Below are 72,089 nucleotides of genomic sequence, written 5' to 3'. Positions count from 1 at the left end.
GGGGAGGAAGAGAGAGAGAGGGAGAGGACGAGCTAGCGATCCTTCTTGCCCAGCAGGAGATAGAGATAGAGGAGGAAGAAGGGAGTAAGGAGGGAGGAGGAGGGCAACATGGGGTCTGACAGCGGGTTTTATACTCTGAGGTCTTCACAGAGACAGAGTCTGAGTTCCTACAGTACTGTAGACATTAATAGCAGCTTTTTACTCTGTCACAACCCTCTGCTTCACTGAAGTACTGAACTGACTACAACTGGCAAGAACTACAGACATGTGTATGTGTTTAGTGTGTGTACATACCATGCATGAAATATGGTTTACAGACCTTACTAGGCTAAATATGTGTCACATGTTACTTCGGTCATCATGCTATGGTTTGAATTAGGGTGTGTCCATATGATTTTGTTTGTGTTTGTCCATGTGTAAAGGGCGTCACACTGCCTGCTTAGCTCATACCGCTTCCCCCTGATTCAGCTCATACCGAGACTCCAACTATACCCATTTGTAGGAATCTGAAGGTGATATTATCCAAGCACTGCCGTGGAGGTGTGAGCTGTGTGAAGTGTGTGAGAACAGTAGACATGACAATGGGAAGGTGTCCCGGTGCTGTGGCTGAGTGAGAGATTGAGGTCGTTCTGCCTCCTGATCTTCATTATGTGTTGGGAGACCGAAGGAAGGAGGCTGTCAAAGCCTGCCACATGCACACACACACACACATACACAAACACACACACACACACATACACAAACACACACACACACACACGCACGCACACACACACACACGCACGCACGCACGCACGCACGCACACACACACAAACACACACACACAAACGCACACGCACACGTACACACACACACACACACACACACACACACAAACGTTATTATCTATGCATATTCACTTTGATAACTCTACCTACATGTACATATTACCTCAGTTACCTCGACTAACCGGTGCCTCCGCACATTGACTCTGTACCGGTACCCCCCTGTATATAGTCTCACTATTGTGATTTTACTGCTGCTCTTTAATTACTTGTTCTTTTACTCTTACTCTATTACTATTTTTTTTAAACTGCATTGTTGGTTAGGGGCTTGTAAGTAAGCATTTCACTGTAAGGTCTACACCTGTAACAATCTTCTTCATCTGATGAGGAGTTTGAAAGATCGGACCAAAACGCAGTGTGGTAAGTGTCCATTTTAATGAAATATAACTGAACACTGAATACAAAATAACCAAAGTGAAACACTGAAAATCGAAATAGTTCTGTATGGTAAAACACAGACACAGAAAACAACTACCCACAACCCATAGTGGGAATACAGGCTGCCTAAGTATGGTTCTCAATCAGAGACAATGATCGACAGCTGCCTCTGATTGGGAACCATACCAGGCCAAACACCTAGAAATATAACACACAGAACAAAACATAGAATGCCCACCCCATCTCACGCCCTGACCAAACTAAAACAGAGACATAAAAAAGGAACTAAGGTCAGGACGTGACAACACCTGTATTCAGCGCATGTGACTAATCAAATTTGATTTGATTTGACACAAACAAACACACACACACACAAACACAAACACACACAAACATGCCCACACATGCACTCACACACACATAAACGCACCGCAAACCTTCTAATCATCCTCTCCCCCACACGCCTGAACACTGAACGGAGATGACATTACTGGGACAGATTCCAATGGAAACAGTTGAATATATAAAGACCTTTTTAATCCTGTTTATCTGACACAGATGTACTGTAGCTATTTGAATTCTCTACACTGCCACTGGCTGCCATCTCCATGTCATTACTTTGTCATTTGTGTAAAATGCAATGAAGTAATGTGAAGACGGAGGCCTATAGAACAAGTCCCAATAGGAAGTATTTATTCATCATCTTCTGACCAATGAGTCTGCTGTGTGTAAAGTTGGCGCTAAAAGATTCGCCAGGTCTGGGTCACAGCACAGGGTTGTTCTGGGCTAAAGGGGGAGAATTAAATTATGTGTCAAACTCGGCTTCTGTCCCTGAGGGAGTTCAGAGGGGCAACGCTGTGATTTAAATATGAGCAGCCCCTTACATCTGCTTAGTGTGGTCATTTACATAGAGTCCAGCACTGAGCAGGTCTGAGACCTGTTGGTACCTGCTGTACAGCACCCCAACGGGCTGGTTTACTAGTCAGATACACACTCACTGGTATTGGAGGAACAACTACACTACTGTAGTATCATCAGAACTATGGCAACATGATACACAGTGATTATTTTTTAAATGTAGGGTAGCCTAGTGGTTAGAGCGTTGGACTAGTAACCGGAAGGTTGCGAGTTCAAACCCCCGAGCTGACAAGGTACAAATCTGTCGTTCTGCCCCTGAACAGGCAGTTAACCCACTGTTCCTAGGCCGTCATTGAAAATAAGAATTTGTTCTTAACTGACTTGCCTGGTAAAATAAAAAATAAAAATATGCATCCACAAATGCCCTGAGCCGTGCCGGTCTCCTGTAATGTAGTAATGGATGACAGGTATGCTAGATTTCAGAGTGCCTCCCGGGACGCAGGAAGCTAATTAACCTCCCAGCTGGCCTGTTCCCTCCACGCCGATCAGCAGCTACACACCAATATATAGAAATATATCTAAAACACGGGCGTACAGGCTGCCGCTCTTAAAGACAACTTCGTGGAGGATAAAAGACACGCATGGGCTTCTGGATGTCAGCACAATAGAACTCACTGTTCCTGTTGGGGACAATATAGAACAACATGCAGAACAGCACAAGGGCCCTATCCTGATCTCATTTCCTTTGTGGTCAGCTGATGTGAGGAGACTGATACACACACAATAACAGAACAGTCCACATTCCATTACTGTCCACCAGCAACGGTCAACACCAAATAAAGATGGGAATGTTAGGAAATATTGTTGGGCCATATATCTTCCTCCTACCTCTTCACTTAGAGAAGCCAGCAAGTGTATCGGCCTGAGACATTATGGAAAAGAACCTACAGCTGTATCCCCAGCTACAGCACAGAGCATATTGCTCTCTACTTCCACACACATGATTAGAAATCATAGTAGCACCAGTTATTGATGATGCCATTTGTAATTGTGCTCCTGTGAGCAGCTTCACCCAGCCAGCCAGCTAGCAGTCCATGCCTCCTCGCATGCAGGCAGGTGATTCTAATTGATTCTGCTTATAAATTATAGATAAGAGCTTTCTAATTATTCCGGTTTGTTCCATTATTTATAGGAACACAATTGAATTGAATGGAAATGGGACATTTCATCAGCAGTTTGAGTTGGTGCGCTTCACCACAGGCACCGAGGAGAATAGGGACACCAACAGAGCCTACCAGAGAATACATCTCTCCAGACCTGGTTTTGGTAGATAGAGATATTGAGGCAGAATAGTAGCCAAAGACTACCTGATCGCTCCTTAGAGGTGATGATACCTTATTGTTCAGTTTTGAAACGACCATCCACTGGCCCATATTCATGTTCCGGTCAGTACCGGGACGCTGGGCCGGCTCACTGCAACTGATGTGACTTGTGCTAATGTCAGCAGTGGGGATGGAGAAAGGGGATGGAGAAAGGGGATGGAGAAAGGGGAGAGGGAAATAGTCATGTGCTAATGTCAGCAGTGGGGATGGAGAAAGGGGATGGAGAAAGGGGATGGAGAAAGGGGATGGAGAAAGGGGAGAGGGAAATAGTCATGTGCTAATGTCAGCAGTGGGGATGGAGAAAGGGGATGGAGAAAGGGATGGAGAAAGGGGATGGAGAAAGGGGAGAGGGAAATAGTATTGTGCTAATGTCAGCAGTGGGGATGGAGAAAGGGGATGGAGAAAGGGGATGGAGAAAGGGGATGGAGAAAGGGGAGAGGGAAATAGTCTTGTGCTAATGTCAGCAGTGGGGATGGAGAAAGGGGATGGAGAAAGGGGAGAGGGAAATAGTATTGTGCTAATGTCAGCAGTGGGGATGGAGAAAGGGGATGGAGAAAGGGGATGGAGAAAGGGGATGGAGAAAGGGGAGAGGGAAATAGTCATGTGCTAATGTCAGCAGTGGGGATGGAGAAAGGGGATGGAGAAAGGGGATGGAGAAAGGGGATGGAGAAAGGGGAGAGGGAAATAGTCTTGTGCTAATGTCAGCAGTGACGTTGGAGAAAGGGGATGGAGAAAGGGGATGGAGAAAGGGGATGGAGAAAGGGGAGAGGGAAATAGTCTTGTGCTAATGTCAGCAGTGGGGATGGAGAAAGGGGATGGAGAAAGGGGATGGAGAAAGGGGATGGAGAAAGGGGAGAGGGAAATAGTCATGTGCTAATGTCAGCAGTGGGGATGGAGAAAGGGGATGGAGTAAGGGGATGGAGAAAGGGGATGGAGAAAGGGGAGAGGGAAATAGTCATGTGCAAATGTCAGCAGTGGGGATGGAGAAAGGGGATGGAGAAAGGGGATGGAGAAAGGGGAGAGGGAAATAGTCATGTGCTAATGTCAGCAGTGGTGATGGAGAAAGGGGATGGAGAAAGGGGATGGAGAAAGGGAGAGGGAAATAGTCATGTGCTAATGTCAGCAGTGGGGATGGAGAAAGGGGATGGAGAAAGGGGGTGGAGAAAGGGGATGGAGAAAGGGGAGAGGGAAATAGTCTTGTGCTAATGTCAGCAGTGGGGATGGAGAAAGGGGATGGAGAAAGGGGATGGAGAAAGGGGATGGAGAAAGGGGAGAGGGAAATAGTCATGTGCTAATGTCAGCAGTGGGGATGGAGAAAGGGGATGGAGAAAGGGGATGGAGAAAGGGAGAGGGAAATAGTCATGTGCTAATGTCAGCAGTGGGGATGGAGAAAGGGGATGGAGAAAGGGGAGAGGGAAATAGTCATGTGCTAATGTCAGCAGTGGGGATGGAGAAAGGGGATGGAGAAAGGGGATGGAGAAAGGGGAAAGGGAAATAGTCATGTGCTAATGTCAGCAGTGGGGATGGAGAAAGGGGATGGAGAAAGGGGATGGAGAAAGGGGAGAGGGAAATAGTCATGTGCTAATGTCAGCAGTGGGGATGGAGAAAGGGGATGGAGAAAGGGGATGGAGAAAGGGGATGGAGAAAGGGGAGAGGGAAATAGTATTGTGCTAATGTCAGCAGTGGGGATGGAGAAAGGGGATGGAGAAAGGGGAGAGGGAAATAGTATTGTGCTAATGTCAGCAGTGGGGATGGAGAAAGGGGATGGAGAAAGGGGAGAGGGAAATAGTCATGTGCTAATGTCAGCAGTGGGGATGGAGAAAGGGGATGGAGAAAGGGGATGGAGAAAGGGGATGGAGAAAGGGGAGAGGGAAATAGTATTGTGCTAATGTCAGCAGTGGGGATGGAGAAAGGGGATGGAGAAAGGGGATGGAGAAAGGGGATGGAGAAAGGGGAGAGGGAAATAGTATTGTGCTAATGTCAGCAGTGGGGATGGAGAAAGGGGATGGAGAAAGGGGATGGAGAAAGGGGAGAGGGAAATAGTCATGTGCTAATGTCAGCAGTGGGGATGGAGAAAGGGGATGGAGAAAGGGGATGGAGAAAGGGGATGGAGAAAGGGGAGAGGGAAATAGTCATGTGCTAATGTCAGCAGTGGGGATGGAGAAAGGGGATGGAGAAAGGGGATGGAGAAAGGGGATGGAGAAAGGGGAGAGGGAAATAGTCATGTGCTAATGTCAGCAGTGGGGATGGAGAAAGGGGATGGAGAAAGGGGATGGAGAAAGGGGATGGAGAAAGGGGATGGAGAAAGGGAGAGGGAAATAGTATTGTGCTAATGTCAGCAGTGGGGATGGAGAAAGGGGATGGAGAAAGGGGAGAGGGAAATAGTATTGTGCTAATGTCAGCAGTGGGGATGGAGAAAGGGGATGGAGAAAGGGGATGGAGAAAGGGGAGAGGGAAATAGTCATGTGCTAATGTCATCAGTGGGGATGGAGAAAGGGGATGGAGAAAGGGGATGGAGAAAGGGGATGGAGAAAGGGGAGAGGGAAATAGTATTGTGCTAATGTCAGCAGTGGGGATGGAGAAAGGGGATGGAGAAAGGGGATGGAGAAAGGGGAGAGGGAAATAGTCATGTGCTAATGTCAGCAGTGGGGATGGAGAAAGGGGATGGAGAAAGGGGATGGAGAAAGGGGAGAGGGAAATAGTCATGTGCTAATGTCAGCAGTGGGGATGGAGAAAGGGGATGGAGAAAAGGGGATGGAGAAAGGGGAGAGGGAAATAGTCATGTGCTAATGTCAGCAGTGGGGATGGAGAAAGGGGATGGAGAAAGGGGATGGAGAAAGGGGATGGAGAAAGGGGAGAGGGAAATAGTCATGTGCTAATGTCAGCAGTGGGGATGGAGAAAGGGGATGGAGAAAGGGGATGGAGAAAGGGGATGGAGAAAGGGAGAGGGAAATAGTATTGTGCTAATGTCAGCAGTGGGGATGGAGAAAGGGGATGGAGAAAGGGGAGAGGGAAATAGTATTGTGCTAATGTCAGCAGTGGGGATGGAGAAAGGGGATGGAGAAAGGGGATGGAGAAAGGGGAGAGGGAAATAGTCATGTGCTAATGTCAGCAGTGGGGATGGAGAAAGGGGATGGAGAAAGGGGATGGAGAAAGGGGATGGAGAAAGGGGAGAGGGAAATAGTCATGTGCTAATGTCAGCAGTGGGGATGGAGAAAGGGATGGAGAAAGGGGATGGAGAAAGGGGGAGGGAGTCATGTGCTAATGTCAGCAGTGGGGATGGAGAAAGGGGATGGAGAAAGGGGATGGAGAAAGGGGATGGAGAAGGGAGAGGGAAATAGTCATGTGCTAATGTCAGCAGTGGGGATGGAGAAAGGGGATGGAGAAAGGGGATGGAGAAAGGGGATGGAGAAAGGGGAGAGGGAAATAGTATTGTGCTAATGTCAGCAGTGGGGATGGAGAAAGGGGATGGAGAAAGGGGAGAGGGAAATAGTATTGTGCTAATGTCAGCAGTGGGGATGGAGAAAGGGGATGGAGAAAGGGGATGGAGAAAGGGGAGAGGGAAATAGTCATGTGCTAATGTCATCAGTGGGGATGGAGAAAGGGGATGGAGAAAGGGGATGGAGAAAGGGGATGGAGAAAGGGGAGAGGGAAATAGTATTGTGCTAATGTCAGCAGTGGGGATGGAGAAAGGGGATGGAGAAAGGGGATGGAGAAAGGGGAGAGGGAAATAGTCATGTGCTAATGTCAGCAGTGGGGATGGAGAAAGGGGATGGAGAAAGGGGATGGAGAAAGGGATGGAGAAAGGGGAGAGGGAAATAGTCATGTGCTAATGTCAGCAGTGGGGATGGAGAAAGGGGATGGAGAAAAGGGGATGGAGAAAGGGGAGAGGGAAATAGTCATGTGCTAATGTCAGCAGTGGGGATGGAGAAAGGGGATGGAGAAAGGGGATGGAGAAAGGGGATGGAGAAAGGGAGAGGGAAATAGTCATGTGCTAATGTCAGCAGTGGGGATGGAGAAAGGGGATGGAGAAAGGGGATGGAGAAAGGGGATGGAGAAAGGGAGAGGGAAATAGTATTGTGCTAATGTCAGCAGTGGGGATGGAGAAAGGGGATGGAGAAAGGGGAGAGGGAAATAGTATTGTGCTAATGTCAGCAGTGGGGATGGAGAAAGGGGATGGAGAAAGGGGATGGAGAAAGGGGAGAGGGAAATAGTAATGTGCTAATGTCAGCAGTGGGGATGGAGAAAGGGGATGGAGAAAGGGATGGAGAAAGGGGATGGAGAAAGGGGATGGAGAGGGAAATAGAAATTGTGCTAATGTCAGCAGTGGGGATGGAGAAAGGGGATGGAGAAAGGGGATGGAGAAAGGGGATGGAGAAAGGGGAGAGGGAAATAGTATTGTGCTAATGTCAGCAGTGGGGATGGAGAAAGGGGATGGAGAAAGGGGATGGAGAAAGGGGATGGAGAAAGGGGAGAGGGAAATAGTCATGTGCAAATGTCAGCAGTGGGGATGGAGAAAGGGGATGGAGAAAGGGGATGGAGAATGTTGAGAGGGAAATAGTCATGTGCAAATGTCAGCAGTGGGGATGGAGAAAGGGGATGGAGAAAGGGGATGGAGAAAGGGGAGAGGGAAATAGTCATGTGCTAATGTCAGCAGTGGGGATGGAGAAAGGGGATGGAGAAAGGGGAGAGGGAAATAGTCATGTGCAAATGCAGAGTCTTTATGGGAGTTTGAATGGGGTAGGTGCTTGGCCAATAGGACAGCAAAAGCAAGAGCTAACATCAATTTTCCATCTCGTCTCTCATCTCATCTAAAGTTGGTGTTTCTAAATCTCTTAAAATAAGTTGGCAACAGCACGCTGTTTGTTGTGAGTACCAATGCACCTTATTTTAATTACAATCTGGGGCGAACAGAGGGAGAGCAAGGAAGGCAATATGAGTAGCTGTAGCGAGAGGAGTGAGAGAGAGAGAGAGAGAGGAGAGAGAGAAAGAGAGATGGAGAGAGAGAGAGAGAGAGAGAGAGAGAGAGATGGAGAGAGAGAGAAAGAGAGAGAGAGAGAGAGAGAGAGAGAGAGAGAAAGAGAGATAGAGAGAGAGAGAGAGAGAGAGAGAGAGAGAGAGAGAGGAGAGAGAGAGAAAGAAAGAGAGATGGAGAGAGAGAGAGAGAGAGAGAGAGAGAGAGAGAGGTGAGAGAGAAAGAAAGAGAGATGGGAGAGAGAGAGAGAGAGAGAGAGGGAGAGAGAGAAAGAAAGAGAGATGGAGAGAGAGAGAGAGAGAGAGAGAGAGGAGAGAGAGAAAGAAAGAGAGATGGAGAGAGAGAGAGAGAAAGAGAGATGGAGAGAGAGAGAGAGAGAGAGAGAGAGGAGAGAGAGAAAGAAAGAGAGATGGAGAGAGAGAGAGAGAGAGAGAGAGAGAGGAGAGAGAGAAAGAAAGAGAGATGAGAGAGAGAGAGAGAGAGAGAGAGAGAGAGGAGAGAGAGAAAGAAAGAGAGATGGAGAGAGAGAGAGAGAGAGAGAGGAGAGAGAGAAAGAAAGAGAGATGGAGAGAGAGAGAGAGAGAGAGAGAGAGAGAGAGAGGAGAGAGAGAAAGAAAGAGAGATGGAGAGAGAGATAGGAGGGTAAGAGCGCAGCAGCAGCAACAAGTCCAATCAGTCACAGAAGAGAGTAATTTGTCTCAGTCAGAGAGGCACTCATTCAATTATTCTCTAACTGTTTACTTTGGTGGAAACAGAGATGCGCCGGCAAGGCACCTATTGATTAATTCCATTTTTATACGCTGCTAAGACTAGGACCAAGCTGGCTTGAATAAACAGTTCACACCTAGACAGTTTGCAACAAGAGAGTGCACTTAGATGTGGACAATATATGAATATATGGCTAGTAGGTGTAGGTTGAAAGTAAATTAGAGACAGAGCGAGAGAGAGAGAAAGAGAGAGAGGGAGAGCGAAAGAAAGAGAGAGAAAGAGAGAGAGGGAGAGCGAAAGAAAGAGAGAGAAAGAGAGAGAGGGAGAGCGAAAGAAAGAGAGAGAAAGAGAGAGAGGGAGAGGGAGAGAATGAGAGAAGGAGAGAGAGAGAGTCTGTTTCCTCTGTGTGCATGAGTCATACACTGACTGTACAAAACATTAGGAACACCTTCTCTTTCCATGACAGACTGACCAGGTGAATCCAGGTGAAAGCTATGATCCCTTATTGACGTCACTTGTTAAATCCACTTCAATCAATGTTGATGAAGGGGAGGAGGTTAAAGAAGGATTTTTAAGTCTTGATACAATGGAGACATGGTATTGTGTATGTGTGACATTCAGAGGGTGAATGGGCAAGACAAAATATGTAAGTGCCTCTGAAAGTGGTATGGTAGTAGTTTGTCAAGAACTGCAACACTGCTGGGTTTTTCACGCTAAGTAGTTTCCCGTGTGTATCAAGAAAGGCGGGGGGGGAGGTGCAACTCAAAATTAGGAAGGTATTCACAATGTTTAGTATATTCAGTGTCTACAATATTGTAAATGTGCTTTGTCAAGAGGTACATAACGATGCTATCTGTATGTTTATGAGAGAGAGAGAGAGAGAGAGAGTTGGGAGATAGAGGGATAGCAAGGGATTGCAGTAAATCGTTAACTTTGAGTACACAGTAAATTGCTGACTCATGTAAAGAACAGGAGCCCAATTACACCCTAGGAATGCCTGGCGCCCCTCCGCCCCTCTGGTGATTGAACTGCTGCTTGGACTTCTCACAGCCATTTGTTATTTCAAGGATATTTTTTTTACGTGTACAAACCCAAAGCAAAACGTGGTCGGTTGTGATGCAGAAAGTAGTGCCGTGACAACTGGCATTTACAGTCCAAATTAAGTCCTCGCTCAGGTTGGCAGTTCTGTGTTTTCTTTGTGTTTGTGCCCTTGCATTATCTACAAGCATTTCCATCACATATTCATCTCTGCAGTAAATAGGTCTCCATCCAAAGCGCCCAACTCGCAAGATATAACAACTGTAATAATTTAGAGGGCCAGTGCTGGGGAAAGACGACAGAAGCCATTTATTGTGAAAATGGGGACTCCGGTATCGAGATCCCTAATAGCAGGAGAAGGACAGGGAGGAGACTTAAAGTGTAGGAGTGACTGATGGCCTTGGAGAAAGGGTTTGTGTCGGGTGAAAATACCAAAATGTCTGTTTGAGATAAACATGCAAATTGGATATATTTTGGAGCCTTTCCAACAGTGGGGAAGCACTTCAGCTTAAAGTGAAGCAGAATTAGTAGCAAAAGAGGAATAATTGAGTTGTTATGTTTAGTTTTACAAAGGGGAGTGATGACGTCAATGGAGAGGCTCCTGTGCTGAGATGTACTGACAGGTTAGTGGGAGTGGAAGCGTAGGAAAGTAGGTTTGTTCACACATAACCAAAAGGAATAAAGAGAGATAGAGGAGAGGTTGTATGGATATAAAGTGGCCGAATGGGGTATACAGATTGGTCCCACTTTGACACAAACAAAATACTAGTTCTGTATTCATCCACAATGATAACTCCATGCCTGAAATTCAGAAACTGCTAGGGTGTGAAAGCTGTGAGTAAGCCCAGATAAGAGCATTGGCTAAAGTAATTTAAGATGGAGAGTAATGTAATCTGTTGAATGGGACAAAGCCTTAACCTAAAACTAATTTCTCCCTCCATGACATTGTGCTTTGTCTGCAGAAAAGAGGATTTGTAGTGAGTTCCCAAACACACACACGCGCGCGCTCTCTCACACACACACACACACACACACACACACACACACACACACACACACACACACACACACACACACACACACACACACACACACACACACACACACACACACACACACACACACACACACACACACACACACACACACACACACACACACAGAGAGAGAGAGAGAGAGAGAGAGAGAGAGAGAGAACCTCAAATCTCCCCCTTCACTGTTTGCACAAGTGTCCCAAAGCTGAGGGAGTGAAAATTATCAAGGGTGTAGGGGCTAATTAAACCCCCAGATAGACATGTACCAGCAAGGCTGCAGGCTTCAGAGCGAAGTACTATCCTGACATGCACTGCGATATGTTTGGAGTTTATTCAATTACATTTTTTTTAAATTGAGAGGCGTGCCTGATTATATTCCACATGCGTTTGTTTATGTCTGATTTTGTCTCTTGACACAAATACCTCCCAAATTAAATATTGAACTCTTACTGAGGTTTATATCTTGTAAAACGACAGGAGGGATTTGTTCATTTGAATGTCATGCTTGTTTTATTATTTAAAAGTGGAACATGAACTGCATCATTCAAGTCAGGAGTGTGTCCAGAAGTTGATGGGTTTATTGATCTCCTCACCACTCTCTGGAAGTCACCCTCAGAGTTTCATCAGCAACACGTGACAACGGAGAGCCCTCAGAGTTTCATCAGCAACATGTGACAACGGAGAGCCCTCCGAGTTTCATCAGCAACACGTGACAACGGAGACCCTCAGAGTTTCATCAGCAACACGTGACAACGGAGAGCCCTCTGAGTTTCATCAGCAACACGTGACAACGGAGAGTCCTCTGAGTTTCATCAGCAACACGTGACAACGGAGAGCCCTCCGAGTTTCATCAGCAACACGTGACAACGGAGAGCCCTCTGAGTTTCATCAGCAACACGTGACAACGGAGAGCCCTCCGAGTTTCATCAGCAACACGTGACAACGGAGAGCCCTCCGAGTTTCATCAGCAACACGTGACAACGGAGAGCCCTCCGAGTTTCATCAGCAACACGTGACAACGGAGACCCTCAGAGTTTCATCAGCAACACGTGACAACGGAGAGCCCTCTGAGTTTCATCAGCAACACGTGACAACGGAGACCTTCAGAGTTTCATCAGCAACACGTGACAACGGAGAGCCCTCCGAGTTTCATCAGCAACACGTGACAACGGAGAGCCCTCTGAGTTTCATCAGCAACACGTGACAACGGAGAGCCCTCTGAGTTTCATCAGCAACACGTGACAACGGAGAGCCCTCCGAGTTTCATCAGCAACGCGTGACAACGGAGACCCTCAGAGTTTCATCAGCAACACGTGACAACGGAGAGCCCTCTGAGTTTCATCAGCAACACGTGACAACGGAGACCTTCAGAGTTTCATCAGCAACACGTGACAACGGAGAGCCCTCCGAGTTTCATCAGCAACACGTGACAACGGAGAGCCCTCTGAGTTTCATCAGCAACACGTGACAACGGAGAGCCCTCTGAGTTTCATCAGCAACACGTGACAACGGAGAGCCCTCCGAGTTTCATCAGCAACACGTGACAACGGAGAGCCCTCTGAGTTTCATCAGCAACACGTGACAACGGAGACCCTCTGAGTTTCATCAGCAACACGTGACAACGGAGACCCTCTGAGTTTCATCAGCAACACGTGACAACGGAGACCCTCTGAGTTTCATCAGCAACACGTGACAACGGAGAGCCCTCAGAGTTTCATCAGCAACACGTGACAACGGAGACCCTCTGAGTTTCATCAGCAACACGTGATAACGGAGACCCTCTGAGTTTCATCAGCAACACGTGACAACGGAGAGCCCTCCGAGTTTCATCAGCAACACGTGACAACGGAGAGCCCTCCGAGTTTCATCAGCAACACGTGACAACGGAGAGCCCTCTGAGTTTCATCAGCAACACGTGACAACGGAGAGCCCTCCGAGTTTCATCAGCAACACGTGACAACGGAGAGCCCTCCGAGTTTCATCAGCAACACGTGACAACGGAGACCCTCTGAGTTTCATCAGCAACACGTGACAACGGAGACCCTCTGAGTTTCATCAGCAACACGTGACAACGGAGAGCCCTCAGAGTTTCATCAGCAACACGTGATAACGGAGACCCTCTGAGTTTCATCAGCAACACGTGACAACGGAGACCCTCTGAGTTTCATCAGCAACACGTGACAACGGAGACCCTCTGAGTTTCATCAGCAACACGTGACAACGGAGACCCTCTGAGTTTCATCAGCAACACGTGACAACGGAGAGCCCTCAGAGTTTCATCAGCAACACGTGACAACGGAGAGCCCTCCGAGTTTCATCAGCAACACGTGACAACGGAGACCTTCAGAGTTTCATCAGCAACACGTGACAACGGAGAGCCCTCTGAGTTTCATCAGCAACACGTGACAACGGAGAGCCCTCAGAGTTTCATCAGCAACACGTGACAACGGAGACCCTCTGAGTTTCATCAGCAACACGTGACAACGGAGACCCTCTGAGTTTCATCAGCAACACGTGAGAACGGAGACCCTCCGAGTTTCATCAGCAACACGTGACAACGGAGAGCCCTCCGAGTTTCATCAGCAACACGTGACAACGGAGAGCCCTCCGAGTTTCATCAGCAACACGTGACAACGGAGAGCCCTCCGAGTTTCATCAGCAACACGTGACAACGGAGAGCCCTCCGAGTTTCATCAGCAACACGTGACAACGGAGACCCTCTGAGTTTCATCAGCAACACGTGACAACGGAGACCCTCTGAGTTTCATCAGCAACACATGACAACGGAGACCCTCTGAGTTTCATCAGCAACACGTGACAACGGAGAGCCCTCAGAGTTTCATCAGCAACACGTGACAACGGAGACCCTCTGAGTTTCATCAGCAACACGTGACAACGGAGACCCTCTGAGTTTCATCAGCAACACGTGACAACGGAGAGCCCTCCGAGTTTCATCAGCAACACGTGACAACGGAGAGCCCTCCGAGTTTCATCAGCAACACGTGACAACGGAGACCCTCTGAGTTTCATCAGCAACACGTGACAACGGAGACCCTCTGAGTTTCATCAGCAACACGTGACAACGGAGAGCCCTCAGAGTTTCATCAGCAACACGTGACAACGGAGAGCCCTCCGAGTTTCATCAGCAACACGTGACAACGGAGACCTTCAGAGTTTCATCAGCAACACGTGACAACGGAGAGCCCTCTGAGTTTCATCAGCAACACGTGACAACGGAGAGCCCTCAGAGTTTCATCAGCAACACGTGACAACGGAGACCCTCTGAGTTTCATCAGCAACACGTGAGAACGGAGACCCTCCGAGTTTCATCAGCAACACGTGACAACGGAGAGCCCTCCGAGTTTCATCAGCAACACGTGACAACGGAGAGCCCTCAGAGTTTCATCAGCAACACGTGACAACGGAGACCCTCTGAGTTTCATCAGCAACACGTGACAACGGAGACCCTCTGAGTTTCATCAGCAACACGTGACAACGGAGAGCCCTCCGAGTTTCATCAGCAACACGTGACAACGGAGAGCCCTCCGAGTTTCATCAGCAACACGTGACAACGGAGAGCCCTCTGAGTTTCATCAGCAACACGTGACAACGGAGAGCCCTCCGAGTTTCATCAGCAACACGTGACAACGGAGAGCCCTGAGTTTCATCAGCAACATGAGCCCTCCGAAGTTTCATCAGCAAACGGAGAGCCCTCCGAGTTTCATCAGCAACACGTGATGGAGAGCCCTCCGGAAGTTTCATCAGCACGTGACAACGGAGAGCCCTCCGAGTTTCATCAGCAACACGTGACAACGGAGAGCCCTCCGAGTTTCATCACGTGACAACGGAGAGCCCTCGAGTTTCATCAGCAACACGTGACAACGGAGAGCCCTCTGAGTTTCATCAGCAACACGTGACAACGGAGAGCCCTCTGAGTTTCATCAGCAACACGTGACAACGGAGAGCCCTCTGAGTTTTCAGCAACACGTGACAACAGCCCTCTGAGTTTCATCAGCAACACGTGACAACGGACGAGTTTCATCAGCAACACGTGACAACGGAGAGCCCTCCGAGTTTCATCAGCAACACGTGACAACGGAGAGCCCTCTGAGTTTCATCAGCAACACGTGACAACGGAGAGCCCTCCGAGTTTCATCAGCAACACGTGACAACGGAGAGCCCTCCGAGTTTCATCAGCAACACGTGACAACGGAGAGCCCTCCAAGTTTCATCAGCAACACGTGACAATGGAGAGCCCTCCGAGTTTCATCAGCAACACGTGACAACGGAGACCCTCTGAGTTTCATCAGCAACACGTGACAACGGAGAGCCCTCCGAGTTTCATCAGCAACACGTGACAACGGAGAGCCCTCCGAGTTTCATCAGCAACACGTGACAACGGAGAGCCCTCCGAGATTCATCAGCAACACGTGACAACGGAGAGCCCTCTGAGTTTCATCAGCAACACGTGACAACGGAGAGCCCTCCGAGTTTCATCAGCAACACGTGACAACGGAGAGCCCTCTGAGTTTCATCAGCAACACGTGACAACGGAGAGCCCTCTGAGTTTCATCAGCAACACGTGACAACGGAGAGCCCTTCGAGTTTCATCAGCAACACGTGACAACAGAGAGCCCTCCGAGTTTCATCAGCAACACGTGACAACGGAGAGCCCTCAGAGTTTCATCAGCAACACGTGACAACGGAGACCCTCTGAGTTTCATCAGCAACACGTGACAACCGAGAGCCCTCAGAGTTTCATCAGCAACACGTGACAACGGAGAGCCCTCCGAGCGAGTTGGTAGGGGTGAGGGGGTGGTTTGGGTTTCTCAGACACACACCAAGAGGTCCCTCACCTCTGGTCTACCTCCTCATTCATTGGTCTTCAGCTGCTGCTCCATATCAGTGTCTTTAGGACACCCAGTGCAGCTCTAGGCAGTATGGTTACAAGTGGCACAGACCTTGTTAAAAGCCCTTGTTGTATGTTCAGAGACACAGGAACAGTGGAGGAGGTAGGGAGAAGGGAATAGTTAGTTAGGCAGTGGGTAGACACAGTCTTCATGATTCACTGACTCAAGACCAGAACACTGAGAACACAGACAGAATGGAAGCAGAACAGAACAGTTAAAGCCAGACCATCAAGGACAACTGGACTAAAAGCCTCACACAGTCTTGGCTGTAAGCTGCCTTAAATAAATACTGCTATTATATAATTGTACTTTTCACTACTAAGAATAAATGTGTAATTACATGTATCCACACAGTACAGGGTAATGGAACAATTATAAGTAGGAAATGAGAAGGACGGCCACATTCATGAACTTGCTAATAACTTCCTGACCTCTCAGCACCAGAAATAACATATACAGTGGTTCTCTCCTTCCTCCATCCCTGAGGAACAAAGGTGTGTGTGTGTGTGTGTGTGTGTGTGTGTGTGTGTGTGTGTGTGTGTGTGTGTGTGTGTGTGTGTGTGTGTGTGTGTGTGTGTGTGTGTGTGTGTGCGTGCGTGCGTGCGTGAGTGCGTGTGTGTGTGTGTGTGTGCGTGCGTGTGTGTGTGCGTGTGTGTGTGTGTGCCTGGAAGTGTAGTGGAAGGTGGACATAAGTTACAGGAAATTTGATCAGAAGTGATGGAATTCTGAATATGAGATGAATCATTAATGTTTTAAAGGACTCGAATGAAACATTCAAATTATTAATAGTAGCTATTGCTGAAAAGTTCTAAGCATGATGAGGAAATATTCAACTTTCATTTGGATTGTGGTATTTGGTAATTAATGTAGTCATCAGGTTTACTGCAGCAGGTATTTGCTTAATGAATATATAGCTGTTTCCAGATGTGCTTAATAATGAAACAATAATGTCATTTCAGATAGCCCTTTCTGCCAGACTGTAGTCCTAGCCCCGAGGCTTAGGGGACTCACCACCCCTCATACAAAACTGAGCATTAGGCTGTGCATATTCTGAGCAGAGGCAATAGCAGCCACATCACTGTGGAAAGCAGAATTGGCTGGGAGGGGATCTATCAGCATGGGAGCGGAGGAGGAAAACAAACTCATATGCAAAACAGAGGCGGGAAGAAATAAATATAAAAAGTCACAGCCAGTAAATCTTTGATGAGTCCCAAACTCTTCCTCTTTCGGCAGGAAGGCTTTGGGGTATTTTAACCAGTGTGTTGTTGTTGTTGTTGTTGTTTTTCCATCTTGGTGAAGGCCTGGGTTGATTTACTTTAATAGATTATGAAAATAATGAATAGGAGAGTTTGGAGGCAGAGGAACTGAGGGAACCAGGGGATGTGTAGGGGATAATTATTATTATTTTACTTCACCTTTATTTAACCAGGTAGGCAAGTTGAGAACAAGTTCTCATTTACAACTGTGACCTGGCCAAGATAAAGCAAAGCAGTTTGACACATACAACAACACAGAGTTACACATGGAGTAAAACATACATACAGTAGAAAAATTTGTCCATATACGATGTGAGCAAATGAGGTGAGATAAGGGAGGTAAAGGCAACAAAAAAAGGCCATGGTGGCAAAGTAAATACAATATAGCAAGTAAAACACTGGAATGGTAGATGGAAGATTGTGCAAAGTAGAAATAGAAATAATGGGGTGCAAAGGAGCTAAATAAATAAAGAAAATCAATACAGTAGGGGAAGAGGTAGTTGTTTGGGCTAAATTATAGATGGGCTATGTACAGGTGCAGTAATCTGTGAGCTGCTCTGACAGCTGGTGCTTAAAGCTAGTGAGGGAGATAAGTGTTTCCAGTTTCAGAGATTTTTGTAGTTTGTTCCAGTCATTGGCAGCAGAGACCTGGAAGGAGAGGCGGCCAAAACATTCACAGCAGGAGACAGACGCAAAGTGTTTGATCACGTGGGTCTGCATATCTCTTCTCCCCCCGAAACATGATGGAACTCATTGGCAAGGTAAAGTGACAGCCATGTTTAATTTCTGTGCAATAACTGAAAATTGAACACAGTGAGAATGGAGAGCGACATGGCTTTTCATCAAGAGCCCCAGACAAATAAACACAGTAGAGCTAATATACTACAGCAAGACTCAGACACATTCCCTTTTCTCTGGCAGCTACGTCCCATAAACACTGCATGGAATCTTATACAACAATGCAAACTCTAATAAGTATAGAAATGTCTTGAAACAATTGAATTGTTGGGAAACTATAGAGGACAGAGACTATGCCTTCATATCAGTCAAACAGCATAGGAGATGTCTTTTGCAGTTACAGTATGTTGACAAACCAAGGCTTTATCCTCTCATGTACTGTTTCATGTGGGCCAGTATTCCCATAAACCACCAGGTACTGCATATGTCTGTAACATGAATAAAGACCCCTTTAACACTGACAACAACTCCATTCCTTATCAAGTCTCATGGATGTACAGTTGCGGATCCTGTCTGCTGTTTAGAGCAACACCCAGATCTATTTTCTGAACCTCGGAACGCAGAGATGAAAGTATGTCAGCTTGTTGACGCAGAACAGTGAGGATAATTATTTATACCCAGGCACATATGGGACTACTTCACTCAGCAGCTCCGAGCCCCAAATGCAACCGACTCACCCATCTCCCTCCTCCAGTCCAAACAAACATCCTCTCACTCAACCCCCCACCAAACACACAAAGCTCAATCCGCTCGTTGTACTGTAGAACGCCATGGGTCCTTCACTCGTCTTTCAGCCGCCCTGATCTAGTCCTAATATCCGCTCTCCCTCCTTGAAAACATTATTTTTGTCGAGTCAGAATGGGTCTCTCCATCCAATGGTTGTGAGTTACATAAAGCCCAGTGCATTCAGTGGATATTACACAGCTTTGGTGTTTATCCTCGGACAAAGAGGCTGCAGAATAAGAGGGAAATTGAAGTGCTTAGTGGGCCTACTGAGAGGACCCTTAGCCAGGACACAAATTACCTCACTCTGCTCTGAACTAACATGGAGGGAGTTGTCCTGAAATGAGGTGTAATTAGAAGCCACTTCCTTACAGTGCATCTCTAACTGAAATACTAGACATTCTCTGATTTGGTGACATATATGAATGTGCTTAACTTGAAAACATGTGGGATTTGATTGGTTGATAAACGGTTGGTGCTGAAAACGTACATGAATTGACTGGCATGTACCATTTTCTGTAAGTCAGAAGCATAAACACTGAGTTGACCACAGTCTAATTTCCTACATGCAGTGAAAGTGCCCAGATATACTGTAGGTCTGTCTGCAGTGCTACAAGGCAGATCACAGCACACACCTGCTGTCCACTCAAAATAATGGTGAGTTTGATGCTTTTCACAGTCCAGCTTGCCAAGAGGTTTGTCTCATATGATCACTTTATGTTCATAAAAAAAACTAAACAGCCGAGACGTTTTGAACAACTGTGGCACTCACTCCCCCATGCAGTCCCTTTGCCCAGAAACAACTTAGGTCTGGGCATCCCTCCATCCCTTCATCCCTCCTGACACGCATGCATGCACTCACACACACACAGAGACAAGAGACAGAGACACACACTCACACACAGAGCCACATCACACGTTCAGTCACCCGCCATTCTACCCAGACTGCTCTACTCCCCTCGCCATCGCTGCCAGACAAACTAGTACTCCCCAGGCGAGAGCTGGCCTGTCTCATCAAACTAGCTAGTAGCAGAAATCTCTGCCCTCTCGTTCCATCTCAGGGAACAACTGGCAGCTAGACAACATCATCTACATCTGCAGAAGATATTTTATGTCACCGCTTCTGCAACCTTTGATGGAGCCATAGCTAAAAAGTTTTTGTCCCCGCCCCAGTGATAATAAAATGATGCTATGTATGTATGACAGGCTGCTTGGGGACTTTAAATGATGGATGGTAGTCTGTGCACTAATTTATGCTAAGCTGGTTCACATGTTTTCTTCAACAGAACAGCAATGGGTCCTCTAGCCCCTGGGTGGTTTGCGTGCATGCATGTACGTGTGCCATTGGAACGGAGGTTACTGTATGACTAGAGGAGAGAGCGTAGAGGAGCCAAAGGCTGCGTTTACACAGGCAGCCCAATTCTGATACTTTTTTCACTAATTGGTCTTTTGGCCAATCAGATCAGTTCTGACAAAGATCTGATGTGAAAAGATCTGATGTGATCGGTCAAAAGACCAATTAGTGAAAAACTAGATTAGAATTGGGCTGCCTGTGTAAACGCAGGCTAAGTGTGTGGCCAATTAGTAATTTCAGCAGCTCCGTGTTAAATTGCCACGGTGCAGAGGTCGGTTTTAAACACTGAAACAATCAAGAGCTTAAACCAGGTATGTAGCTCCTCTAACAAGAGGCCAACTGGTAAATCACATGACATCTACATTCTACACAGCATATAATTGCAATTATGGCCCAGGAAAAGAGCAGAGAGACGTCAAACGTTGGCTTGATGAGATAGAGCCGTATGGGAAAACAGTCCGTATAGCCTGATCCTCCAGAGACGCGGGCGGCAGGCTCTACTCTACCCTGTCTAGGGTTAGGAAAACACACCGATTCAGGTCCTCCAAAAGTTAATTTCTGATGTGATCTTCATAGAGTTTTGTTTGATAGCCTTTCATGAGGGAAATCATCCTGCCTTGGGGCAAATGAGCAGAGACAGTACTCTCCCCTATATCCTGTCCAAACACACACATTCTCTTTGGCCCTCTTGGTCTATAGTTCTCTTTTTTACTGTCACCCCATCTCTCATCTCTCCCCCAAATCTCACTGTCTGCTTTCTCGTTCAGTTGAACTTGGTGTCAGAAAAGAACACATTTACCTTCTCGAAAAACATCAGCTCCTCAATTTACACTATATATTCAAAAGTATGTGGACACCCCTTCAAATGAGTGAAATCGAGCACACAGCCATGCAATCTCCATAGACAAACATTGGCAGTAGAATGCCCCAACGTGGCACTGTCATAGGATGCCACCTTCCCAACAAGTCAGTTCCTCAAATTTATGCCCTGCTAGAGCTTCTCCGGTCAACTGTAAGTGCTGTTATTGTGAAGTGAAAAAGGTAGAGGAGAAACAACGGCTCAGCCGCAAAGTGGTAGACAACACAAGCTCACAGAATGGGACTGCCGAGTGCTGAAGCGCGTAGCTCTTCGGTTGCAACAGTCACTTCCGAGTTCCAAACTACCTCTAGAAGCAACATCAGCAAAATAACTATTTGTCGGGAGCTTCATGAAATGGGTTTCCATGGCCGAGCAGCCGCACACAAGCCTAAAATCACCATGTGCAATGCCAAGCGTCGGCTGGGGTGGTGTAATGCTCGCTGTCATTGGACTGTGGAGGAGTGGAAACGCGTTCTCTGGAGTGATCCATCACGTTTCATCATCTGGCAGTCTGACAGACGAATCTGGGTTTGATGGATGCCAGGAGAACGCTACCAGCCCCAATGCATAGTGCCAACTGTAACGTTTGGTGGAGGAGGAGGAATAATGGTCTGGAGCTGTTTTTCATGGTTCAGGCTAGGTCCTGTTGTTCCAGTGAAGGGAAATCTTAACACTACAGCATGCAATGACATTCTAGATGATTCTGTGCTTCCAACTTTGTGGTAAATGTTTGGGGAAGGCCATTTCCTGTGTGGAAGAACTTGACTGGCCTGCACAGAGCCATGACCTCAACCCCATTGAACGCCTTTGGGATGAATTGGAACGCCGACTGCAAGCCAGGCCTAATCGCCAAACATCAGTGCCCAACCTCACTAATGCTCATGTGGCTGAATGGAAGCAAGTCCCAGCAGTAATGTTCCAACATCTGTTGGAAAGCCTTCCCAGAAGAGTGGAGGCTGTTATAGCAAGGGGGGACCAACTCCATATTAATGCCCATGATGTTGGAATGAGATGTTTGACAAGCAGTGTCCACATACTTTTGGTCCTGTGGTGTATCTTTCTTAAACACCGCTATGTTGCACTGCAGCTCTTCCCAGTGTGAGGATAGAGGGAGGCGTTAAACGAGATGGATAAGATGGGCAAAGATTTGAGAAAGATATTTAGTTAGAATTAAAAAGGCGGTTCGGCCAACAGTGGTGGAGACACAGGCCTCTCCAGCAGCAGTATGGAGCCAGAGAGTTGGACTACTGAGTAAGAGGATGTTGGCCTAAATCCACATTTAGTGGAAATATGCTGATGTGGATTCTGTATGCGTGTTCTCTGTCTTGTCCGTGTGCCTGGGGACGGCAAGTCCAAAAACATTAAGCTTGTTTAGATAAACAAGCAATTTTGCTAACAAATTGTACATTTAGCACAGTTCTGGGAGAAGCTGAAACATATGTTGGGTCAAGCTTAGAGTGATCAGCCAGATGCACCAACTCTCTGTGATGGGTAAAATCTTGATTAAAAAAAGGCAGGGAGAGTTTTGTGCTGAAGCTTGAAGAGCAGTGACTGCAGATAAGGTTTGCTGGATCAGAGTTCTCCAACTTATCTCACCTTGTATCTCTGCTCTCTCCTTCTCTCTGGGACTTCTGCAGCAGGCTTTGCAGCCAAGAATGAAGTCGTTTTCTGATGATTCATCTTTCTGTCCCTCTTTTTCTCTGCTTTCTGTTTGAAAGCAGTGGTCCTCCTGGCCCCTGTCACTTAAAATCCGCTCCCTCTCCCTCTCTCTTCCTCCCTCCTGGGTGAATGGCCCCTTCATTCCCTTTCTGCCCTGTCCATGACTGCTGAAGATAGAGCTGGTGAAAAGGAACAGACCAAGCCAGGATGAAGGTTGCTGCCGCGTCTCCCCACCAGGTGCTGACATTTAATCCATGCAAATGTATCACAACTTTGGCCCACCGCAGCACACAATATTGGATGGCAGGCGAGTCAAAATTGACTGCAACCACAGACATATTGCGGATGAGAAGCTGTGTGTGTGTGTGTGTGTGTGTGTGTGTGTGTGTGTGTGTGTGTGTGTGTGTGTGTGTGTGTGTGTGTGTGTGTGTGTGTGTGTGTGTGTGTGTGAGAAGTGGGTGTTTTGTATTTGAATAAAAAATACAGGAGCCTCTTCATAAAGAGCTGATTCTTGTAACTGTAAAAGGAACAAACAACGTGGCCGTGGTTAACCGCGGTACCAAGACGTATTTATGAATCTATTTGAATAGCAGGATGTAATGTCGCAAAGTTCCCTCCATCAGACATTCGTTAGCATATTCTTTGCTGCATTGAGGAGATTGTCAGGAGATCCCTTGGGACTTCCTAAATAGTGCAGCAGGTCACTGTGGAAGCATCTATTATGTATTTATCAAAGGTGACGTCAGCACTAACAGGCAGTACGACTCCAACAAGAGCGAGGTGTTTATGTACACAGAGCTGGAACTGTCAGGACTAATACAGTACCTCCCACCAAACTCGTCTCAGAGCCTAGGGAGTGTTTTCCCCTCCATCTCTTGAGATAATAAAAACACAGATTATATTAATTTTCTGTCAGGTTCTACCCACACTCTGTGCATCACTGTGATTGATTTTCAGCTTATTCACCACAGTGAGACGATCAGCCCGGGGCTTCAGAGAGGAGGAATGGTTCTACCAACAGATTAATGTCTGTGTGTGTGTGACAGTGTGGATTCTGTCTCTCCCACACAAAGCAATGTTCCGGCTGATGTTGACATTCAAGGTGTCACGCATTCACTGAGAAAAGCTCATAGACCCCCCCCCCCCCTCCCCCAGTATATGTGGATACTGCAGGGAGAATGCAAAGAGTCAAGAAAGAGGACACATTTCCCTGACAGCCAATCTATCTGACATCATTGAACATGCTTCCTCCCTGGTTGTAGAACCACACTTACAAACCATCCCTGTCAGCCATACAGCATATACAAAACGACACCGTGGGGAAGTTTTAACCAGATTGATTTAAAGCACATAATGGATGCTACTGGTGGTGAGAAAGTCATTCACCTGCCCTTTCAAAGTGTGGCTGACTGGGCAGAACTACTGTCTAACTAACTGACCTGTTTCTGCTGCTACAATGCTGTTCAGTCAAGTCATTATTAACCAGAAGCTAAGTAAAAGTCAACATGGTCTGCCTGATATCCCTGCATAGTCCCGAACAATAATGTATAAAGGCTTCATGAAGTATTCATAAGCACTATAGAGATACCTTCTAAGCAAGGTCATACTTTTGTACATTCATGGTGATAAAAGATCCTTAGTAAGGACTCCCTACAGCTGGTGTTTGCTCTGCTGCATTCATAACAGCACCGATGAAGTCTCAGCTTGGTGAGAAGTGCCAATATTACGGACTGCTTGTTGCCTTTTCCTCCACATCCCTCCCTCCCTCCCAGGCAGGCAACAGTGGGCTCTCTCTCTCAGGCCCGTGGCCCATCAGTCCAACCCAGAGCATAGCTCTGAGGGGCCATCCATCACAGGGCCCGCCCCGCAGCCAGGGGATAGATTTCCGCTTCCCTGGCCCACTCATCAATCACCACGTGCTCCCCTGCATACCCAAACAGCACAGAGAGGATAGGGTGGGAAAGACCAGGTAATGTCACAACTACTAGTACGAACGTGCCAGGCAGCTTCCGCTAAGGTGATAAACATATACAGTACATACAGAACGCTGCTTCTGAGGAGACCTCCATGGAAAACGGGATAAACCAGCATCTGAAGAGGACTTGCATTTCTGTACACTATTCCATTTTTGCTTTGGATTAAATGAATACCAAGTATTTACACCACCACGGTTGGAGATCTTCTCTCTAACTGTCTAAAATGGGATTCTGTGATCAATGCAGTGAGTGAAAACGGGTGGAGCCAACTGACTGATGCAAGGAAGAGAGAGACCTGAGACAGTGCACACTACAGTGGTGATAAGAAAGAAAAGGAGGGAGCTGATGCAACAGGATAGAAAGAGCAAGATATGGGGAACGGGGGCAAAAAAACAAAGCTGCTGTGTGGGTGTGTATTGTGGGTTACACCACTTCAGCACATCAACGGTAGTGGAGTGAGAGGGAACATATAAACAGTACTTACTGTATTGAGTATGAGTCCAGCTGCTTCTGGTACTGCTGCTGCTACAGGCACTCTTGCAATTAAAACCTCTAATTAATCAGAGATATTTAAAGAATCCCATTCATCCCCCTCCGCAGGCAGAGCAGGCAGGCAGACAGACAGCCAGAGAGCAGGCAGGCAGACAAACAGGCTGGCAGACAGATAACCAGGCAGACAACAAGGCAGGCAACACAGAGCAGACAACACAGAGCAGACAACACAGAGCAGACAACACAGAGCAGACAACACAGAGCAGACAACACAGAGCAGACAACACAGAGCAGACAACACAGAGCAGGCAAGAGGGAAAGATTAACTGAATGTTCTCTCTAATTTATCTTCCCTCCCTCCATCCCCCACTTTTTAGTTCTGCTGTTCTCGGTTTTCTTTCAGAGGCCTTACAGCTGCTTTCAGAATTATTGCATAACGAGAGATTGTATATGCATTTGTTTGAGGAAAGGGCTGGCCCAGAGCATAAAGATGTGGACTATTATAAGCAGAGCAAAGGTTGATGTTTGTTTGTTTACAGTTCCAGCATAGCATTCTCAGAATTGCATAGTGTTCTGGAAATACATTGTGCAATACAGTACATGGTCTCTATGATTGAGAATCCACTGACTGAAGTTCCAACACCACACACAGCTATACCAAAAACCTGAAGCTTTTCTATATTTTCTCCAGTGCCTCTTTCTCCAGGAAAATGGAACTGATGGTGGGCCTGGTTGTTGAATCTTTAATCACCAGCGCTGTGCTCGACACAGGCATGATATCTTGTTTTGTTGGAACATGCAGGAATAAAGAGCGAGTGTGATAGAAACAGGCTGATGGTGGCTGGCGGAGACAGATTTCTACTGGAGATAGTTACAGAGGATCAGCTTGTTACTCATAATATCTACAGTGTATATACTCCCATGTAGCTCTACTTTTACAGTGACTGTGTCATGTATTGTCATGTTATGTCTTGTCCCTGTTCTTTCTCTTCTCTTCGTTTCCCCCTGCTGGTCGTATTAGGTTACTTTCTCTCCCTCTATCTCTCTCTCTCTCTCTATGGTCCTTTCCTGCTCCCAGCTGTTCCTCATTGTCCTAACGACCTCGTTTACTCTCTCACACCTGTCCCCTCTTTTCCCTCTGATTAAGTCTCTATTTCTCTCTCTGTTTCTGCTTCTGTCTTTGTCGGATTCTCGTTTGCTTTGCCCTTGTCCCGTCCTGTCGTAATCTGCCTCTTCATTAGATGCTGCGTGTGAGCAGGTGTCTCTGTCCTCTACGGCCCGCGCCTACCCGGAGGGACCAGCAGTCTGTTGCCGCTAGCCCTGCTATTCTCCTCTACTGCTAGAAGGGGACTCTCCTGTAAAGATTGAGGATTTATGTTTTCCCTGTTTGGACATTAAAAGACTCTGTTTCTGTTAAACCGCTTTTGGGTCCTCACTCACCTGCATAACAGAAGAATCCGACCAAGAATGGACCCAGCGACTTCGGATCCTCTCCACTCAGCCGTCGAGATCCAGGGAGCGATGCTAGGCAGACACGAGCAGGAATTGTCTGCTGCTCGACATGCCGTTGAGACCCTGGCCGCCCAAGTCTCCGACCTCTCGAAACAGATTCACCATCTCCACCTCGATCCACCGGCTACTTCCAGGGCTTCCGAGTCTCCGGAGCCCAGAATTAATAACCCACCGTGTTACTCTGGGGAGCCCACTGAATGCCGCTCGTTCCTCACCCAGTGTGATATTGTGTTCTCTCTCCAGCCCAACACGTACTCCAGGGGTACAGCTCGTATCGCCTACGTCATATCTCTCCTTACTGGACGGGCTCGTGAGTGGGGCACGGCAATCTGGGAGGCAAGGGCTGAGTGTACTAACCAGTATCAGAACTTTAAGGAGGAGATGATACGGGTTTTTGATCGTTCAGTTTTTGGGAAAGAAGCTTCCAGGGCCCTGTCTTCCCTATGTCAAGGTAATCGATCCATAACTGATTACTCTATAGAGTTTCGCACTCTTGCTGCCTCCAGTGACTGGAACGAGCCGGCATTGCTCGCTCGTTTTCTGGAGGGTCTCCGCGGAGGTAAAGGATGAGATTCTCTCCCGGGAGGTTCCTTCCAGCGTGGATTCCTTGATTGAACTCGCTATTCGCATAGAACGACGGGTAGATCTTCGTCACCGAGCTCGTGGAAGGGAGCTCGCGTTATCCGTTTCCCCCCTCTCCGCATCACTACCATCTTCCTCCACTGGCTCAGGTGCTGAGCCCATGCAGCTGGGGGGTATTCGCATCTCGACTAAGGAGAGGGAACGGAGAATCACCAACCGCCTCTGTCTCTATTGCGGTTCCGCTGGTCATTTTGTCATTTCATGTCCAGTAAAAGCCAGAGCTCATCAGTAAGCGGAGGGCTACTGGTGAGCGCTACTACTCAGGTCTCTCCTTCAAGATCCTGTACTACCTTGTCGGTCCATCTACGCTGGACCGGTTCGGCAGCTTCCTGCAGTGCCTTGATAGACTCTGGGGCGGAGGGCTGTTTTATGGACGAAGCCTGGGCTCGGGAACATGACATTCCTCTCAGACAGTTAGGGGAGCCCACGGCCATGTTCGCCTTGGATGGTAGTCCTCTCCCCAGGATTCAGCGTGAAACGCTACCTTTAACCCTCACTGTCTCTGGTAATCATAGCGAAACCATTTCTTTTTAAATTTTTCGTTCACCTTTTACACCTGTTGTTTTGGGCCATCCCTGGCTAGTGTGTCATAATCCTTCTATTAATTGGTCTAGTAATTCTATCCTCTCCTGGAACGTCTCTTGTCATGTGAAATGTTTAATGTCTGCTATCCCTCCTGTTTCTTCTGCCCCTTCTTCACAGGAGGAGCCTGGTGATTTGACAGGGGTGCCGGAGGAATATCATGATCTGCGCACGGTCTTCAGTCGGTCCAGGGCCACCTCCCTTCCTCCGCACCGGTCGTATGATTGTAGTATTGATCTCCTTCCGGGTACCACTCCCCCCCGGGGTAGACTATACTCTCTGTCGGCTCCCGAACGTAAGGCTCTCGAAGATTATTTGTCTGTAGCTCTCGACGCCGGTACCGTAGTCCCTTCCTCCTCTCCCGCCGGAGCGGGGTTTTTTTTGTTAAGAAAAGGACGGGACCCTGCGCCCCTGCGTGGATTATCGAGGGCTGAATGACATAACGGTTAAGAATCGTTATCCGCTTCCCTTATGTCTTCAGCCTTCGAGATCCTGCAGGGAGCCAGGTTTTTCACTAAGTTGGACCTTCGTAACGCTTACCATCTCGTGCGCATCAGGGAGGGGGACGAGTGGAAAACGGCGTTTAACACTCCGTTAGGGCACTTTGAATACCGGGTTCTGCCGTTCGGCCTCGCTAACGCTCCAGCTGTCTTTCAGGCATTAGTGAATGATGTACTGAGAGACATGCTGAACATCTTTGTTTTCGTTTACCTTGACGATATCCTGATTTTTTCACCGTCACTCCAGATTCATGTTCAGCACGTTCGACGTGTCCTCCAGCGCCTTTTAGAGAATTGTCTTTTGTGAAGGCTGAGAAGTGCGCTTTTCATGTCTCCTCCGTCACATTTCTCGGTTCTGTTATTTCCGCTGAAGGCATTAAGATGGATCCCGCTAAGGTCCAAGCTGTCAGCGATTGGCCCGTCCCTAAGTCACGTGTCGAGCTGCAGCGCTTTCTCGGCTTCGCGAATTTCTATCGTCGTTTCATTCGTAATTTCGGTCAGGTGGCAGCTCCTCTCACAGCCCTTACTTCTGTCAAGACGTGCTTTAAGTGGTCCGTTTCCGCCCAGGGAGCTTTTGATCTCCTCAAGAAGTGTTTTACATCCGCTCCTATCCTTGTTACACCTGACGTCTCTAGACAGTTCATTGTCGAGGTTGACGCGTCAGAGGTGGGCGTGGGAGCCATTCTTTCCCAGCGCTCCCATTCTGACGACAAGGTCCACCCTTGCGCGTATTTTCTCATCGCCTGTCGCCGTCGGAACGTAACTATGATGTGGGAAACCGCGAACTGCTCGCCATCCGCTTAGCCCTAGGCGAATGGCGACAGTGGTTGGAGGGGGCGACCGTTCCTTTTGTCGTTTGGACTGACCATAGGAACCTTGAGTACATCCGTTCTGCCAAACGACTTAATGCGCGTCAGGCTCGTTGGGCGCTGTTTTTCGCTCGTTTCGAGTTCGTTATTTCTTATCGTCCGGGCTCTAAGAACACCAAGCCTGATGCTTTATCCCGTCTCTTCAGTTCTTCAGTAGCCTCCACCGACCCCGAGGGGATTCTCCCTGAGGGGCGTGTTGTCGGGTTGACTGTCTGGGGAATTGAGAGGCAGGTAAAGCAAGCACTCACTCACACTCCGTCGCCGCGCTTGTCCTAGGAACCTTCTTTTCGTTCCCGTTCCTACTCGTCTGGCCGTTCTTCAGTGGGCTCACTCTGCCAAGTTAGCCGGCCACCCCCGGCGTTCGGGGTACGCTTGCTTCTATTCGCCAGCGTTTTTGGTGGCCCACTCAGGAGCGTGACACGCGTCGTTTCGTGGCTGCTTGTTCGGACTGCGCGCAGACTAAGTCCGGTAACTCTCCTCCTGCCGGCCGTCTCAGACCGCTTTCCATTCCCTCTCGACCGTGGTCTCACATCGCCTTAGACTTTATTACCGGTCTGCCTTCGTCAGCGGGGAAGACTGTTATTCTAACGGTTGTCGATAGGTTCTCTAAGGCGGCTCATTTTATTCTCCTCGCTAAGCTTCCTTCTGCTAAAGAGACGGCACAAATCATCATTGAGAATGTTTTCAGAATTCATGGCCTTCCGTCAGACGCCGTTTCGGACAGGGGTCCGCAATTCACGTCTCAATTTTGGAGGGAGTTTTGCCGTTTGATTGGGGCTTCCGTCAGTCTCTCTTCCGGTTTTCACCCCCAGTCTAACGGTCAAGCAGAACGGGCCAATCAGACTATTGGTCGCATCTTACGCAGTCTTTCCTTTCGTAACCCTGCGTCTTGGGCAGAACAGCTCCCTGGGCAGAATACGCTCACAACTCGCTTCCTTCGTCTGCGACCGGGCTATCTCCTTTTCAGAGTAGCCTCGGGTACCAGCCTCCTCTGTTCTCGTCCCAGCTCGCCGAGTCCAGCGTCCCCTCCGCTCAGGCTTTTGTCCAACGTTGTGAGCGCACCTGGAAGAGGGTCAGGTCTGCACTTTGCCGTTATAGGGCGCAGACTGTGAGAGCCGCTAATAAGCGTAGGACTAAGAGTCCTAGGTATTGTCGCGGTCAGAGAGTATGGCTCTCCACTCGTAACCTTCCCCTTATGACAGCTTCTCGCAAATTGACCCCGCGGTTCATTGGTCCGTTCCGTATTTCTCAGGTCATTAATCCTGTCGCAGTGCGACTTCTTCTTCCGCGACGAAGATCTTCGTCGCGTCCACCCGGTCTTCCATGTCTCCTGTGTCAAGCCCTTTCTTCGCGCCCCGTTCGTCCCCCCCGTCCTTGTCGAGGGCGCACCTATCTACAGGGTCCGGAAGATTATGGACATGCGTCCTCGGGGCCGTGGTCATCAGTACCTAGTGGATTGGGAGGGGTACGGTCCTGAGGAAAGGAGTTGGGTTCCATCTCGGGACGTGCTGGACCGTTCGCTGATCGATGATTTCCTCCTCGAGTGCGCCAGGAGGCGCTCGGTGAGTGGGGGGGTACTGTCATGTATTGTCATGTTATGTCTTGTCCCTGTTCTTTCTCTTCTCTTCGTTTCCCCCTGCTGGTCGTATTAGGTTACTTTCTCTCCCTCTATCTCTCTCTCTCTCTCTATGGTCCTTTCCTGCTCCCAGCTGTTCCTCATTCTCCTAACGACCTCGTTTACTCTCTCACACCTGTCCCCTCTTTTCCCTCTGATTAAGTCTCTATTTCTCTCTCTGTTTCTGCTTCTGTCTTTGTCGGATTCTCGTTTGCTTTGCCCCGTCCTGTCGTAATCTGCCTCTTCATTAGTTGCTGCGTGTGAGCAGGTGTCTCTGTCCTCTATGGCCCGTGCCTACCCGGAGGGACCTGCAGTCTGTTGCCGCTAGCCCTGCTATTCTCCTCTACTGCTGGAAGGGGACTCTCCTGTAAAGATTGAGGATTTATGTTTTCCCTGTTTGGACATTAAAAGACTCTGTTTCTGTTAAACCGCTTTTGGGTCCTCACTCACCTGCATAACAGACTGATCAATAACCATCAGTTATCGGTTGTTTAATGGATACTCCGATATTTAACAGCTACCGACAAAACCACAGGACATCTCAGTTGGGAGTTGAGGTTGTACTCTTCACCTGAATTCAAAAGCTTCCGTTGGGTGTTGCTCCATGATCTGCCCCTGATACAAACACTCCCTATCTACATAATGAATATGAACTGGGTGGGCTGAGATTATTAAATATAAAGCACTAAACCGCTCTCTAAAAGTTTCACTTGTACAAATGTTTTACTTGGACCCTAAATGGTTCTCAAGTAGATTACTAAGAAAAGCTCATCCGTTGATACAAATGGCCTTTTTACCTTTGTGCAGATTGACATGTCTCATTTTCGATTCATTGAAGAAAAAAAATCAAAGTATCTCTCTTTTTCAAACAATCATTGCAGAGCTGGCTACAATTTCAATTTCATCCCCCTGAAAAGATAGAACAAATATTATGGCTGAACTCAAATGTGCTGGTTGATAAAATACCTGTATTTATGGAAAAGGGTATTTTATTGTTAAATGATATTGTAAATTGGAACGGTAGAGTTATGTCTTTCATGGAGTGATCAGAATTGTACGGGAAGGTCTGCTCAATCCAAGAGTACAACCAATTGATTACAGCATTACCCCAAAAATGGAGGAGGCAGGTGGCAGCGGGAGGAGGTAGGGAACTGGTCTGTCTGCCCAGTATAAAGGATCAAAGCTGGTGGAGGAATAAGAATAGAAGAAATAGGAAAGTATACCAGTTTCATCTGAGGACCAGGATGTTGAGAGCTGTGCCGTACATATTGCAAAATAGTTGGGAAGAGATTTTGTGTACTGATTCCATGGCACAGGGTGTATGAGTCGATATATAAAACGACGCAAGATTCAAGACTTTGTGCTTTTCAGCTAAAATGATTGTACAGAATTCTTGTCACCAACAAAATGTTGAATATCTGGGGCGTACAATCATCGCAGCTCTGCAGATTTTGTTGTGAGGATACAGAATGAATAGACCATTTGTTCTGGTATTGCCCTCAGGTAGCCTGTTTCTGGTCTCAGGTTCAGGAATGGTTGAAAAAGCATAATAGTAATCTAAAATGGTTGGCAGATCTGGACAGACCTGGTCAATCAATTACTAATATACTAATACTCTTAGTGAAAGTATTTATCTTCATCTCACAATCTGTGGATTCTATTTGATTAGATAGAGTCAAATTGTATGTTAAACATCACAGGTGTCACGACTTCCGCCGAAGTTGGTCCCTCTCCTTGTTCGCGTGGCGTTCGGCGGTCGAAGTCACCAACCTTCTAGTCATCGCTGATCCACTTTTCATTTTCCATTGGTTTTGTCTTGTCTTCCATCACATCTGGTTCCAATTCCATCAATTACATGTTGTGTATTTAACCCTCTGTTCGCCCCCATGTCCTTGTCCATAATTGTTTCTTGTAGTGCTTGTGCACGGTATGCTGGTATTACCAGGTTTTGTTTGCCCCATGTATTGTATTGTTCTGTTAACGGTGGTTTTATGGATATTAAACGACACCATTGTAAATCAGTTTTCGCTCTCCTGCGCCTGACTTCTCTGCCACCAGTACGCACCTCACTACAGAATTACGGACCCAAACTATGGAGTCAGCAGGAGCTGGTACCCCGGGTATAGGGGTGGAGGAGCGTGTCCGGGAGCACGCAGCAATGCTCCACTATCTTGGCACCGCCATGGACCGCGCTGTCCAGACAATGTACCGCTGGAAGAGACAGGGAGTTCTTCCAGCGCCTCCACCAGCACAACCGGGGTCTCCCCTAAAAGCCCCTCTTCCTCCTGGTCCCAGTGGGATTCGTCTCTCACTGCCCCAGGAATACATCGGGCAGGCTGCGAACTGCCAGGGGTTCCTTTTACAACTGGACCTATACCTGGCCACCGTCCACCCGGCTCCGTCGGGCCGTGAGAGGGTGTCCGCTCTCATCTTGTGCCTCTCCGGGAAAGCCCTTGAGTTGGCCAACGTCATGTGGAGAGAGGGAGATGCGGCGTTGGACCAGTTTGAGGAGTTCACCCGCTGTTTCCGGGCAGTCTTAGACCACCTGCCTGTGGGTAGAGCGGCGGGTGAACGCCTATTCCATCTGAGGCAGGAGACGAGGCACACCCAGGAGTTTGCCCTGGAGTTTAGGAACCTGGCTGCCGGCGCGGGATGGAACGGCAGGGCCCTGATCGATCATTACCGCTGCATTCTGCATGAGGACGTCCGTCGGGAGTTGGCCTGCAGAGACACCACCCTCACGTTCGTGGACCTGTCCATCTGGCTGGACAACCTGCTGGCTACCTGCGGACGTTCAGATCAGGGTCTGTTGGTTCCATCCCCCCGCACCCCCTCTCCGATACCCATGGCGCTGGGAGGAGCGGTGCGCAGGGAGACTGGAGGGGGTTCCAGCTCGTGCATCATCTGTGGCCGCAGAGGTCACACTGCCGGTCGGTGCAAGGGTTGGTTCCTCTGGGGATCGAGGCAGCAGGCAGGGCGCTCTGGCTTCACCCCCGGCACCATTCTCACCCAGAGCTCTCTGTTTCACATATGTTTGTGTATGTCACTTTCCCTGAGTTTTCTCCGCATTCCCAGCATAAGGTGCTCGTCGATTCAGGTGCAGCTGGGAATTTTATTAATAGAACGTTAGCCCATAGTTTAGGGATCTCCATTGTTCCCGTGGCTGTGCCCTTCCCCATCCACGCCTTAGATAGCCGACCATTAGGGTCAGGGTTGATTAGGGAGGTCACCTCTCCTTTGGGCATGGTGACGCAGGGGGATCACAAGGAGAGAATTAGTCTCTTCCTTATTGACTCTCCTGCGTTTCCCGTGGTGCTGGGCCTACTCTGGTTAGCTTGTCATAACCCCACTGTTTCTTGGCCACAGAGGGCTCTCACGGGGTGCGCGTGAGAGTGCTCGGGGAGGTGTTTATGGGTTTCTGTTGGTGCTACTATGGTGGAGAGTCCAGACCAGGTCTCCACCGTGTTCATTCCCCCTGAATATGCTGATTTGGCTCTCGATTTCTCCAAAAAGAAGGCGACTCAATTACCACCCCATCGACGGGGCGATTGTGCGATAAATCTCCTGGTAGACGCTGCACTTCCCAAGAGTCACGTGTATCCCCTCTCACAGGCGGAGACGGAGGCTATGGAAACATATGTCTCTGAATCCCTGCGTCATGGGTACATTCGATCATCCACTTCACCCGCCTCCTCGAGTTTATTTTTTCTGACGAAGAAGGAGCGAGGTCTGCGCCCGTGTATTGACTATTGGGGTCTGAATCAGATCACTGTGAGGTATAGTTACCCGTTACCGCTCATAGCCATAGCGATTGAGTCAATGCGCGGGGCGCGCTTCTTCACCAAACTAGATCTCAGGAGCGCTTACAACCTGGTGCGTATCCGGGAGGGAGATGAGTGGAAGACGGCTTTCAGTACCACCTCAGGGCTCTATGAGTACCTCGTCATGCCTTACGGGTTGATGAATGCACCATCAGTCTTCCAAGCCTTTGTAGACAATATTTTCAGGGACCTGCACAGGCAGGGTGTAGTGGTGTATATTGATGACATTTTGATGTACTTCGCTACACGCGCCGAGCATGTGTCCCTGGTGCGCAGGGTGCTTGGTCGCCTGTTGGAGCATGACCTGTATGTCAAGGCTGAGAAATGCCTGCTCTTCCAACAGTCCGTCTCCTTCCTAGAGTATCGCATTTCCACCTCAGGGGTGGAGATGGAGAGTGATCACATTTCAGTCAGGTGTAATTGGCTGACTCCCACCACGGTAAAGGAGGTGCAGCGGTTCTTAGGGTTTGCCAACTACTACCGGAGGTTTATCAGGGGTTTTGGTCAGGTAGCGGCTCCCATTACCTCACTGCTGAAGGGGGGCCCGGTGGGCTTGCAGTGGTCAGCTGAGGCAGACAGCGCTTTTGGTCACCTGAGGGCTCTGTTGACCTCGGCTGCCGTGCTGGCCCATCCGGATCCCTCTTTGGCGTTCATAGTGGTGGTGGACGTGTCTGAGGCTGGGATAGGAGCTGTGCTCTCTCAGCGCTCGGGTACACCACCGAAGCTCCGCCCCTGTGCCTTCTTCTCAAAGAAGCTCAGCCCGGCAGAGCGAAACTATGACATGGGGGACCGGGAGCTGTTGGCTGTTGTCAAGACCTTGAAGGCATGGAGACATTGGCTTGAGGGGGCTAGACACCCTTTTCTCATCTGGACTGACCACCGCAATCTGGAGTACATCCAGGCAGCGAGGAGACTGAACCCTCGCCAGACAAGGTGGGCCATGTTTTTCACCCGTTTTGTGTTTACCCTTTCCTACAGACTAGGCTCCCAGAACGTGAAGGCAGCCGCATTGTCCCGGCTGTATGACACAGAGGAGCGGCCCATGGATCCCACTCCCATACTCCCCGACTCCTGCCTGGTGGCGCCGGTAGTGTGGGAGCTGGACACGGACATTGAGCAGGCGTTACGTGCAGAGCCCGCTCCCGTCCAGTGTCCCGCTGGGCGTCTGTACGTCCGCCTGCTGTTCGTGACCGGTTGATCTATTGGGCTCACACGTCACCCTCCTCTGGTCATCCAGGTATCGGTCGGACAGTGCGCTGTTTGAGCAGGAGGTACTGGTGGCCTACCTTGGCTAAGGACGTGAGGGTTTATGTTTCCTCCTGCTCGGTGTGAGCCCAGTGTAAGGCTCCTAGGCACCTGCCCAGAGGTAAGCTACACCCCTTACTCGTTCCACAGCGGCCTTGGTCGCACCTGTCGGTGGATTTTCTGACTGATCTTCCACCCTCACAGGGTAACACCGCCATCCTGGTCTTTGTGGATCGTTTCTCTGTGTCCTGTCGTCTCCTCCCTCTGCCCGGGTCTCCCTACGGCCCTACAGACTGCGGAGGCCTTGTTTACACACGTCTTCCGGCACTACAGGGTGCCTGAGGATATAGTGTCTGATCAGGGGGTCCCCAGTTCAAGTCTAGGGTATGGAAGGCGTTCATGGAACGTCTGGGGGTCTCGATCAGCCTTACTTCAGGGTTTCACCCAGAGAGTAATGGGCAGGTGGAGAGTGTGAACCAGGATGTGGGCAGGTTTCTGCGGTCCTATTGCCAGGACCGACCAGGGGAGTGGGCGGCGTTCATGCCCTGGGCCGAGATGGCACAGAACTCGCTTCGCCACTCCTCCACTAACCTCTCCCCCTTCCAGTGCGTACTGGGGTACCAGCCAGTTCTGGCGCCTTGGCATCAGAGTCAGACCGAGGTGGACCACTGGTTCAGGCGCGCGGAGGAGACATGGGAAGCTGTCCGTGTTCACCTTCAGCATGCCGTTATGCGCCAAAAGGAGAATGCAGATTGCCACCGCAGTGAGGCCCCGGTGTTCGCACCAGGGGACCGGGTCTGTCTCTCGACCCGAAACCTACCCGAAACCTTGCCTTATGCTGGGTCCACGGTTTGTGGGGCCATTTAAAGTCCTGAGGAGAGTGAACAAGGTTTGTTATAGGTTACAGCTTTTACCCGATTACCATATTAAACCCTCGTTCCTTGTGTCTCTCCTCAGGCCAGTGGTGGCTGGCCCGCTCCAGGAGTCTGAGGTGCGGGAGGTTCCTCTACCCCCTCTGGACATCGGGGGGGCCCCGGCGTACTCCGTTAGCTCCATACTGGATTCAAGGCGTCGGGCGAGGGGCCTTCAGTACCTTGTGGAGTGGGAGGGGTACGGTCCGGAGGAGAAGTGCTGGGTTCCGGTCGAGGACATGTTGGACCCTTCAATGCTGCAGGAGTTCCACCGTCTCCGTCCGGATCGCCCTGCGCCTCGCCCTCCGGGGCGTTCGGCGGGTCGAAGTCACCGGCCTGCTAGTCATCGCTGATCCACTTTTCATTTTCCATTGGTTTTGTCTTGTCTTCCATCACACCTGGTTCCAATTCCATCAATTACATGTTGTGTATTTATTCCCCCCATGTCCTTGTCCATAATTGTTTCTTGTAGTACTTGTACATGGTATGCTGGTATTACCGGGTTTTGTTTAACCCATTTATTGTATTGTTCTGTTAACGGTGGTTTTATGGATATTAAAGACACCGTTGTAAATCAGTTTTCGCTCTCCTGCGCCTGACTTCTCTGCCGCCAGTACGCACCTCACTACAACAGGATAGTTGAAAGATATACATTGCGTAGAAATCCGAAGAGGGTGGCCAGCAGAAATAGGTTGGATGGGCTGAGCGAAGCTGTGGGTTGGGATGTGGAGTGGAGTTGCTGGGCAGAGGATAGCATGACGGATAGCATGACGGTCAAAGATTTAAAAAAATATTTACAAAATAAAGTATGTTTGAATGACATTGAGGGGCAGTATTGTTACAGACAATGCCAGTTTGCCTGAGGCTCAAGTGTTCACAGACATGCATATACACACACTCTCATTCAAATGCACACACGTGCACATAAACGGACACACACACACACATAAAAGGGCCATTAATGCACTCAAACATATTCAGTTGGCCTTGCTGTTATGATTTGTATTTGTCCTTGATGTCTTTTTGTTTTTTGTATTATTCGTTTCTGTTATCCTTTATCTTTCTCTTTTGTTCCTATTTGTTGGTGCATTGGGGGATGTGGCGGAGGGTGTTGGAATGGAATTATTGTATTGGGGGGGTTGAGGGGCAGCTCTTGGGGAACTGTGGGGGAACTTGGAGGGCTGGTGGCCTGGCGATTGGGAGTTTGGGCCGGTGGCTGAGAGTGACAAACATCTCTAGAGAGTGACAAACGTAGTAACCAGGGCACAATACACTTGAGTAAGTATCTTCACATGTACCTAGGGTTTCCACATAAGTGAAGCCTGTTTTGTTCATTTTCTCTGACAATTCAATCTACATCCTAACATGCAACTAAATCTATTGAATTCCCATGAATTCATCCATCTCAAGGAGAGCAAACATCTACGATAATGCACACATGGACATCTGAGAACATGAACATCAGTGTTGACATTGAGCCCAAGTACAACAAATGCACACACATCGATATAAATCCCTTATGCAAGCAGATCGCCTTTCATACATTACCTAGTAGATCTCCAGCTATCTCTGGTCGTGTCTCTCCTGTTTACTTGTCCTCTGCCACCACATCTCTTGTTCCATCAGTCTCACATGCCTGTTGAGGAATCCACCATCTACTCCTGTCATTTAGTCGTTGAACATCTTATTTTTAGAGGAAGAAGGGATCATTCAGTTTGTTTTAAGCGCAGGAGCTTTTCCTGCTCTCCCACCTTATTGCTTGATTAATGTCTTGTTAGTACCTTTTAACAGAAGAAGCAGTACAGGGAAATAAGATTGATAGGATTTTGTTGACTGTTTGTCCAGATGCATTGGTGCAATAGGCTTAGGCTACATGAGAACACAGACTACAGGTTGGCACTCTGCCCATGTTGAGCACCCTGATCTCTGACAAGCGCTGTTGCATGCAGGGGGAGATTTTAAATGACAGAAGTTTCAAAATATTAGGCTATCCCTTGACATTGCCTATCCCAAGGCAAACAACCGGATGTTCCTTTCTGATCGGAGGAAGCCTACACCGTATAGCTTATCTGCTTGGTTTCTTAAAGCCACAGTCTACATCTTCCAGCACCTATAATTCTGAGCATAGCCCAAACTTTCCAACCTAGTGGAGCGATTCAGCCTCCCACCTCAACAGTGAGGACAGTCATCATTAATGCATCAGTAATGACAACAGAGGAAGCATTGGACCGTTTATCAGTTGCGGTGAGGAGGGCTTCTTTACAGGAGCGGCTGATGCCGTTACCCAGGCAACCCCCCAATGCGAAGACAGGCAATTTTATGGACCATCTGACCTTTATCGTTCCGGAGAGTAAGACTAGTGCATACAAATGACCAAGCTCAATCAACTGACCGGTCAATGCTGCCCGGTGGTCACTTGGCCTTGAGCGCAGCAGCCAATTAGGTGTTAGAAAGGTATCATTTCCTCTGTGAGGGCCCCCATACAGAGCATCGTTATTATTTTGGTTAAAAACTGACAGATCGAAACATCCCAAAAAAATCTATCCGTTTTTGAAGGACTTTTAGATCAGTGAAAAAGTCCTGGTTTTGATCAAGCAGAGGCCAAATGTTCAGAATGAGAGCAAGAGCACCGTGATTAGTAGGACATGCATGACAATAACCTCTGTAGTTGGTATGTTTTCAAGTGAATAGTTGTTAATAATGCATGTAAATTATTGTACATAATAATAAACAAGTTTAGGAAGGCTTAATACATTGTTTGAATACCATGCTCAGAGAGAGCAGGATAGAGGACAAGGCTACTTGGATATCAGATCACAAGAAATTATACACTACAGCAATAGTGCCATCTGCTGTGACTCTGCTATACACTCTAAAAATGAGGGATTCAACAAGGGTTCTTCTAAGATCCTCAAAGTCCTTTGAAGAACCTTAGGGTTCTTGACACTGAAAATTGTACCCCAAACGGTTCTTTGAGGATCTTATAGGGCTTCCCCCAGTTTCAATTTGAAGAACCCCTAAGGAGACTCCAACAGCCTTTCCCTTTAAGAATATGTAGATGCACTTGACATTTCTAGACATTTCCTCATCTCATTCAAATGAATCTTATTTCTTGGGGACCAACTTGCTCGCTAATAAATAATACAACGGTCGGCTGACAAACAAACACCAGACAAACATTAGCGATAAAAAAAACATGAATAAATGATACAACCACTTGAACTTTGAAATGCGTGTTACATTTATTAGTCTTAAAAAACAGAAGACATTTGCATGTTAGGTATACACACACACACAATGCTTTCAACCAGAAAGGCACCTGGACATGCGAGTGAGTTTTTACGTTAGGAATATTCCGGCGTGGCTCAAAACTGGAGCGTCTATTAAACTCCAGACAAAAGGGACACATTCACCTCACGAAGATACACATCTGCTCTCAACTTCTCAATCTTTATTCATCAGGTTAAAAAGCTAATAAGACAATAGTGGTGTAGTGATAGCTAAAATATATTATTTTATAACATAAATATGATAGTCTTAACGTTGCACATATTCTGTCTGCAACAATTTATTGGTATCGCTCTCGCCTCTGGATACAGACAGTCCACCGTGTTTACAGGGAAAAGTACAAACGGGAGTCAACTCCTATGATATAAACCAAAACATGCCTTAAACTTTAACTCCTTTAAATGTAGCAACCTACACATACTTAATAAATTATATTCTCAATACAAACAATTCATTATTTATCATTCAGAATCGAGAGCTATAAAAGAGCTCTCGTATGGGCCATTTATGTCAATGGCTTGAAACTGAGCTGTAGTGAAGATACGGCTGTGATTGTCTGAAACATTTCTTTATTGCCATCAGTATGTGTCAGTCTTTGGCCTTGTGGGGGGCTAATCTATTTATACATCAGAGCACAAGGAAATAAAGTCACGCTAACTGGTGAGTATATCTGATCTGAATAGTGGCTGTGTCAACAGGGCTTTCCTACTGAAATGCAGTGCCCATAGACCTGTGTTGAGACACTTCCTTTCTCTGAGCAAATGTTCTTTGTCCAAAACGCTGTGTGCAAATATGAAGAAGAGCAAGAATGTGATCAGTTTACATTCTGGCTGCATGGGAGTGAGAGAGAGAGAGAGAGAGAGAGAGAGAGAGCAGGTTATGCTTAATAATGTGTCAGATAAACGTCTTCTTAATCCTGGCTCCTGTTCAGTAGGGCACACTGTAGCACTGTGTTCCCATTGGACAAGTTCAGTACCTCTGTTTCACCCGGTTTCAAAATGTTTTATCCTTACTGAAAACGACCCTGATGTCAAATGCTCCAGTACAGCACTTCTAATCCTCCTCTCACTGTGAAAAGGAGAAGCCTTCCCACAGTGAGGTGAGGGCATATGGACATGTTGGTTGGTGCCGCATTCTAATCTATATCATCAGTCCTGCTATGATATCCACTACTAAACCACAACTGCACTGTGATAATATCAAGAAGAACTACGATGGAAATGTGTGGCTTGTGGTAAGTATAGTGACCTGGTACAGACATGCAAGCCAGGAGGAGCCAAAAGCACAATTGACTGCATCTTCTCTGGCCAGCAGGGGAAAGAAATCATGAGTGCGCATCTCAGCGAGGAAATCAAAGCGACTCGATTGGCCCTAGTAGTCTCCTTACGGACACCCATATGGTCCTGCCCACAGTGCTTTGTTTCTCTTTCTGATTGGTCCCATGAGAGAGCTGCCACAGTATTTTGGAATCATCATCAGTGATGACTGGCCGTTCCCTCAGGCCTCGTGTGGGTGGGATGTGTGTCGGGTCACTTGCTGAGGTTGATGCTGACGTAGGATGTTGGGATGTAGCCCTCGTTCCCGTTGGCCCTGCGGACCCTGGTCCAGCCGTCACCTTTATCCTCCTCCACTACAGACAGCACCTCCCCCTCCTGCATGGTGATGGTCCCTTCGCTGGCACCTAGCAGGGACATGACAGCATGTTACACTATCGCCATGTACAAGTGTGTTATACCATAATAGTGTTGAGTACATTGGTGTCATTGTGACCCATCCACACCTACCTGGGAAGTTGTACATGGCTGTACATTGGCCGATGGGAGCGACAAGCTCCTCCTCCTCCTCAAAGTCGTCGTCAAACTCTGCGTAGATGGCCTGAGAGGGATCTGGGGTGCCTTCTTCAGAGTGGGTTCCGTCAGGGCTGGAGGGAGAAACACATATGCTTAATAACAAATATAGATATATGACTACAGTACATTTACTGACAGCCACGAGTGAAGTCTCAGCGTCTGGTTTCTAACCTGTATGGTTCGTTGTTGTTGGAGTGAGACCTGTAGCTCAACGCATCCTCTGGTAACGTATCTCTCCTGACCATCGAATCCCCTCGCCTTCCTGCCTCTGTCAACCATGACTACGAAACAAAGCACAGAGGAAATATACCATCATTTCCTATTGATTGTGCTCGTGAGAGATTGCGAGTGAGACCAAGTCAAAGAGAGGAACGGGTTGTATATTAAAATCAGGAAAACATGAGGTCTGTGTTTACAAATAACTATGTGAAGAGGTAACAAACAATAGAGTTGAAGTCGGACGTTTACAAACACCTTAGCCGAATACATTTAAACTCAGTTTTTCACAATTCCTGACATTTAATCTGAGTAAAAATTCCCTGTCTTAGGTCAGTTAGGATCACAACTTTATTTTAAGAATGTGAAATGTCAGAATAATAGTAGAGAATTATTTATTTCAGCTTTTATTTCTTTCATCACATTCCCAGTGGGTCAGAAGTTTACATACATTCAATTAGTATTTGGTAGCATTGGCTTTAAAATGGTTTAACTTGGGTCAAAAGTTTCAGGTAGCCTTCCACAAGCTTCCCGCAATAAGTTGGGTGAATTTTGGCCCATTCCTTCTGGTAACTGAGTCAGGTTTGTAGGCCTCCTTGCTCACACATGCTTTTTTAGTTCTGCCCACAAATTTTCTATGGGATTGAGGTCAGGGCTTTGTGATGGTGACTCATATACCTTGACTTTGTTGTCCTTAAGCCATTGTCCCACAACGTTGGAAGTATGCTTGGAGTCATTGTCCATTTGGAAGACCCATTTGCAACCAAGCTTCAACTTCCTGACTGCTGTCTTGAGATGTTTCTTCAATAAATCCACATCATTTTCCTACCTCATGATGCCATCTATTTTGTGAAGTACACCAGTCCCTCCTGCAGCAAAGCACCCCCACAACACAACGGTTGCGATGGTGTTCTTCGGCTTGCAAGCTTCCCTCTTTTTCCTCCAAACATAACGATGGTCATTATGGCCAAACAGTTCTATTTTTGTTTCATCAGACCAGAGAACATTTCTCCATAAAGTACAATATTTGTCCCCATGTGCAGTTTCAAACCGTAGTCTGGATTTTTTATTACGGTTTTGGAGCAGTGGCTTCTTCCTTGCTGAGCGGCCTTTCAGGTTATGTCGATATAGGACTTGTTTTACTGTGGATAGAGATACTTTTGTACCTGTTTCCTCCAGCATCTTCACAAGGTCCTTTGCTGTTGTTCCGGGATTGATTTGCACCTTTCACACCAAAGTACGTTCATCTCTAGGAGACAGAACGCGTCTCCTTCCTGAGCGGTATGACGGCTGCATGGTCCCATGGTGTTTATACTTGCGTACTATTGTTTGTACAGATGAATGAGGTACCTTCAGGCGTTTGCTCCCAAGGATGAAAAAGACTTGTGGTCTACAAAACAAAACATCTTAGCTGATTTCTTTTGATTTTCCCATGATGTCAAGCAAAGAGGCACTGAGTTTGAAGGTAGGCCATGAAATACATCCACAGGTACACCTCCAATTGACTCAAATGATGTCAATTAGCCTATCAGAAGCTTCTAAAGCCATGATATAATTTTCCGGAATTTTCCAAGCAGTTTAAAAGGCACAGTCAACTTAGTGTATGTAAACTTCTGACCCACTGGAATTGTGATACAGTGAATTATAAGTGAAATCATTTGTGTGTAAACAATTGTTGGTAAAATTACTTGTGTCATGCAAAGTAGATGTCCTAACCGACTTGCAAAAACTATAGTTTGTTAACAAGAAATTGTGTGGAGTGGTTGAAAAAAAGAGTTTTAATGGCTCTAACCTAAGTGTATGTAAACTTCAGACATCAACTGTATGTATTCTAGCTTGCATATGGGAACATGACATGCAGTACATGACTGTGGCCAGTAGAGGGGAGTCCATTACCTCATACTTGCTGAGCTCTAATCTCAGTCTCTCCATGTTCTGGGCTGTCTGGTTGATCTGGGGAGACAGGCTAGCAGGATCTCCCATCTGGGGGTTCTTCTCATACACATCCTTCATCTTCTCCAGGGCCTCACTGGAGAGACACACACAGAGACAGAGCAACGGAGAGGGAAAGAGAGAGGAGATGAGAGGTGGATTGATTCTCTGTGGAAATGCATCCCCTGTGGAGTGCAGTAAATTGGTAAACACACACACACCACACACTGTTGGGAGAAGTTGTCAGCAGTCACAGAGATGGTTGTCAAAGCAGTCAATCAAACTCCCCCACACACCTCTGGTCCACTTCTTTTTGCAACTCCTTGCCAATGTCATCTAGTTTTTGTTGTAACCTCTTCCTGCGCTGCTCGGGGGGGAGATGACCAAAGTCCTCTGTCACCGTGGGCTGAGAAAACACACAGGGAGGAACAGTCACTTTAACACGGACGCACGCGCACACACACATTCTCCATCACCATGGCACGTGGTAGGAGAGGAACACACCCCGCCACCCACAACCACCTCTAGAGAAAACGCCGGTCTGTGGTTATGGTTCAGCTCAAGGGAAATGGTTGATGACAAGAAAACATATTTAACCTCTAATGACAGTTTTTGCTTTAGAGTGAACAAACAGATATGCTTAGTTTTTACAGTGAGCTGAACCCAAGACCACCACCATTATCACCCATATAATCATTCCATTGGCAGCACACCCACCCAACTAAAAACCTGTTTTTAGGAACTCTTCCCATTGGGTTTTATAGTGAACGTTTAAAGGAAGGAGGTTATCAGTGACAGACCAGTAAAACAATGGAGGTAAACTGAAGCCAATATAAAATCGGTCAAATTATACAAATTAGATAATGTTGCCCCATTGCTGAAGTGACTTGAGTTAAGTGTTGTTACAGCCCTAATCCACCAGGTGGCCACCTCTTCAACTCTAACTCCAAACGGAAAGACAGACAGGCCATGTTTTCAGCCCTCTGCTTTGCATGCAATGTTGAATTTGAATCTGGCTGTGTTCCAGTTCATGTGCTAGCAGCTAAACTAGAGCTTGAACATTCCAGCATTGATTTGAGAAGGTAAACAAGCAGACTTTAGTGTGACGTTTGAGACCAAGATGCTTGTCCAATTGTACTGATGGAGAGGTGGTCATGTGTGAGATTGCCCGTCAATGTGAGAGGCTGAGACACCCTATAACACCCCACACAGACACCCCTCTAGTATTACCATTACTATGATCCTCTCTGGAGTGAGCCTCTGAGGGAGAAAGAAATAGACAGACAATGTGTGTGTGAGAGAAAGAACTGGGTGGTTTGAACCCTGAATGTTATTTGGCTGAAAGCTGTGGTATATCAGACCGTATACCATGGGTATGACAAATTTTATTTTTACTGCTCTAATTACATTGGTAACCAGTTTATAATAGAAATAAGGCACCTCGGGTGTTTGTGGTATATGGCCAATATACCACAGCTAAGGGCTATATCCAGGCACTCCACGTTGTGTTGCGCATAAGAACAGCCCTTAGCCGTGGTATATTTGCCATAGACCTCACCATCTCGGGCTTTATTACTTAAATATACAGTCGTGGCCAATAGTGTTGAGAATGACACAAATATACATTTTCACAAAGTCCGCTGCCTCAGTTTATATGATGGCAATTTGCATATACTCCAGAATGTTATGAAGAGTGATCAGATGTATTGCAATTAATTGCAAAGGCCCTCTTTGCCATGCAAATGAACTGAATCCCAAAAAACATTTCCACTGCATTTCAGCCCTGCCACAAAAGGACCAGCTGACATCATGTCAGTGATTCTCTCGTTATCACAGGTTTGAGTGTTGACGAGGACAAGGCTGGAGATCACTCTGTCATGCTGATCGAGTTCGAATAACAGACTGGAAGCTTCAAAGGTAGGGTGGTGCTTGGAATCATTGTTCTTTCTCTGTCAACCATGGTTACCTGCAAGGAAACACGTGCCGTCATCATTGCTTTGCACAAAAAGGTCTTCACAGGCAAGGATATTGCTGCCAGTAAGATTGCACCTAAATCAACCATTTATCGGATCATCAAACTTCAAGGAGAGCGGTTCAATTGTTGTGAAGAAGGCTTCAGGGCACCCAAGAAAGTCCAGCAAGGGCCAGGACAGTCTCCTAAAGTTGACGCAGCTGCAGGATCGGGGCACAACCAGTACAGAGATTGCTCAGGAATGGCAGCAGGCAGGTGTGAAGACAAGGTGAGCGCTACCATCAGTCCTGTGTCATGTCAACAGTAAAGCATCCTGAGACCATTCATGTATGGGGTTGCTTCTCAGCCAAGGGAGTTGCCTAAAAACACAGCCATGAATAAAGAATGGCACCAACACATCCTCCGAGAGCAACTTCTCCCAACCATCCAGGAACAGTTTGGTGACGAACAATGCCTTTTCCAGCATGATGGAGCACATTGCCATAAGGCAAAGGTGATAACTAAGTGGCTCAGGGAACAAAACATTGATATTTTGGGTTCATGGCCAGGAAACTCCCCAGACCTTAATCCAAATCAAATTGTATTTGTCACATACACGTGGTTAGCAGATGTTAATGCGAGTGTAGCGAAATGCTTGTGCTTCTAGTTCCAACCATGCAGTTGGAACTAATCTCATTGAGAACTTGTGGTCAATCCTCAAGAGGCGGGTGGACAAACAAAACCCCACAAATTCTGACAAACTCCAAGCATTGATTGATTATGCAAGAATGGGCTGCCATCAGTCAGGATGTGGCCCAGAAGTGAATTGAAAGCATGCCAGGGCGGATTGCAGAGGTCTTGAAAAAGAAGGTTCAACACTGCAAATATTGACTCTTTGCATCAACTTCATGTAATTGGCAATAAAAGCCTTTGACACTTATGAAATGCTTGTAATTATACTTCAGTATTCCATAGTAACTTCTGACAAAAATATCTAAAGATACTGAAGCAGCAAACTTTGTGGAAATTAATATTTGTGTCATTCTCAAAACATTTGGCTATGACTGTATATACAAAGTGCATTCGGAAAGTATTCAGACCCCTCAACTTTTTCCACATTTTGTTATGTTACAGCCTTAATCTAAAATGTATTAAATAAAACATTTTCCTCATCAATCTACACATAATACATCATAATGACAAAGAAAAAACAGATTTAGACATTTGCAAAAATGTTTACATAAGTATTCAGACCCTTTGCTATGAGACTCGAAATTCATATTAGTTGATTGGAGTCAACTTGTTGTAAATTCAATTGATTGGACATGATTTAGAAAGGCACACACCTGTCTACATAAGGTCCCACAGTTGACAGCGCATGTCAGAGAAAAAAACCAAGCAATGAGGTCGAAGGATTTGTTCGTAGAGCTCCAAGAAAGGATTGTGTCGAGCCACAGATCTGGGGAAGGGTACCAAAACATATCTGCAGCATTGAAGGTCCCCAAGAACACAGTGGCCTCCATCATTCTTAAATGGAAGAAGTTTAGAACCACCAACACTCTTCCTAGAGCTGGCCGCTCGGCCAAACTGAGCAATCGGGGGAGAAGGGCCTTGGTCAGTGACCAAGAACCAGACTACCACTGACAGAGCTCGGGAGTTCCTCTGTGGAGATGGGAGAATCTTCTCGAAGGAGAACCATCTCTGCAACACTCCACCAATCAGGCCTTTATGGTAGAGTGGCCAGACGGAAGCCACTCCTCAGTAAAATGTACATGACAGCCCACTTCGAGTTTGCCAAAAGGCACTTAAAGGAATCTCAGACCATGAGAAACCAGATTCTCTGGTTTGATGAAAACAAGGTTTAACCTCTTTGGCCTGAATGCAAAGCGTCACGTCTGGAGGATATCTGGCACCATCCCTACTGTGAAGCATGGTGGTGGCAGCATCATGCTGTGGGGATGTTTTTCAGTGGCAGGGACTGGGAGACTAGTCAGGATCGAGGGAAAGATGAACGGAGCAAAGTACAGAGAGAGCCTTGATAAAAACCGGCTCCAGAGCACTCAGTATCTCAGACTGGGGCAAAGGTTCACCTTCCAACAGGACAAAGACCCTAAGCACACAGCCAAGACAATGCAGGAGTGGCTTCAGGAAAAGTCTCTGAATGTCCTTGAGTGGCCTAGCCAGAGCCCAGACTTGAACTCCTCTGGAAACCTGAAAATAGATGTGCAGCAACGGTCTCGGTCCAACCTGACAGAGCTTGAGAGAATCTTCAGAGAAGAATGGGAGAAATTCCCTAAATACAGGTGTGCCAAGCTTGTAGCTTCATACCCAAGAAGACTTGAGGCTGTAATCGCTGCCAAAGGTGAAGGGTCTGAATACTTATGTAAATGTAAACATTTGCAAACATTTGGGTGTAGATTGAGGAGGGAAAAAAACTAAACAACGTAATTAATTTTAGAATAAGGCTGTAACATAACAAAATGTGGAAAAAGTGAAGGGGTCTGAATACTTTCCGAATGCACTGTGTATTCAGAGTATAAAAAACATGAAGGACACCTGCTCTAAGCTTAAATGCGGATTTTAAAGCCTTGAGACAATTGAGACATGGATTGTGTATGTGTGCCATTCAGAGGGTGAATGGGCAAGACAAAAGATTGAAGTGCCTTTGAACAGGGTATGGTAGTAGGTGCCAGGCACACTGGTTTGTGTCAAGAACTGCAACAGTTTCCTGTGTGTATCAAGAATGGTCCACCACCCAAAGGACAACTGTGGGAAACACTGGAGTCAACATGGACCAGCAACTCAATATTAGAAAGGTGTTCTTAATGTTTGGTATATTCAGTGTCTGACACCTTCAAAGATTCGGTCTTTCCACTCTGAAAGGTCAACATCTGAAACCGAAAACATTTTGCTCAATAATTTAGTCCGTTTTGATTGGACATATTCAGTCATTTCCTGGAACAATAAGAAAGAACAGGTTGATCCACCAAACAGGTTAACAGAGGCCTTTGCGAGGAGACGTTGTGGCCACTGACCCTGATGACTCACCATTCGCCCGAGGGTCCGGAAGGAGGATATTCTGGGTTTGACTGTCTTATTGATCTCCTTCAAACAGTACGACAATGGGTCCCGGCCGAACTTGGGGGAGGGGGTCCGTTAGCGGGTGAGGAGGCGGGGGGCGTGGACAAGGGAGTGAGTGAGGAGGGGGAGGGAGAGAGCTGGGGCGGGGTGAAGCACAGACACCCAGGGAGGGGGTGGCATGGAGGGAGAGAGGGAGGGGAGGACAAAAACAGATGACAAGGGAAAGAGAGAGAGACACCATCAACACACCACACAGAGAAGACGACACTGCAGCAGTTACACCTGCAGAAGCCCACAGCCACCGGATCATTCACATAGCGCCACAACAGCCGCACTACAGCCCCAACACCAGCAATGCAACAACAACAAAACACAAGCCACGATGAAGGGTAGAGTAGAGTGAGCCTACGTGAGGAACAAGGTTGACAGATTGGAGCGGACCAACGGGAGGTTCCATTGGTTAACCGCAATCTGGACACAGATACATAGGTAGACTGAACTGGGTACAAAGTACACCCTATAGGTCTGGGCCTGGTATACATGCTTGTAATACGGGTAATAAGAAACATGGCAGGTCTCTACGCTGGTGGGAACTACTGAACGTTGGCATGATGGTGTAACCAAGTGAGGAGCAGTGAGGAGAATATAGTCAACTCTACAGGCTGGTTTCTCAGTCACAGATCAGCCTACAGGAGTCCTGGACTAAAAAACACTTTAACTAGGAGCTGTTTGAGTCAGTGTTGTGCAGTGGGGGGGGGGGACTTTTTACAAATGACATCCAAAGCTCTTTCTCACAGGCCAATATGAAAGTTAACTCTGATCATTACTGAACCACCTCTTTGGGGAGAGCAGGAGCGATGACACAGAGCGGTGCATCACATAGACAGGACGGGAGGTAGGCTGGGTGTATTAGAGGAACAGGATTGGACAGCAGTCAGCAGGGTAAGCCAATCAGACATGCAGCAGGAGGAGAGTGCTGGAAGAGACAGGAGGGAGGAGAGAGAGACACAGCAGTGGGTAGAGGCCGGTCATGATGTAGGTTAGCTAGGTGTTGGGTTGCTGTACTCTCAACATTCATGTCTAGTTTATTTTTAGTCATTTCAGAGTGGCTCAGGAGGCCTGTTTAAGGGACATCCAATATATTCTAGATCTAGATGGCCTCTAGTGGTCCAACGCCATCCATGATCTCCAAGGATGGTGTAGAGAGAACACAGCAAAAATGAGTTCACCTGGAACTAGTCATCCCTCCCTGTCCCAGTATCATACCTGATGGTTGGCATTTCCCAAAGGTGCCATTTGGTGGTTTGACTGTTAATGTTATAGTCTAGGCCAGTATAATACAGTATAATAGCAGTGTGTTTGTAGCGGAAAAGTCAATGTGTTTGTGCCTGTCTGTGCTGATGAAAGCACAAGTTCTGCAGATTGCTGCCTGCCAGTAGAGTTGACCTATTGGAAACCAGTCAGTCAGTCACACGTTGCAGAAAGTCAGAGGGGGCATATTCACAGACAGGCCAGGGACACAGCCATGCACATACCAGTTCTAGAAAGGTGTGTGTGTGTGTGTGTGTTAGAGAGGGGGCCATGCAGTATGTACATGCAGGGCTCTGGGAACAGGAAAGATTGTGAGAGACCACAGCTTCAGGACCATAGTGACAGAGGGAACGTCCCTCTAGGGACCAGCAGATGCTGTCTCCCTGATTCAGCCCCTCTGCCTCAACACTGACACACACTGCTCATGGTTTATCTACCTGCACCTTGGAGCACTGATCATTTCAAACACTAAGAAATCCACTCAGGGGACTAGCCATTCATAGGAGGGAAACAAACTGATTAGGGTATGAATTGTAGATTAGGATAATAATGTCTATTCCTAATTCAGAAAGCCACTCAGCTAGTCAGAACTGAGTCATGGGAGTGGGATGTACCAGGGGTGTACACTTGTCATTGTGAGGAGGAGTGGTGGTACTATCAGCCTACCTTACTCTTCTTGCTGAACAGCCAGAACGGTTTGCTCCTGTTCTTGCCCAGCAGCTCCAGGGGTCCTTTGGGTGTACCGAGGGTGCCCAGGCTGCTGTCTGAGGAGGCACGGTTGATGCCCTGACTGTAGTCCTCAAAGTCCAGGTCCCCAGGACGCTCAAAGCCTGACTTGTACTGCTCTATAAGAGCTATGGAGTCCTGCAGGGACAGTAGGTTGGATTATGACAGTGAAACACAGACCAACAAAACCAAAATGTTTCAAAGCATGCGTGTTTCATACCCATTTCCCTCACATTCTTTTGAACTTCATTGGACCGCATGTATCTACGTACGTTACGTTTGTTTTGTATACATTCAGTACAGTACAGCCGACTCACATTCCTCTCGTTGACATTAGTGCCCGCTTTGGTGACGCCCTCCAGACACTTCCCGATAATGGGCATCACGTGCCTCTCCGTGTCTGAGAACAAGACGTAGCCCTGCGCCAGCTTCCTCACCCGCCTCTCATCCATGTCCTGGAGTTTCTATAGGGAGAGGAGGCACATACGGGACGTCACTCAATCAGATCTGCCATGTCTTGGTGCCTGATTAAAGAATAACAACCTGCAGGCAGTCACTGATTCCGAGGTGCTAGAGGAGCTCCTGAGACTTGACCCCAAAAAAACATCTGGGTCAGTCAATTTAGACCCTTTCTTCTTTAAGGTCGCTGCCCCTATCGTCGCCAAGCCTCTCGCTCCTTTCTGGGGAGGTTCCCATTGCTTGGAAGGCAGCCACGTTGCGTCCTTATTTAAAAGGGGGAGATCAAGCTGATCCTAACTGTTACAGGCCTATTTCTATTTTGCCCTGTTTATCAAAAGTGTTGGAAAAACTTGTCAATAATCAACTGACTGGCTTTCTTGATGTACTGTATATGGTATTTCATACCAGTATCTCTCTGGTATGAAATCTGTTTTACGCTCAGATTATGATGTGTCACTGCAACCTTAAAAGGTCCTAAATTATGTCACTATTGCCCTTGATTCTAAGCAAGGTTGTGCTGCTATTTTTATTGACTTGGCCAAAGCTTTTGATACGATAGACCATTCCATTCTTGTGGGCCGGCTAAGGAGTATTGGGGTCTCTGAGGGGTCTTTGGCCTGGTTTGTTAACTACCTCTCAAAGAGTGCAGTGTATAAAGCCAGAAAATCTGCTCTCTCAGTCACTGCCGGTCACCAAGGGAGTACCCCAAGGCTCGATCCTAGGACCCAAGCTCTTCTCAATTTACATCAACAACATAGCTCAGGCAGTAGAAAGCTCTCTCATCCATTTATATGCAGATGATACAGTCTCATACTCAGCTGGCTCCTCCCCGGATTTTGTGTTAAATGCTCTACAACAAAGGTTTCTTAGTGTCCAAGCTTTCTCTATCCTAAACCTTGTTCTGAACACCTCCAAAACAAAGGTCATGTGGTTTGATAAGAAGAATGCCCCTCACCCCACCGGTGTGATTACTACCTCTGAGGGTTTAAAGCTTGAGGTAGTCATCTCAAACAAGTACTTGGGAGTATGGCTAGACAGTACACTGTACTGCTCTCAGCACATATCAAAGCTGCATGCTAAAGTTAAATCTAGACTTGGTTTCCTCTATCGTAATCTCTTTCAGCCCAGCTGCCAAACTAACCCTGATTCAGATGACCATCCTACCCATGCTAGATTACGGAGACATCATTTATAGATCAGCAGGTAAGGGCGCTCTCGAGCGGCTAGATGTTCTTTACCATTCGGCCATCAGTTTTGCCACCAATGCTCCTTATAGGACAAATCACTGCACTCTATACTCCTCTGTAAACTGGTAATCTCTGTATACCCATCGCAAGACCCACTGGTTTATGCTTATTTATTAAACCCTCTTAGGCCTAACTCCCCCTATCTGAGATATCTACTGCTGCCCTCATCCTCCACATACAACACCCAGTCTGCCAGTCACATTCTGTTAAAGGTCCCCAAAGCACACATCCCTGGGTCGCTCGTCTTTTCAGTTCATGGCAGCTAGCGACTGGAACGAGCTGCAACAAACACTCAAACTGGACAGTTTTATCTCAATCTCTTCATTCAAAGACTCAATCATGGACACTCTTACTGACAGTTGTGGCTGCTTTGTGTGACCTTCTTGCCTTTTGTGCTGTTGTCTGTGCCAAATAATGTTTGTACCATGTTTTGTGCTGCTACCATGTTGTGTTGTTACCATCCATTGCTGCCTTGCTATGTTGTTGTCTTAGATCTCTCCTTATGTCATGTTGTCTCTCGTTGTTATATGTTATATACATATTTTTTAAATCCCAGCCCCCGTCCCCGCAGGTGGTCTTTTGCCTTTTGTTAGGCCATCATGGTAAATAAGAATTTGTTCTTAACTGACTTGCTTAGTTAAATAAAACATTTAAATAGTCAGCTGTGTTTTTAGTATCTATTGAACCAAATGTTAGCATTTAAAATATTCCCAGCAGAAGGAAGGAAAGCTAGGTTAAGGTCAGGATGGATGGGTGAGAGGCTCTGCCTTACGTTGAAGATGAGAGGCATGTCACTGAAGTAGAACTGGCTCTGCTCCTTATTGTATTTCTGCAGCTGGGCTGCGTAGTCGTTCTTACACTCCTCCGCTATGTGTGTCCTCATGTTGGCCTGCTGTTTGGCCTGGACACAGGTAACAAAACAAACACACAGGTCACACACAGGTCGGTCTGGTGGCTCACATTCCACTGTCTAAGGGGAAACAGGACAAGTAGGACAGCTGGATTGTGTTCAGTAGGGCACACCGTAGGAAAACCTTTTGCAACGGAAAATGAAAACCTGTGTTCTTTTTATTCTGCGTTGGTGTCCTCTAACCTTCTCGACGTCGGCCTTTGTGGCGTTGATGTCCTGGTCAGTTTTCTCTGCATATTGAGCAGCTTTGTCCGCTTCCCGCCACTCCCTCTCAAAACGTTTCTTACTCTAAAACACAGAGAGAGACAGAAACACACCATGTTGATCTTAGCTAAACCCAATACTGTGTTCTGGGGGCATTCTTTGAATGGAATAGAATAGACCTCTGCTTCACCCAAGGTTAGTGAACACTTGTCCAATGGCCACTAACACCTGACTTTACTGAATGGGGCTGGAACATCAGTGGTTTAAGTCAGTGGTGCTGAGCCATACAGCGATGAGCAATAGGCTGGAGTGCTGCTAGTTTCTGGTCTCATTTTGGTTCCCTACCCCTGCTTTTAAAAATGAGCTCCTCATCTCTTTTTACTGTATATTACAAATACTGGTCACCTGAATCACCATACACACAACTAGTGAACAAACGTCCCTTTCACTGATGTAACAATGACCCCACTTACAGCAGACAAAAAGCAGACAATATGAGAGAGCATTCAGAAACATGTCAGCTTTCACCACATTAGACAATGGAGGACAGTGACTGGACAAAACATTGCCCTTTGACTGAACAGAAAGACAGACAAGTTGTTCCCTGACAAGGAAAGTATTGGCCTACTGTAGAGAGGATGTATACATTAGTATTCTACCAACAACGTAGATTTTCCCTTTGGAAGAGAGGAATTATTGGCAGACGGCCTGACATGTAAACAAACTTACACTGTCGAGCTGCTTATAGGTGCTCTCCAAACTCTGCTGGGATTTCTTGGCCTCCGACAGATGCTGCAAACAGACAAACAGAGAGAGGACACATGAGACACCAAGAACACTAGGATGATGACATGACGGTCCCTACTTAGACAGGGCCATTGGCATTGGGTACAGAATAAACAACTGCCACCAAAAACCACTGAACAAAACAGATGGTAAACAAACAGCAGTCTGTCTGTCTGTGGGTCATGTCTACTGGGAGACTTTTTAATGTTTGTGTGTATTCTATATTCCATTGGGGTTGGGCCAAGGCATTCCTCTCCTTTCAGAGGATGACAACATGACAGTTACCACCCCCCTACGGGAGAACCCAAGTAAGGCGACCTTCGTGCCATAACAGAGGAACCTACAAATCTCTGCTCGTCCTTCCTGTCTCCTTCATACTCTCCCTCCTTTTCCCTAGATCCCACCCATCTTCACTCGCCCTCTCTATAATAAGAGTTTTGAACTCTTCCATCCTTCTCTGTGTGGATCCCTCTCTCACCGTCTTACGCTCCATCTTGAGCTCCTGCAGGTACTTGGTGAGTTCGATGCAGATGTTCATCATCATGTTCTCAGCAATCAGCTCCCTCTGTCCTGCGTAGTCGTTCATCTCATTCAGGATGTCCAGGAAGGACTGGTGGTTGGAGAACCTATGGGAGAGGAAGGGGAGTGAAGAGGGGGGAGGGACGAGGGAGGAAGGGAGGGAAAGGATACAGAAGAGATGAGATCTGTAATCGATTTGGGCATTGACAGGAAGTTACATACACTGTTGCTTAAATAGCGGTGTTAGCCAGGTAATGATAGGTCCATTACTTCCTTATTCCCGTTTCCCTCTCAGGGGGTATAGTAGCAGTCATTTGCATTGCTCTGCAGGTGCTGGCATAGCCTCTCCAACTACAGTACTATAGACAGGAAAGCAGTTTGAAAACACGTCATTGAAATTACGTCATGTATTGTTGGTGTATTATTTTAGTCAAGCTTGGTTTTCCTTCTCTATGTCTGATTAGGAACTGAAAGTCATGTTGAAGATCACAGCTGGCTTGGGCAGGTACAAATAAAGCACATTTATTTTATGCACACACACATTCATTCACACACACAAAAGCCCACAATAGCTCACCTGCATTCCTGTTCCTCTTTACAGCCTCGTTTAGGATTGTATTTCTTTGTTAGATTTCTGTCAATATTAGGAGAGGGGGAAGATATGGTAAGTAGTCTGGAAGATAGAATATGACAAAAGCATAGATGCAAACTTAATTATCCTAAATGATAGGAAACCACAATGCATCAAATGGAGGGTGTCTATTCAAATCTCAATAAACAAGTTCAAACCTAAATTGGTTACAGTTTGCATTGAAAATAAATTATTCAATTTAAAATCAATCCACACCGCTAAGAAACAATACACAATATTTGCTTCTTGTAGGCAAGACTGCCCCGGTCCACTGGCACAGTTGATCTTTCCTTTTTATCTCAATATCAAATCATTTCTAGGTAACAATTAATTACCTTACTATAAATGTTTTTCATTAAAATGGTCAAAAAGAAACTAGCAAGAATTCTGCTAAGACTGTGAGTGGTCTGTCAGAGTGGTCAGAGAGGAGCCTGATGGGAAGGATGTGTAACCTGAAAGCTAGCTGTTATTGGCCTATTATTAACATCTAGGTCTAAAAAAAAATGCACCCAGCCAAACAAACTGAAATTTCAGGCAGCTCTTACACTAAAAGGGCATTATCATAATTGTCACAATTTCACTGTATTCTTCCAACCTCAGTGGACAGGTGTGTGTGTGTGTGTGTGTGTATATATATATATATATATAAAACACAGGAAATCATGTTTGACTGCACTGCCCCTTTAAGGGAAAGACAACTCAACTACAGTCAAGAAGAACATTATGTTGAAAAAGATCCACTTCTCCTATTCTTCCTTCTTTCATTAGAGCTCTCGCTGACCACATCCTGTCCATCATGTGCCAGTCTGCTCCCACTTCCTCTCCACCAGAGCCCATCAGCAGATACTGACAGACACACTCGGAGTGAGAGTGAGAAATAGAGAAAAAGGGAGGCAATAATGCAGGCTCAAGCTTGAGAATGAGGGCAGTGTTTCTGGGACTGTCTGGGCTGGGGCAATGCCAACAGGGGGAGACAAGTTCAATTCTGCCCCAAACTAGTCATAAGACACCACATACATTTCATAAAACAGCTTTTGAGCACAAACATCAACTGCTGTGGGCACACAGGCAGGAATGAGGCCTGAGGAATGAGGAACCATGAAGAATGAGTCCTACCTCAGCTGCTTGGCATAGTTCTGCTCTATCTCCGTCCTCTCCTTCACAAACTTGACATACTTCTCTACCAGTTCCAGCCCGGATTGTGTGTGCTTGTCGATGATGTCATATTGGTCCTGGGGGGAAGGAACATGAAAAGAGAGAAAGAGATTATGCACGACACACACGAGATGGATGATATCTAATGGTGATGAGCTAAGAATGACAGGGCTCCGTCGGATGAATGACGTCATCTAAAAGAACGCTGGATATTAATCAGTCTGAGGCAACATTTCGTTTACAGACTGTTGATACTGAATCTCAAGTCACCATATCTACCCAAATGTTATGCCTTCCAAGAAATCTCTACATATGCACAACCCTTAACTCCCGGCCTTGAGATGCTAAATCATCCTGCTGCTAAAGAGAGGGGGAAGAGGGAGAAAAAGTTGGAAAAGGGCAAGAGAGCGAGCAAGAGGACACAGGGAGGACAACCTTTTACCGACAGGAAATAGGAAATGCCCCACTCTTGCACTTCCTGTGGTACGTAGACTCAGTAGAAACATCCCAAATATGAATTGCATATAAATTGCATACAACACCTTTAAAAGGCCAAAAATTGGCTAAAAGAAATCTTCATAAATTGAAAAACATACCAGTTTCATTTGAGGACCAAAATGTTGACAGCGGTGCCATACAGATTGTAAAATAGAAGAGATTTGATGTACTGATTCTATGGTTTTGTCTGATACAAAAAAAAAACGCTTGATTCAAAACTTTTTTTTTCAATAAAAAAATGTATAAAATTCTTGCCACCATCAGAATGTTAGGTATATAGGACATAAAATCATCTCAGCTCTGCAGATTTTGCTGCGAAGAGACAGTATCATTCGATTATTCTGGTATTCTGGTATTGCCCCTATGTAGCTTGTTTCTGGTCACGGGTTCAGGAATGGCTGAAAAATCACAACATTTACCTCAAATTAACCCTACAAATAGCACTGTTGGGAGATTTGGAAAGCCATAGTCAATCAACAATATAATAGTTTCAATAAAAATATTCATCATTAACTTACAATCTGTAGATACTATGTGATTAGGAAGGTTCAGAATCTAGGCGAAATATCACAACACAGTTGAAATCAAGTTGAGGGCGCATGCAATTAGCCTGCTGACTGCAGAAATGTCCACCAGAGCTGTTGCCAGAGAATTTAATGTTAATTTCTCTACCATAAGCTGCTTCCAACATCATTTTAGAGAATTTGGCAGTACGTCCAACCAGCCTCACAACCACATGTAACCAGCCCAGGACCCATCCAGCTTCTTCACCTGCAGGATCGCCGGATGTGTGTTGAGGGGGTGCTGAGGACTATTTCTGTCTGTAATAAAGCCCTATTGTTTGGAAATACTCATTCTGATTGGCTGGGCCTGGCTCCCCAGTGGGTGATCAAATGGCCACTGGACTTAACACTGACACCCCCCCTCCATTTGTTTGTACATTGCATAGATAATAAACAGCGAGTAGCAGCATAGCCACTTCACCCCTGCCTATAATTCACAAATGACGTCGACTAACCTGTACGCACATTGACTCGGTACCACCTGTATATGGCTTCGTTATTGTTATTTTATTGTGTTACTTGTTATTATGTTTTACTTCAGTTTATTTGGCAAATATTTTCTTAACTCTTCTTGAACTGCACTGTTAGTTACGGGCTTGTAAGTTAGCATTTCTCGGTAAGGTCTACACTTTATTCTGCACATGAGACAAATGAAGTTTGATTTGATGTCCTCCCAGGCCCACCCATGGCTGCACTCCTGTCCAGTCATGTGAAATACAGAGATTAGAGCCTAATGCATTTATTTCAATTGATTGACTTCCTTATATGAACTCCGTCAAATCTTTGAAATAGTTAGAATGGTGAGTTGATATTTTTGTTCGGTGTATATTCCTGCTGTGTAACTACTGTGAAGAAAAGAAAAGAGAAGTGCCATGTATGTGTATATAATGTACAAAACAAATAAAATGCTGTAAAAACAATGTTTATGTTTGTCCTCGGAAGAGGCTGATGGACGGGCGAAACAAAAACGCACTAAAAAGTAACACATCGTTATTAGGTTTTCCCTACACTTCAAAAGCAAAACACATCGTTATTAGGTTTTCCCTACACTTCAAAAGCAAAACACATCGTCAACTCGCAGAAGAAAAACTAAATAGGCTTGCTACCACACGTATCATTAACAGAAATCCCCACACTTTGATATGCAGTGAGGAGTCTTCTCGTCTCTCTTCTCTTTAGTTCCTTTTTTGGCTGGTTGCTTTATGGCCACTTCAAGCACAGACAAGCCTGTTAGAGAGTGATGATGATATCAAGGAACAGCCAATCCTCCCTCCGAACACCTCCAAGCCCTCTGTAGTTACAGTATGGGGGCGGGCCGTCTATGGGAAGAGATTCCTGTCATGTTGGGCCATGTTCTTGACCCAGCCTACCCCTTCAAAGGGCACGCAAAAAGAGTGAACAAATAACACCTACGGCCTTTTATTTGAGAAGAACACGTAACACATGAACATGTGGGCTTGTATGAAACATTGCGAGCAACTTGCTGTATGTGTGCATGTGTGTAACAGGGAGGACTTATTTTTAGAAGTCTGATCAAATGTTTTGGGGCAGGAAAATGAGGGCCACAGCACACAGTGTGCTCTTTTTGTGTTCACCCTAAACACCACCAAGAGACAAGGAGAGAACATTGGTTTTCATTCCAGTTTAACAAAGCTCTCCTGTCTTAGCGGTTAAGTTGCGGTTAAGTTGTAAATAAACCAAGATGATTGTTGTTTCACAACCATTAGGCCTACTGGCTTGGGGGGGCTTCCACCACACGAACAACCTTGTTTGCCCTCTCCATGAGACAATTTTGTTTAGAAATTGGATCCAATTTAAAGTTTCAGTAAGCTAGGACATTCAGTTGGGCTTTTCATTAGCATACTGTTGGCTTCATGATTGCATTTAGGACACACGGACACGGCAAAGGACAGTAATCTTCCAAAGACTGTAGGCCCATCCATCCATTACTCATACTTGAGTAATAGAAAATGACTCAAGTAAAAGTGAAAGTCACCCAGTAAAATACTACTTCAGTAAAAGTTTAAAAGTACTTAGTTTATCAAAAAGCATCAAAAATAAAAAATAAAATTGCTAATTATTTTAGAAAGCAAACCAGATGGCACCATTTTTTTGTTTAAAAAAAATGTATTTACTTACAGATAGCCAGGGGCATGCGCCAACACTCAGACATCATTTACAATTGAAGCATGTAATTAGTGAGTTCTCCAGATCAGAGGCTGTTCTCTTAATACATGTGTGAATTAGTACTTTTAGGTGTCTGGGAAAATGGATGGAGTAAAAAGTACACATCTTCTTTAGGAATGGAGTGAAGTAAAAGTAGCCAAAAATATAAATAGTAAAGCACAGATACCTCCAAAAACTACTTAAGTAGTACTTCCAAGTATTTTTACACCAATGATACTGCTCCACGACCATGGAGAATGTTTCCTGCCTTAGTCACAGTCTTTCATGATCTTTATAAAAGGGCCCGCCTGCCATGCTACATTTTTTACAGTCCTGGATTGTGGAACACACACAGAGCCTGTCCTCACTCTGTCACACTAGCAGCCAGGGCTAATGCCCATACACTGATCTTACACACTGAACACTAGGTGCCTAAAATAACTGCTGGATTAACGGCAAGGAAAGCAGGGGACAGATGCCACAGAGCAGGCAGCACAGTTGGCCACGAACGTTACTGGCCAAACACAATCACAACCAATTAGGCAGTCTGGACATTGTGGCGAGAGAAGGAATGAATGTTGAATGAATGTTTGTATTTATGTGTGAGGGAGACTATTGGCAAACATGTGAAAACCTGGTTAGATCTGTGTGCAAATTGAAGTCATTCTCTCACAATCAATTTCACTAGTAGTATGGTCTAAACCTGATAGAAGGTACAGTAAACTACCAGCTAATAAAATCTGTTTTCAGAGGAAAGTAGAGGTTTGAAGAAATGTCTCTTGGGTTAAAAAGTGAAACAGATGTGGCAAATATATCCATATAAATAAATACAAGAGCATGGAGAGATGAGATGTTTTGAGTTCATTAAATGAGGTCAAACCTAATTAGGTTGCTGGTGCTCCATGCAGCGCAGCACTGGGGATGGAAAGGGGACAGGAGGAAGAGAGAGAGGCCCAGGGGGAACATGGGTAATGAGGTCAGAACCTACCATCCCACCCTCCTCTCTGTAAATGGAGCGTTACATACACCCATATGAGTGTGTGTGTGTAGGAGGTCAGATCACTGGGTGGGTGGTGGAGTAGCCATAGCCTAGCTCTCAGATAAACAGTGTAGCAACATTGAGGGGCAGTGTGTTCTCGGCCTGATTTTCTAGTGAAAAGACTGCTTGTTTCTCTGTTTGTCTTGTCCATTGTGTCGCCTACCAGCTACCACTGTAACTCACTCTTGTGCACATTGGCTGGGGAATCCATGACAACCGGTGGCAGTCAAAAGAGGTTGAAATCAACTCATTATACTCATTAAAACCATGTGAGATCGATGAGCGAGAGCAAAGATCCATCCAGCCATCTATTGCTTGTTGTCACCAATCCTGGTCCTGGAAAGCAAGTGTACACTACAATGTTTTCCCAGGCTATTTTAAACTCCTCAATGAAGGTATTGGTTGTTAGTAATTAGCCTAGTTGGCAAACCCTCTCTCCAGGACTAGAGTTGGGCTGGTGACCTCTGGCATGCTCAGTACAGTGCGTTGTTGAAATGTTGAAAACATTGAAGGATCTGGAGTAAATGTGCCATCATGTAACTGATATCATTCAATATGTCAACTTCAAGTCAATGGTGGGTGACAATATAAGTTGCAGAAGAAAATGTATTTGGAGCAAAATGACTACAGGGCTCAAGCAGCCATGCCCATGAGACTGTGCTCCATCCATGCACGCAGTGGGCAGCAAGAGGCAAAAGGGTCCTATTTCTGGGAATCAAGTAACGCCCAACTGTGGGACAACTTGTTGCAGGCATAGCCCTCCCAAAAGTGGACACTTCCTTAGGACAAAACTAGTATTGGGGCAAGGAATGTCAATGAAATTCACGCGAGTAAAAAAAGTCCTAGGTCCTAGACATTCTGAATGTCTGGCAGTTTGTGCACAACCATCTGGGTCATAAGCTTTTTCTTGAGGAATTAAACATTGACTTGAACTTGGCTAGCTAGCTAATAGCATAATGATCTGAGAGACAAGACACCAGCTGCTTTATTCTTCAGGGTCCCCAATGACAGCACTTTGATTTGAGTTACAAATCGTGCTATAACTTATGTACCTGCATTTACACAGACAGCCCAATTCTGATCTTTTGCCCATTTATGGAAGGGGGAGGGGGGACTTATATGCAGATTCAGGAATGCACACATGCAGGAACACCACAAATTGCGTGCTGCAATCACACACACTTAAAATTATGGGCAAAAAACAAACTGATCTGATTGTGCAAAGGACAAATTAGTGAAAAATATCAGAATTGGACTGCCTGTATAAAGAGCATCACATTTGTATCTGTTCAGAGTGACATGCTGGTCCAACTCAAGGTGTCAAAAAGATAATATGGACCCATCCAATTGGCGACAGATTTTCATGTGAATATTCTAAAATCAGGTAACATTTTTATTTACCAGACATTTGAGAAATTTAATGGACATCCTTATGCATTCAGATCCAACCTGACGCAGCATCAATAAATGAGGGATGCTGGCCAAATTAGCCACATTTACAAGTCCTTAAAAACCACCCTTAAACAAATTACAAAAACACTATTCCTTGTGTTTTGATGTGTAGCATATGCAAAACTTTAGACTACTTTCCTAATACAATTGTCCACCTCACGGTTCACCTGTCAGAGATGAGCACTAAATGCATCAGGGCGTTGCAAAGCCTTCGGTGTCCACAGTATGATTTTCATATTTTAACAACTTATTTCTTTAAATTGTTGTGCACAAATTTGTTAACATCCCTGTAAGTGAGATTCTCATTTTCCAAGATAATCCATCTACCTGACAGGTGTGGCATATCAAGAAGCTGATTAAAACAGCATGATCATTACACAGGTGCACTTTGTGCTGGGGACAATATAAAGGCCACAGAATTACTACAATGGAGTATCCAGCAACTTCGCACAACCATTGAAGAGGAGTAGGACAGCATTCCCCACAGGCCACAATCAACAGCCTGACAACTCTATGCGACGGAGATATGTTACGCTGCATGAGGCACGCTGACTAGTTAAATAAAAAATTATATCACACCAGATACTGCCTGGTTTTCTGATCCACACCCCTACCTCTGTTTTTAAGATATCTGGGACCAACAGATTCATATCTGTATTCCCAGTCATGTGAAATCCATAGATTTGGGCCAAATGAATTTATTTCAATTGATTGATTTCCTTACATAAACTGTAACTCAGTAACATGTTTGAACTTGTCGCACATTACGTTTATATATTTTTGTTCAGTATGTATGCATGCGTATGTGTACATTGTATACATGGTATTCAGACCCCTTGACTTTTTCCACATTTTGTTGCATTACAGCCTTATTCTGAAATTGATTACATTGACAAGGAAAACAATCTACACATAATACCTCAAATCATAAACAAAAACAAGTTTTTAGAAAATGTTACTAATTTCTATTAAAAAAATAAATAAATTAAGTATCACATTTACATAAGTATTCAGACCATTTACTCAGTACTTGTTGAAGCACCTTTGGCAGCGATTACAGCCTCGAGTCTTCTTGGGTATGACGCTACAAGATTGTAGAGTTTCTCCCATTATTCTCTGCAGATCCTCTCAAGCGCAGTCAGGTTGGATGGGGAGCGTCGCTGCACAGCTATTTTCAGGTCTCTCCAGAGATGTTCGATCGGGTTCAAGTCCGGGCTCTAGCTGGGTCACTCAAGGACATTCAGAGACTTGTCCTGAAGCCACTCTTGTGTTGTCTTGGCTGTTTGATTAAGGTCGTTGTCCTATTGAAAGCTGAACAGTCAGCCCAGCCTGGAGGTCCTGAGCACTCTGGAGCAGGTTTTCATCAAGGATCTCTCTGTACTTTGCTCCGGTCATCTTTCCGTCGATCCGGACTAGTCTCCCAGTCCCTGACGCTGAAAAACATTCCCACAGCATGATGCTGCCAACACGCTTCACAGTAGGGATAGTATCAGGTTTCCTCCAGACGTGATGCTTGGTATTCAGGCCAGAGTTAAATCTTGGTCTCATCAGAGCAGAGAATCTTGTTTCATGGTCTGAGAGCCCTTTAGGTGCCTTTTGGCAAACTCCAAGCGGGAGGTCAAGTGTATTTTACTGAGGAGTGGCTTCTTCCTGGCCAATTTACCAAAAAGGCCTGATTGGTAGAGTGCTGCAGAGATGGTTGTCCTTCTGAAAGGTTACAGAGGAACTCTGGAGGTCTGAGAGTGACCATCGGGTTCTTGGTCACCTCCCTGACCATGGCCCTTCTCCCCCGATTGCTCAGTTTGCGGCCAGCTCTAAGAAGAGTCTCTAAGAAGAGTCTTGGTGGTTCCAAACTTCTTCCATTTAAGAATGATGGAGGCCATTGTGTTCTTGGGGACCTTCAATGCTGCAGGAATGTGTTGGTACCCTTCCCCAGATCTGTGCCTTGACACAATCCTGTCTCGGAGCTCTACGGAGAATTCCTTCGACCTCATGGCTTGGTTTTTGTTCTGACATACACTGCCAACTGTCGGAACTTATATCATGCCCAATTAATTGAATTTACCAATCAGTTGAATTTACCACAGGTGGACTCCAATCAGCTTGTAGAACAGGATGCACCTGAGCTCAATTTCGAGTCTCATAGCAAAGGGTCTGAATACTTATGTAAATAAGGTATTTCTGCTTTATATTTGCAAATAAAAAAAAAAAACTTTTCACTTTGTCATTATGGGGTAGTGTGTGTAGATTGATGAGGTATCCCTCTAGTGGTGTGGGGGCTGTGCTTTGGCAAAGTGGGTGGGGTTATATCCTTCCTGTTTGGCCCTGTCCGGGGGTGTCCTCGGATGGGGCCACAGTGTCTCCTGACCCCTCCTGTCTCAGCCTCCAGTATTTATGCTGCAGTAGTTTATGTGTCGGGGGGGCTAGGGTCAGTTTGTTATATCTGGAGTACTTCTCCTGTCCTATTCGGTGTCCTGTGTGAATCTAAGTGTGCGTTCTCTAATTCTCTCCTTCTCTCTTTCTTTCTCTCTCTCGGAGGACCTGAGCCCTAGGACCATGCCCCAGGACTACCTGACATGATGACTCCTTGCTGTCCCCAGTCCACCTGGCCATGCTGCTGCTCCAGTTTCAACTGTTCTGCCTTACTATTATTCAACCATGCTGGTCATTTATGAACATTTGAACATCTTGGCCACGTTCTGTTATAATCTCCACCCGGCACAGCCAGAAGAGGACTGGCCACCCCACATATGCTCTCTCTAATTCTCTCTTTCTTTCTCTCTCTCTCTCGGAGGACCTGAGCCCTAGGACCGTGCCCCAGGACTACCTGACATGATGACTCCTTGCTGTCCCCAGTCCACCTGACTGTGCTGCTGCTCCAGTTTCAACTGTTCTGCCGTATTATTATTCGACCATGCTGGTCATTTATGAACATTTGAACATCTTGGTCATGTTCTGTTATAATCTCTACCCGGCACAGCCAGAAGAGGACTGGCCACCCCACATAGCCTGGTTCCTCTCTAGGTTTCTTCCTAGGTTTTGGCCTTTCTAGGGAGTTTTTCCTAGCCACCGTGCTTTTACACCTGCATTGTTTGCTGTTTGGGGTTTTAGGCTGGGTTTCTGTACAGCACTTTGAGATATCAGCTGATGTACGAAGGGCTATATAAATAAATTTGATTTGATGAGGGAAAAATTTATTGAATCCATTGTAGAATAAGGCTGAAATGTAACTTAATGTGAAAAAAGGGAAGGGATCTGAATACTTTCCGAATGCACAGTGTATGCTTCCATTCATTTCTTTCAACTGGTGCCGGGGGACGTTCAGATGAGTCTTGTGAGGCCTGTGGGCATCCTAGAGCAAAACAACCGACATGTACATGTTCGTGAGTCTAACCTTTCCACAGAGGGGTCATATTATTGTAGCCCAGACTGTTAGGATGCTACAAACAGAAGATGGAAGATCGGCTGTACCAACTTCAGACGTGTCCCATGGAGTAATCTTTCCATAGAGGAGTCATAATAGTTTGCAGGCCAAACCGTTTGGACGCAACATAGGGTTTTGTGAGAAGACAGATTTTCAGGATGTCTCATGGTCTGACAAACCCTACTCTAGTTCTGCCACCTTTCACCGCAGATGCGGAACTGCAACATCAGACGATGCGGTGGATTGAGACGCATCCAATGCAACAACAAAAATACTTCCCTCTCGCTTGAATTCACAGATGTATTATTATGCTAATTAGAGTTCCGCAGGGCGTGGACATCGACTCTAGGGGTTTTTAAAGCAAATTTAAAGCAGACTCAGAGCTGCAAACTCTCACGCATTGGCCCTTACCATGTAGGTCCATTGCTTGGTCAAGAGTTGTTGATATCTGATAGAGATTTGCATAATAATAATTTCCCATGCCTCAACTGGATTAGCCCGAGCTTTATTTATCACGGCCACTGATCACTCTATACGAACAATATCTTGAAAATGTTTGAGGTGAGAGGATTGGAGGGGTAATCCAAGCACTAAGGATAACCTTTTTTTGCTGATGTCAACCCCACATAAATGATTCATTTTCTGAACCAGTTGCAGTACAAATGCAGTACAAAAGAGTCATCATTCAACAAAAACAAAAAGTGGATCTTTGTTCACAGGGTAACCCAAAACTTTAGTAAGGCAATTTAAAACATGTAACCAGAACACCACAGGACATTCCCAAAACATGTAACCAGAACACCACAGGACATTCCCAAAACATGTAACCAGAACACCACAGGACATTCCCAAAACATGTAACCAGAACACCACAGGACATTCCCAAAACATGTAACCAGAACACCACAGGACATTCCCAAAACATGTAACCAGAACGGGGACACCACAGGACATTCCCAAAACATGTAACCAGAACGGGGACACCACAGGACATTCCCAAAACATGTAACCAGAACGGGGACACCACAGGACATTCCCAAAACATGTGCATTAGTGTTCCAACAGCATTTATACGGCATCTATCACATATTGGAGTAGGAATCAGCTTGATAGAATGCAGCCTTTAGACAGCATGTACTAAAGTCTATTTCATCCACACTTGCATTAGTCCCCTCGTTCGGTGATAAATCATTTTGTCAAACAGATTGTGAACCGAAAACTGTATGTTTGATTCTAGAGGGGGAGCAATGAATAGAACAATTGTTTGGTTAGGATGTAGGGTCAGATTTAGGACATCTTGTCTTCAAGAGATTTTATTATCAATTTACTTCAGTATGATCAGTGGAACAATTCTCATTCTCAACAATGGGCTAAAATATAGGGTAATTACTGTGCTTGTCAGCAAGAACACGACTGACATTCCCCACACATTTTATTATTCCACTTCTTCCCAATTGTGCCACTGTAATCACATATTTGAAGTCTGATATGGCTACTTGTGTCTTTGAAAATGAATGAGGCTATGTATTACTGCAGCTATTCATGGACAGTTTTGAATAAATTATACAAATAATCATTGATATTCAATGCTCCAGGAATCAAATATTTTAGTATTGTGCACAAGCTAGGCAGAGATGGTAGGGGGACTATGTAGAGTAAGATGACAGCGAGGATCTTCAACTATATAGTAAGCATAAGTAGTAAGTATCCTTGCACGAGCCTTGGCTTGCACGAGCTGGAACGGCTCATAGGGCAGGAGCCCCCATCTACTGTTTCTGTTGCGTGAGGCAGCTTGATGTAAAGTACACACCCTGGATAGGACGCTAGTCTATCGCAGGGCCTTACCCCCAATCTATATCCTTAGAATGCATAAACCACCTGAATATTGATATTCATTAGATTTTTCATCAAGCTTGGGTGATTTTAAGACATTTTTCAAACACCGAGCACTTGGGAAACATAGATGTGTGGCCAACTCTCCTGGAAACCAAGTAGGATTTTCTTCCAGACCCATAAAAAAAAAAAAAAAGTGTTACCCACTTCCATTACCATTAAAAATTCCTGTGCCGAGCATACAACTTTCCACATGAGAAAGGGATCAATCCCTGCTTACAACCTTCCCACTGTTTCTAGCATTTGCCTGTGTCCCGATCTCATTTCATTACTGTCTGGATAAAGTGTCAAACCACAAACAAACAAAAAAAATACTTCATCCCCCCCAAAATCTCAAAGTCATCAAATGGTGAGTTAATTTAAATGTTCAAAGCATCCTAAATACACCTAACCTGTGGTCTACATTTTTTTCCCACCCCGGTCATAGAACTACGCCATGTCAAAATACATAGAATTGCAGGAAATTTGTTTTAAACAGTAACATTATCTTGGGAGGATCTCCCCCAAGAAAATCATTCTTAATCATTCTCAGTATTGTTTGACTACCTCCATCAAACCCAGTCTCTTGTTATGCTCATAGTCATAGATGAAGCTACATGAAACATTACATTAAAAGTGGCAAAAACAATACTTTGCAAAACTTCACGAGAGCTAAAGCCCTTGGCAGATCCCAGACTGCTCGCATACTCACCCAGAGATCCGTTCCCCAGTCCATGTTTAACGTCTTCTTATCAGCGGATCCCTGAATACAAAGAACTTCTTCAAAGTTATCCCAATTTGGATGACGCCTCAACCCTGAAATATGAATTCCGAGGACGCTCAAATACCCCTTCTGGTATCCTTTCCGTTTCTAAACAGTGAGAATCATTTCTCCCTATAATTTAGCTAGTTATCGCTAACTAGTCTAGTTAATCTAAACAATATCCGTTGCAAAGGAAAGAGGGATAAACTAGCTTTCATATCCGCGTCACTCCCAAATCCTCATTCTTAAAGGGACAGTTCCCTAATGTATTTGCCTTCAATAAAATGTTCACTGGCATGTCATAAGCAGTGACGCTTGTTTATTTACTTTTAAAAACAGTTTTGAAAATAGTTCAAGGAAAATGAATGTTCAGATTCTACTGTAATTAGACTACAGCAAGCAATACAATTAAGCATTGATATAGAAATATGAACATTCTTATTATATTTCTTTGTATGATGACAGATGCAAGACAATTGAATAGCCAAAAATCTCAATCTAAAAGCATTAAAAAAACGCAAGTCACACAAAAAGCTCATAGTTAAGATTGTTTAAACACAATTCAACAAACTGTACCACTGAATCAAGGCCTATGTATTGACAGTATTCGGAGTCATTTTCTAGACTGAGGTAAGCACACACACACATAGCTACTTCACACTTACATAAATCCTCAAATTTTACAACACTATTTGTTCAAGAGGGCAGCCAGCACATGGCAGTAATACATTTCCTTTTGTTATTTTCTTATGCAGTGTAATTCCTAGCAGGGGCGCAACTTTCACTGAGGGCGGGGGGCATGTCCCCCCCACATTCTGAAATTGCATTTTTTGGCCCCCCCACATTCTGAAATGGCATTTTTTGGCCCCCCCACATTCTGAAATTGCATTTTTTGTCCCCCCCACATTCTGAAATTGCATTTTTTTTGTCCCCCACAGTTTATCATTGGAATGTGATACAAAACGAGGCAATGGTGTGCTTTAAGACATGCAGTTTTCTCCGAGTGGTCGCATAGGCTGTTTGGAGTGTTTAAAAATAAAAAATGTTTTCATGTCCACCCACCAAAGTTGCAGCCCTATGTGTCTAATCTACACATAGTTGACATTGACTCCAAATCCAATACAAGTACATTAACAGTGAACTCACATAGATTTGTTACTCAAAGTCACATTCAAAATCAAGGAAAATACACTAGTCCGATTGAATCCCCACCTTAATCTTACATTTTAAATATTTTTTTTGCAGATCACGCAGTCTCATTGTTGTTTGAAAAAATGAATGAATTGTTCAATGATGTGGATGAAATGTATTTTTAACGATTTGATTTATTAAATCCCATTGTTGCTTGTAGACCAAATCATTTTCATGTCATACAAAAGTGTTACTGCGTGAAGTTGAAATTACATTCTGTCATTACTAAATTGGGAATGTGATATATTTAAAACTTTTTTAAATGTACACACAAAAAAAACATTTCATGAATAAAAGATTGTCATCCTAAAACGAAGTGGATGTTGACGCAATCTTTATAAGCGGGAGGGATTCTTATTTCATATGTCCTCAACTCGTGGCTCAATCATTTCATTCAGTGTAAGTGGAGTTCACAGGAGGTTGTGGCACCTTAATTGGGGAAGACGGGCTCGTGGTAAATGGCTGGAGCGCAATCAGTGGAATGGCATCCACGCTCCGTTCCAGCCATTATCATGGGCGGTCCTCTCCTCAGCAGCCTCTACTGGGCTGGAGTTAGCCTGCTCAGGAGCAGATTAGTTCTGAAATGTACCTGGCTAAAGGGTGAGAGACTTTCCTATGAATGGCTATCCCGAGTTGAACTCAGAGTTGATCTAATTTACCTAGGTAACTCCTCAAACCTTCGTAGGATACCCCTCTGGATCAGATTTGCCTACCCATGTTGTAGACAGTGGCATCATTGGAACGTTGTTTGGCTGGTTGACGTCTGCGGTGTTGATTGTTATGAAATGATAATATCCTCGTCTTTTCCTCAACATACAGAATACTTTCAGGAGTATCAGGGTACTGACCAGGATAACTAATGTAATCATTACAATAATTATAATTGTGGGGTCATCTGAAGAGGAAATAGAAGGAGAACAGGAGAGTTTAGACATGATTCAGACCAATTCTGCTTATAAATTGATTCAGGCTAGCTTGTGATCTAGGATTTCTGTTTCGCAATTCAGCTCTTTAGAATTAAATGTGAGTCATTCATTCATCTTACTGAAAGAAAATGAAGTATGTCTTATGACAACATGAATCACTACATCAGGGTCAGCTACATTTCTACCATAACATGACCCTCAGTCGGTCAGTTATAATACCTTTCAGAGTTATTACTGTTGTTGTTCTGGTGGCTGTCCCAACTCTATTCGTGGCAGTGCAGATGTAGATCCCAGCGTTGGTAGACGTGGCTGGGGTGATTCTAATAGTCCTCTGGCGCCCCTCAGTGGACAACTTCACATTGCATGCAGCGGTGTAGATCCACTTCATCTCAGGAGGAGGGTTCCCCTCAGCACTGCAGTTCAGAGACACATTACTGTCTGCACTCATCACTGTGTCATTCCCTAGAAGGAACTTAGGAGCTTCCAAGGAGAAAGGAGGTGATTTTAGAGTAGACCACTCAAAACTATGCAACTTATGGGATTTCAATTGGAATTGGAAGCCATACCTGTCAAGTGTTTTTGATTTATGAAAAAGATCAAGATTAATAGCCAACTTACAGTGCACAGTAATGTTGAGAGGTTCCTATGTCACTGTAGGATGGGGTTGTGGTCCCTCTGGTCCCAGGTCCAGTTCTGCTCTACATCTATACTGAGCTCCATCATCATCTCTACTGGGGCTGATCATCAGAGTATCTGACACATCCACTGGTGTCTTACTGACAGTACTGTAAGTTACATTATCTAAGGGTTCATTCCCTTTGTACCACTTCACAACCAGGTTCTGTAGAGGAGCGATGTTCTGGATGTCACACTGCAGCTGGTACTGTGTCCCCTCCACCATGGGACCAGAGTGTCTCAGAACAGAGATGGAGACGCTGTCTGGAATCTTTGTGATATAAATACTTTTTTAAATAATTGTTTTCCACATGTATTTTTCATTTCTCCTTTACACTTCCTACTTGTATGTGTTAATTGTATCGTGGACTTCACTATTGTACAGAAAAAAC

General features: G+C 46.0%; 1 protein-coding gene across 1 annotated transcript; it reads right to left on the bottom strand.

Moving 5' to 3' along the window:
• Positions 1–40,079: 40,079 nt before the first annotated feature.
• LOC115110542 (cdc42-interacting protein 4 homolog) lies at positions 40,080–69,133 on the bottom strand. The gene is given in 17 exon segments (XM_029636292.2): positions 40,080–41,831; positions 41,935–42,071; positions 42,172–42,281; positions 44,113–44,245; positions 44,445–44,554; positions 45,379–45,408; positions 49,148–49,245; positions 49,248–49,317; positions 51,158–51,355; positions 51,535–51,681; positions 53,696–53,824; positions 54,017–54,121; positions 54,767–54,829; positions 55,302–55,449; positions 55,920–55,976; positions 57,090–57,205; positions 68,855–69,133. Coding segments are annotated over 17 exon segments (1,827 nt in total). The 5' UTR covers positions 68,879–69,133; the 3' UTR covers positions 40,080–41,679.
• Between the last annotated feature and the right edge of the window lie 2,956 nt (positions 69,134–72,089).

The sequence above is a fragment of the Oncorhynchus nerka genome, linkage group LG26 (genome assembly GCF_034236695.1).
Source record: "Oncorhynchus nerka isolate Pitt River linkage group LG26, Oner_Uvic_2.0, whole genome shotgun sequence".
Taxonomy (NCBI): Eukaryota; Metazoa; Chordata; class Actinopteri; order Salmoniformes; family Salmonidae; genus Oncorhynchus; species Oncorhynchus nerka.
The sequence above is the reverse complement of the archived record's forward strand: the minus strand, read 5'-3'. Positions and strand labels throughout refer to the sequence as shown.